The 72089-nt window shown below is 43.5% G+C and overlaps 1 long non-coding RNA gene across 1 annotated transcript; it reads left to right on the forward strand.

The window, feature by feature from the left end:
* The first annotated feature begins 660 nt into the window (after positions 1–660).
* Positions 661–37981, forward strand: LOC130681036 (uncharacterized). Its single transcript, XR_008994078.1, has 5 exons — positions 661–717; positions 4325–4517; positions 10385–10519; positions 32921–33089; positions 36276–37981. It is a non-coding gene; the product is annotated as an uncharacterized LOC130681036 (long non-coding RNA).
* The last annotated feature ends 34108 nt before the right edge of the window (positions 37982–72089 follow it).

The following is a 72089-nucleotide window of genomic DNA, read 5'->3' on the forward strand; positions in this document are numbered from 1 at the left end:
AAAAGCACCTTAGGGATCTTTCCCAACTCTACCTTTCATCTGCCTTCTGAACACTGTTGTTTCCATTAGCAAATCTGTTTCTCACACATTTGCTTCAAGTGGTTTTCACCTTTATGCCTAGACCTCTTTGGAACTAGTATGTTGGTTACACCATTTCCTTGGCTTCTGAACCTGTTTCACCCTCACCTACTCTTCTGTACCCTATTTTTTCCATCCATCTAAATTCTAGCTCAGCCCTACCTCTCATATCACGCAAGTACCCAGTTCCAGTCAGAGTCCAACCTCCTCACTTCTCAAGGAATCAAATTCAAATCATAAAGGAGAATCACGCAGGGATTCACTTCTTAGTCTTGAAGAACAGAACCAACCATTTCAGCAACTCATCATTTTATTATGACCTACATCACCTACAGTTTTGCAACATACCTGTTTCCAAAGTAATGACATGATCACCTTGAGAAATATCACCTCCCCTTTGAGCCAGTGACACTTGGCTAAAATTAAGTCAACTGGATGCCGCCCATCCATTTCCCTTTTTCTTCCAAGGCTGGATTACATTTATTTTCAAGTTCTTGACCAAAGAACTGCCATTCTTCCATGTGTAGCAAAAGATACTGATTTTCATTAGCAATAGCTTGACTTGGGAATCTTTCATTTGCAGGTTCATCCAATTTGGTGACTGGAGAGACCAAGAGCTTCTTTAGCTTTGCAAAATCAGTAAGTATCTGCGCACGTCGACCGTGCTCTGGTCATGCAGTGATTTGCATGTTGTGAGCTCTCCCATCCAAGGATTTGACCCGATGAACTAAATCATGTTTGTCCCTCATCTACACCATCCATTTTCAGTAAAACCCGCATTCCTTCCCTTCTCACTACACATGGGCAAGACTGTATATACACTTGGGTTGCTTTTGTCTAAATGAAGCACAGAGATTGTCAGATAAACTCAAGAAAGCTTCCTTTTCATTTTAACAGAGATGACTTAAGTGTTGGTGTTTTTAATCATTGGTCAAAAATAAACTTAGTATTGGTGCATTTTATGTGCTCCCTGGAAAGACTGACCATTTGGTTTGGCTACTTTCTGCCCAGGTTTCTGGGGATACTTGAAATTTCTCTTTATCTCCATACTTCTGAAGTGGAGATACAAATGGGATCTTACAATTTTAGCTACCTCTTGGGGTGATTTTTGGGCAAAAGCAAGTTTGTGAATCCCTAGTGTAAATAATCATGCTTTGAACACAGTGGTTATGTTGTCTGCAATGAGAGGTAACATCTCTGGGCATTCACCCCACTAGGAACCTACTCAGATCTACATTCCCACCGAGAGCAACACTTGCTAGAATTAAACCAGTTGGGGCTTGAACTTCAGTTCTTACCCCCACCCCCACAACAGGGGATCGCTGCTTCTCATAAGAGCTTGCTTTTGTCTTGTCTCCTCTCAGCCTCCTAAAGCAGCCAGCGCGACACTGATTGATTCACTTGCTTCACAAGCATCTTCTGAGCACCTACTGTTTGTGGCATGTGCCAGACACCAGGGTATGACAGTCAATGAAATGGGTACATTTTAGACCCCCTGTAACTTATATCTAATGAGGGAAACAAACGGAAATAAGTAGAACATATTAATAAGACGAATATAAATAGTCATAAAACCTCTGCAAGGGATAGAAATGGGCTCTGAAATAGTGAACAACAGGATGGAGGCATTGTGAATAGGGTGGCCAGGGAAGGCCATAGGAATGGGTATGGAATTTATTCTTAGGGTGTCCATATGCCCCCTCATTGCCAACACTGACTGCCAAAAGCATCACCCCCCAGGCATTCCCTGATTCTGGAATGATTAGTGCTCCCTACCCTGTGACAAGAATTAGAGGACCTGCCTTTGCATTTGAACTTTGAAGTTCAGGTCAAGGATCAGCCCAAGTACAGAATCTGCAAGGGAGCAAGAACAGAATCTAAGGAAGGATGCCGTCAGGAGCGTGTTCCCTGCCATCAGGAGCGTGTTCCCTGGAGACGGGCTTTGCGCCGCTCACAGCTGTTTCATTGCTGTGGCTGTGATTAACGTGATGCTGACAGCCTGCTGTGGGTAACCAGATTGGTCCCTATTTAAATACAGTTGTAAGAAGTGTTTTCCCTTCCTCCCCTAAATGCACAGTCACAACACACAGTGTTAATGAAGTAATTGCAGCGTGCCCAGGTTCCATGAGGGCGCTCACGGAACAGCCAGGAAGGAGGCTGAGGTTCTCCGGGCTGAAGAGGGAGTCCCGGTTTCCAGGATGCTTTATGTATACTTGGAGGTCAAGAGTGAACAGTGTTGCCTTTCAGAGGCCTGGTCCGTTTATTGGCTGGTCAGTTAGAAGCCAACTGAAGATAGGGCATGCCAAGGAGTGGAATGGTGACTTTGCTCTGGAAGGTTCTAGAAAGGTACTTCCTTTTATCCATTGGAAAAAGGCTTAGAGATTAAAGACATATTTGGCATCACACAGGAATGTCTCCCTTAACCATGTTCCACCTTAAAACTTGTAGAGCTTGTTAAACTCTTTGTCAAACATGCCACTTGCTTTTAGACCATAGTGATGGTGATAATAACAGGTGAAGTTAATGTTTAGAGAGATTCTGACTCCAAATTCAGAGCTCTTACTCACAAAATCAAAACATTTCTTCCAACTTAAGATGATAATATAACAATTTTATTTTGAGAGAGAACCTACTCTATGTCAGACACTGTTCTAAATACTCTGCATGTATTAACACATTTATTCCTCATGACAACCCCATGAGGTACAGAAGGGAAACTGTGCACAGAAAGGATACCTTATTTGCCTAAAGTTGCACAGCTAGTAAGTAGCAGAACTGGGATTTCAAAACCAGGCATTCAGCTCTTGAACTCACTTAACCACAACTGGGCAGCAATCATGGGTTCAGCAAGCATTCCTTTCACGAGCATTGATTGCAGACACCCTGTGAATCAAGTTATTAACCATTTCCCTACCTTTGCTTTTGCATAAGCCATTCATGGCCAAATCCATGTCTCCCCAGCCTCCAGGCTGTGGGGAAATGTACACTGGTAAAGAATTTGTGCATGAAACTTACTCCTGTTTTCAACCTTTCTCACACATATTTTGCTAACGATACAATTTTCCCACTTAAAAATATGTCAAGATCTTTTACTTTTGTGAGCCTCCCAATCCTGGGAAATAGCAAGATACAAATAAAGTAAAAATGTAAATATTATAAATATTCACAAATGACCATCACATTCCTCTTTGCCTTCTACATTAAGCTGATACTAACCATTTCACCTCTTAGAACCCTCTAGAAACTGGAACTTTGAATTCCTAAATTCTAACCTGCACCCAAGGAAATGCATTAAATCAGAACAAAGCAGTTAAATAACCATTTCTGTAGTTTGTTAATGGATTACCTACTTACTTTCTTGTGGGAGATGAGAGACTAGAAAGAGCAGCCATCTTTGCTACTTAAGTGTGTCCCACCTAGCACTTTGGGGCTAGTGACATTTGGGGCTGGATAATTCTTTGTGTGAGGGGCTTTCCTGTGCCTGTAGGATGTTTAGGAGCATCTCTGGCTTCTACCCACTAGATGCCATTGATTTTCCCTCCGGGCATCTCAGCAAAAGAAGGCCCCCAACATTACCATATGTCCCATGGGGGGTCCAAAGTCCCCCAGGTGAGAAGCACTGATACGAGGGCCTGGTGGCCCTGCCGTGCTGCTCCCTCTTCCCTTACCCTGCCTCACTCTGCTTCATCTGACGGACTCCTACCCACCTTTGCAGGCTTGCCACCACTCCCTGCTAGAAAACCCGCTCCTGTAGTCAGAAGCGTCACTCCCACCGAGTCGCCGCCACACTCTGGAACTTCTCTGCCACTCTACTCCCTTCACCGACCCTGTCACCACCACCACCACCATTCACTAAGCCTAACGCTTTACACTCAATCCTCCCAGGACACCTCGGAGGCAATATCCTGCCACCGTATGCAGCTGAGAAAAATGAATCACAGCCAGTAAAACGGAGCGTGCTGTCGAGCCAGCATTCAGCCCTACAGCTGATGGTGACACTCATCATATGCCTTCATGTTCCAGTGACATAAGGCCTCGTAGTTGTTCCCACCTAGATTCTTCTCATAAGCATCACCGTGCGCTCACAATAGTGCCTGGCCAAATGGATGCTTAGGAAGATGCATCAGCAGTTAGAGCTGCCACGTGGCCAGCGGGAACCTGGTCCCTGCAGCCCTGTTCACCCTGCAGTGCAACAAACCCGGCCTGGCCTCGAGTCCTTGTAACGTGGCACCCTCTCTCCTTCCAGGGGTGGCAGGTTGAGAAAGTGAACCCCATCAAGCGGTACGAAGAGAACAGTCATCGCGGGGTTTTCCCTTGTAAATGTGCTCTTCAAACAGGGCCGTGCAGGCCTCATTCGAGGAGTGGTGGACAAGCTCATCGGGCTCTACAACCAGAAGAAGACCAAGCCCGTGGTGGATTCCATGTGGGCCCTGGAGGAGGTGAGCGTGGCATTTTTCCCCAGCAAATAATCTCTTCTTTTCCATCTAGGCAGACCTGGGCAGCCAGATACAGTCTTTTAGCAAATGACTATTCTCCAGGTTTGTCTGTTTTAAATGAGAGTCCTAAGAGTCCCTGTCCTATAGGAGAGTGGATGTAAGGAACACCTTAAGGTCTGTGATGGTTCTCCAGCCATGCGCCTCAATATACCATTTTTGCCTTGAACCCTTCCCAAGCGGGCCAGCAAATTCTAGTGGGTGTGTCCAATACAATTCACTTCGGCTACACGGGAGTGTGAACATTGCTACAGAGCCGTTTCGGTCACCTTGTGGGTATATGAGATCCAGGTCAGGGCCGACAGTGGCTCATGGCTGGAACCGGTCTAAACCCAGATGCTCGGCGCCTCTGTGCGGCCTCGCTGGCCAGCTGCCCCACGGGCACTGTAATTATGAATGAATCGCCGGATCTAGTATTGCACTGAGTCTTTTTGTATCTGCCAGGAGTTCTTGTATTTGAAAGCATTTCTCGATCACAAAAAAATCAAGAACCCCTAATGGAACCTTGAAGGACAGCGAAGCGGGAACTGGATGTATTACTGGTTTCCGGCACCACAGGAGCAGCCAGGGTCTAGAAAGCCCTTCAGGACAAAGGACACTTTGAGCTCTTGGGAAGCCAGTCACGGCAGCCCTGCGAGGAGGAAATGAAGGGCTGGGGCGTAGGTTTCAAGAGGCGTTTCCTTAAGAAATCTTCTTGTGTCAGGATTTCATGATGTCAGCTTCAGGGAGCCAGGATGCCCCTGGGAAGTACTTTAAAATACGTGGAATATCCTTTTTGTTTGCTTGGCTGGTTTCTGCATTCTGTGCGGTGAGCACCTTACAGTACAAGTGCTTTTTTGTACTTCTGGGAGGCAGGGACACCTTTGAAAAAGCTGAGGAACTTCTGTGCAGCGGATGGTCGGTATTGTCCTGTCAAGAAAGCTGGGGCTGTTTGCCTAAACAGCAGGATTGCCAAAGTCCAAAAGCTTCAATACATACAGAAATCACCCCCAAATGTTGTGGGGTCACCCTGTAACCTATTAGGACTGGTCCTGCATCTATGGGCCCAGAGTACGCCTGTATCTATGCCTGAGACTGCGGTGTCATGGTCTTTAAAAAACCCAACCATCGAAAACCTTTGTTTATTATGATAAAAGAAACACACGCTCCTTGTAGGGAAGTCCTAAATTAACCAAGAACACAGGGAGAAAATGAACTGCAAGCCCACATTCCAGAGATGGTCAACATTGTGAACATTTTGGTTTGCTTTCTTAGGGTCTCTTTTTCTATTGCAGATGCTCACCGGGATCAGGTCATTGCTAAACTGAATCACATAATCACGCATTCCCTCTGCTGAGTAATTTCCAAGATGGGTAGCCTATTGTAATGCTCTTCTTGAAAATGCTGATTTAATGAGTCAGATATCCATATCGTATTCACTGTGGTACCTCAGTGGTGTAGAGACAGGCTGGACTGCATGGTTACCGGGTTCTAAGTGGTCAGGGAAAAGGGAACACGGAATAGTCAAGACCAAGGCTGAGAGATTAATGCGGCTCTGGGGCAGATGGGGAGGCTTATCCTTAAACCCTGTGTTAAAAAGGACCCAACAGACCTGGTAATATTTAAGTGAGGGGTTGAAATCCAAGAGGGGTCCAGTTGGGCTAGTGGGTCCTTCTTCTAGTATTTGAAATCATTCCCTGGTCATGGAGGTAATTGAGTATCAGCAAATACGTGTTGACTAACTTCTGTGTGCCTAGACTGCGCAGGTGCTGGGGTACAGCGGTGAACAGAGGGTCACCTGGCCTGGGTTCGTGGGGCTTACATTCAGAAGGCTGCAAGGGGCAGCAAATACTGATGAGAACAAAAATAAGCAGGGTATTTGCCAATTGTAGTAAGTTCCTGGAAGGAATTAAATAAGGGAATATGTTGGCAAGTAAGGGGAGGGGCAGGCAGTTTGCAATCTCCTTTTCATTATTACCCCCCAGGGAGACAGACTTCCCCCCCTAATCAAACCCCTCTATGAAACAGAAGTATGCCATCTGTGTATATCTATCACTCTACCTACATATCATCCATCTATGTCTTGTATATATATCTTTATATATCTGCTTGCAGATTTATTTATAAGATTTTTTCCATCCTCCAAGAACCAGTCTTTACCCGTTTGAGGGGGTGTCATTCCCACTGAGAATGCATGCGGTACAGTGACTTTAGACTTTACAGAACAGCAGGTGTCACTGAGCTGGGACATGAAAGAGGCAAAACACTGGAAAAAGAGCGTCGAGGCAGAGAGACGCTCAAGAGCAAAGGGACGAGGAGAGAGAGATCTTGGTGGAGGCGAGGGACAGTGACGTGGCCCCTTCCCAGGGATTACTGTGAGCAAAGGAAGGAGTGGTGCGCAGAGCCTCCGGGTCAGCAGAGGCCAGACAGACGTCTAAGTTCCCATGAGAGGCTGCTGCAGGGTCAGCGGTGCCACATGGTGGTCCCAAGGGTGTCACCCTCCAGGGAAGCAGCAGAAATTGTCAGGCATGGTTCCAGGCTCCAGCTGCAGAAGTCCAATGTCCAGATTTCAATCCAGATGGGAGGGGGCACTAAACTAAGCTCAGCTCTGAGTAGAGGGGGACCTGGCCAGCTGCAGCTGAGACACGTAAGGCAGCCAAGGGCACGTCAGTGTGGCTCAGCTGAGGACGCAGACCAGAGGTTCTCAGGACCCACAGAGACCAGGGATGGGGCAGCTACAGCCGGCAGCCGTGGCTGACTGAGTAAGGGGTCAGATGCAAGCGAGTCCGGGGACTTCATTGCAAACACTTCCCCAGTTCACCCACTTCCTTTCATCTCTGCTCATGGCAGTGTAGCCGGAGCTGGACGCCCCCCTCCTGCCTGACCCCACAGGGCACTCTCTGCCCAGCTGCCCTAGTGGGCTCATCACCGCCTCGCCCAGGTCGCCTCCACCCTGATTAAATCCTCCCACAGCCTAACACTGCCCTGAAACGGCGTCTACATGCCTTTCCCTGCCTGGTGCAGCCCTGCCCAGTCTTAACTCCCGCCCTCTCACCGGCCTCACTCCCCCCACCTCACCTCCACTATCCCAGCTTCTGTGGCACGCGTCTCTGTTCCTGGCACCCACCCAAGGCTTTCCTGTCTTGGGCTTTTGAACCTGTTGCTTCCTCTAGTTTACACACTCCTCTAGAGTGTCACAGAGCTGCTTGCTTCTCATGCATGTCTCAGCTTCCATGCCACCAATAGAGAGAGGCCCCCCCAAGGCCCCTCCTGAAGGTAGCATCCCCTACAGCCACGTCTGCCCGGGTCATTTGCTCTCCCTTTACCCTGCCGGATATTCTTCATTGCATTATCACTGGTTGAAATGATCTCGTTCATCTGTTGGTTGACTTGGTTAGATTCTGTCTCCCTTCCAGGGGAATGTAAGACCTAAATGAAGAAAGCCCTTGAATGTGCTGCTCGAGATCCCAGTACTTGGTACAGAATAGCTGCTCATTAAACAGGCATACTTGATTAAGTAGGTGAATACAGGAAGATATGACCACTTTAATATTTTCTGCTTGACAGTCAAGTGTTTGTTGAATGAATGAACCAGCTATACTAAAACAAGGTATTACTACTTTAGACAACTTGGGCACAACTCACATTGTGGCTGACTAATCCTTTCTCTGCATGGTAGTATGTTTAGTGGCATCTCTGTACTTTACCTGTGAGAAGCCTAGAGCATCTCCACCATCAGCTGTGACAATATAAGGTATGTCTAGACATTATCAAATGCCACCCTACTTGGAATGGGGGTGGCGGTGAGGGGGAAAACCTCCCCTAGTTGAGAACTAGTGGTTTAAAAGAAGCCATATGGGTTAAGACAGTCACCAGGAAAACAAAGGAATCCTAGGTCCCACAGCAGGCGAGTCAATCCACAGGGCAGAGACAGACAACTGTTGCCTGTTTGCCAACACGAACGTCCACAGCCACTCTTCGGTAACACCCACCAACTTCCTGAGGGTTCTTTTCTGAAATATTTACAGGCCTCTGTTCAGAACTGCAGTTGGGCCAAACTCAGCTATCTGCCAGGCCCACACAGCTCTTCTGGGCTTGGAGAGCTTGAGCATGTTTATAACTTGTGACCCTCAGAAGGAGGAGTATAATGTTCCCTCCCCCTACCCTTTGGTGAACGATTTCACCAACTGCTTTTCAGGCCAGTTCTATAATTTCATCTACAGAATATAAAGCCTATAGAGATTAAAAGAAAACTTTCCTGGGCTCTCTGAGCCCTCCAACTAGAAGATTTAATAATATCAGAGATATAAAAAGATATATATCTTTTTAGCCATCTGTCCTGACTTTATTGTAAATTTAATACATGAAGCAGAGCGGATATGCCCCAGACCCAGATTTGCTACCAGATATTAAATGTGCAACTGTACTTTAAGATGGAAAAAAGTTAATCTCTCCAAACAGTTCAGAAGTGAGAAAGGGACAAAAAAATACTTATATTTGTCAACCAAGCAGCAGTGACATTATTGAGCACCTGCTGTTTGCTGTACTATTTTAGGATGTCAAGTCTACAGAAGGAATAGGCTTTGTTTCCTGACCCTGGAGTTTATGATCTAGTTTCGGAGCAGCACTAAGACCTATGAAACAATGAGAAGCTTAGCGTTCAGTCATGGGGTGTTTTCAGGTGCCACCGGATTTGAAAATGACAAAGAATGATATTAAGTGAGAGTGAATGTCCAGAGGCGGTTTCAAGCATAAGGTGGGACTTTGTTGAGATTGGAAGGATACAGAGTCAGAGTGAAAAAAATAAAACGAGGTATTACAAGCAGGAGGGACACTGCGAACCAAATCCCCGAAGTCGGAGCGAGTCTGGGGTGGGTTAGGGCTGACAGGAGTGACCTAACAAAGCAGAGGCGACTGGCTGAGCGGGAGAGGAAATAGGCTGGTTCTGGTCAATGGAGTCGTTTCTTGGAGGGCTTTGCTGCCAAGCACAGGAGTCTGAGTTGATATTGTGGGTGAGGGAGGGGGGCTGAGCATTCACCATGTGATCTTTCCATTCCCAGAAGCCCATCCTGGTCCCAAGCATGATACTGGGAAGGCCCACAGCTGGGCTGTGTGGCCATGGCCTCCGATTCAGTGTCTTTTCCCACCGGCCATTGAATAGTATGCAGAGGGCCCTGTTCTGAGTGGAAATGGGCTTCCTAAGTTCATTTGTTGAGGCCCCAACCCTCAGGACCTCAGAATGTGATTGTGTTTAGAGAGAAGGCCTTTAAAGAAGTTAAAATGAGGCCTGTGGGTGCCCCTGATTTAATCTGAGTGGTGTCCCTCTAAAAAAGAGGAGAATTAGGATGTACAGACACTACTGATGCACAGGGGAAAATCCATGTGAGGACTCATGAAAAAATGGCCACCTGCAGGCACAGGAGATGCCCCGGAATGGAACCAGCCCTGCTGACCCTTGGCCTTGGCCTTCTGGCCTGGAGACTGTGAGGAAGTTGACTTCTGCTGTTTGAGCCTCCTGGTCTGGGAGCTTTCATTATGGTAGCCTCAGCAAACTGCTACAGGGTTGCATGGAGAGCTTGGTGATCTAATAAAATAATGAACAATGATCATATATTAATAAAACAATTATAATTAATAATACAATAATTGATATAATTTATTATAAAACAATATCTTCTATTAAAGGCATTATCTACAGTGTTCTATAACATTATTTACATAAACATCTATGATTGAGCTCTGTGATATGCATGGCACTAGCCACATGTGGCTATTTAAATTTTAGTGAATTAAGATTAAGTCAAATTAAAAATCCAATTCCCTAATTCTATCAGGCATGTTTCAAAGGCCAGTAGCCACACGTGGCCAGAGGTTCCCCTGTGGGACCACGCAGACATGCAAGACGCTCTCATCTGGGCAGGAGTCTCCTGAAGCTGGTCGGTGAGACGATGTCATCCTTCTGTTTGAAGGTAAGAAAAAGTTCGCCTCCCAGCAACCTGGCACGATTCGCCTTTTACTAAACTATGTTACCCACGCCCTTCCCTGTGGATCTCTCCTTACCTGGACCGTTGTGAACACCACTATCCAAATGCACTCACTTATTTGATGTAAGTGCCCCTAATTCCTCATTATGTGACCCCTGCATTTTTATCTTCATGTTAATAGTCATGGTTTAATTATATGGGTATCTTTCATCGTATGCCATCGCAAAACTTATACACAGAGATAGGTCTGCTTAAAAGAATAAATGAAGGAAAAATCATGTGATGCTGAGCTTGCCAGGCACCCTTATCTGTGTCAGAGCAAAAGGTTGACTTGATAAAAGGAAAATTAATGTTGAACACCAGCAGCAGAGAAGGTGGAATGACCCAAGAGGCGAGGCTGAGTGGGGGTGTGATTGTCAGTTTCAAAAAGGCTGCAGGCTTCAACTCCAGCGCCAGCCTGGGAAGTCTGGAGAGGATGAAGCCAAGCATCTGAAACCGATGCCCAAACTCGAACTCAGAGAAAGACTTAAGAAGAAACCGTGGACATTCCACTTAACTATGGCAGGTGGCAACTGGCTGGCATACACCTCCTTTAAAGGTTTAGACACTCCTTGGAGGCACACCTGGGTGTGGGGAGAGTAATTTAAAAGCATCGCTTCAAAGCAGGCAATGTGTGGTGCCCCTGTGCACATCAGTTTGGAGCACGGACTTGGGGCAGCGGGTCTGGCCAGGGGGCCACGGGACACATTTAGGCACGGGAGGTAAGCCCCAGACAGAAGTGGGGGCAGTGGAATAAGAGAGAAGAGGGGTATCTGAGTCACTAGAAACAAAAGCCAAAGGAGAAGCAAGAGTCAGAGATGACGGTGGTCTTTTAACCCGGGAGGCCGGGAGAGGGGGTGCCGGCACTACCAGTTTAGTCAGCAGCGGCAAGGGCGGAAGCTGCTGTGCAAAAACTGATACGCTTAGACGTGAGTTTGACTTGAAGTGATGGTAGAACGTGCAGGTAGGGCTGTCCACAGGCGATTCGAGCCCACGGTCACGTGGAGATGAGAGGAGAGGGCTGGGTGCTTGTTCCTACCGCCACTGCTAGAGGATTTACTATGGCCCCTCAAGATGGCCACATCCTAATCCTTGAGGTCTTTCAGTGTGTTGCCTTATATGGCAAAAGGGACCTTGCACATGTGGTCGAAGGTTTCATGATAAGATTGCCCTAGATATTTTGGGTGGGCCTGATACAATCCCAAGAGTCTTCATCAGCAGGAGGCAGGCGAGCCAGAGGCAGAGAAGGGGATGCAGCACAGGAGACAGAGCAACGGCGATGGGACGCGGGGCCACTAGCCAGAGAACGCAGGCGGCTGACGGAAGCGGGAATGGGCTTCTCCTCTAAAGTCTCCATAAGGAACCTGTCCTGCCGACACCTGACTTGAACGCAGAGACCCATTTCAGGCTTCTGACCTGCAGAACTGTAAGACAGTCCGTTTGTGTTGTGTTAAGCCACCGAGTTTGTGGTCCTATGTTACAGCAACAATTGGAAATTAATATGTCATCCAACCAGCACATTCTTGCAAAGGCTGGGCTTTAAAATCCACTTCACAAGTGAGAACACCAGGGCTTGCACTCCAGGAGCAGCCAGGGTGGTGAAGGTGAAGAGCCAGACAATTCCAGTCGCAGAGAGACAGGGGAGAGAGCTGAGTGCATGTGACCTCGGCGTGCACCAAGCCCGGGCAAGGGCCTGGAGGCTGGGGGGAGAGGGGTTGGCATATCCAAGCACAGAAGAAGCTGCATCCAGCCAAGCATAAAGGGGAGGGGAGGGCAGCAAGGCTGGGCCTTGAGGGCAGGGGGGAGGAAACTGGGCAGGCAGATGCTCCCACTAGCTGCCCGACTGCACCGTCATCCCCCCAGCCATGCCGGGCCGTTGCGGTTCTTCCAACACCGGAGTCTCTGCTGCCTCCTGGCCTTTATTCATGCACTTCTCTCAACCTCTCACGCCCTGCCCCGTCCCTGTCCTCCTGCAAAATTCCCGCTTACCGTTCAGGACTCAGCAATGGTGCTGGCTCTTCTGCAGAAACATCCCCGATATCCCCCAAACTTGCTAAGGCCCCAACCCGGGTCAGAAATTCCAGCTTTTGGGTCCCACGGGCTTGCTCCCCTCGTGGACAGTTACCTATGGCAGATGGAGAGAATAATGGTATCTCCCAGCAGTTCCTAAGCGAAGGAATCTGATGACTTTAGGCACAAAAGGTGTCTGACCTAATGCTCGACAGACAGTGCGTGCTTGCCGGCTCTTCTGCTTACAGCACATTGCAAGTGTGTGCCCCAGAGTTGAGATATTTGGGGCGAGGGACTCTTAGGCAAGACCCCAAGCAAGGAGAACACAGAAGGGCTGTGCAGAAGCTTTCCGGGGCCTCGGGGCCGGCGTTTCTGTCAGCCTGGTGCAGCTTCTGCCCTGCAGGCCCTCACCAGACCCTCTCGCCTTCACCGGAGACCCCTGCGTGTTGCAGAACTGGGTGCCTTCCAGCGCAGCGCTCCTTGCTGGAGGTCTGGAGCTCATCTCCAAATACATTTCTGTTAAGAAAAAACTGGTCGCTCTTGCCTTCAAGCCTGTCATTTGGCTGAAAATACATGGCAGAACTGGATTTCCTTGTGAGCCAAGGACAAAGTCGATGGAGGCTGTTCTTGGCTGTGTTTCTAAAAGACCCAGGCAAGATTCTGCTGCTTCCTTAGGTTGGAAATGCCTGCTCGCTTCTGTTTGCCGCCCAAAGTGATGGAGGAACCGCATCCCATGTCTTAGTTGCTAGGTGGCACCTGGACTGTTTTCAGGTATTTTCTGAGGCACCTGTGAATGTGTTCATCTTGGATTCTGACTGTTTTATATTCGCTAGACCAGACAAGAGGGATACTGTGCTGCAGACCAAGGTCATTTGACTGCTAGAACATAAGGGATGCAGGAACAAAGGTCACGTCCAGGCAGGCGAACGTGCGGTGGATGCTGCCTAAACTTCCACCTTCGGGAACCCACCCTCCTCCCTCTTTACTTGCCCTCCCCCCGAGGATGTGGCTCCTGCCACGTCCCCTGCCATTACCAAAGATTGCATGGTTATTGTGCGATTGAGTCCATGTGTACTGAACTCCTGTAAACTGTCAAGCACTCTGCAAAATGGGGCATATCATAAAAAGCAGGAGCAACTCGAATCAAATGCGACAATCATTTGAACAGGAGAACAACACAGAGGGCTTCTTAACCTCTCACCTGCTGGCTGCTTGGCCTCTAACCCCTCACTTCTCTGAGCCTTCCTTTCCCCGCCTATAGATAGAACTGACCCTCTCTCCCAGAGCAGCTGTGTATTAGTTTCCGAGGGCTGCCATAGAAAGTGCCGCCAAGGCTCCATCTGAGGGTTGAGGGAGAATCTTCCAGGCCTCTCCCTGAGTTTCTGGTGGCTTGCTGGCAAGCATTGGTGTCCCTCTGCTTATAGAAGTGTCACCCCCTTCTCTGCCTTCCGTTTCGCAGGGGTTCCCTCTGCGTGTCTGCCTCCGCATTTCCCCTGATACGTCGTACTGGATTAAGGTCCACCCTACTCCAGTGGACCTCATCTTAACTAATTACATCGTCAACAATGCTGTTTCCAAATAAGCTCACATTGTGAGGTTTGGGGGTTAGGACCTCAGGGCAGGGTGGGTGGCTGGGTGAGGCACACTTCAAACCAGAGGATCAACAAGAGAACAGTATGCTGTGAACTGTAAAGGGCTGAAGACTCAAAGTCTGGCACAGGGTTGAAAGGGCAGCCTCCAGAATGGGTTCAAATCCTCCTTCCTCCACCTCCTTTCCTCCTGTACAGCTGTGAGTTCTTGGGTCACTCCACTTCTTTTCTAGGCTTTGCTTTCTTCTTCTGTTGAAGGGGGTTAATGGCAGTGCCTACTCTACGGAGTTGTGCAAATGTCATGAGAAGATGCCGGCGAGGTCTCGGGCGCGCCCTGTATGCCGTAAAAGTCAGCCTGTGTGACCGTCTCAGGAGGGTTGGGATGGTGGGCCCTGCCTTTCTCTCTTGCAGTTGAGCCTCCCAGGGCTGCTTTCCTCCCTGATCTGCCACTGTCATGATGCCAGCAGGCTTACTGGTGCTCTCGCCTTATGCTTTTGTTAATTCCCAAAGGCATTTGTGGGAGTTGCGTTACGGAACAGAAGCTCTGAGCAGCACAAATGATAACCACATGCTGGTGTGTGGATCCTCGGGTCCTCCAACCACCTCGTGTCTGATTCTTAAACTGGTAGCTTGTTTCGGGATGCGCTGCCAGGGAAGTGCCAGGCTCTGGTTAGTCATTTAGTCGGTTCTGAGCAGCTGCCTGTGGAGCCCTGGAGAAGTGCCAAAGTAACAATAGTGGCTACAGTTTGATGTTCTGTACCAGGCACTGTCCTTAGCATTTTATAGACATTGTTTCATCAGACTCACAGCAGTCCTGCATCCTGCAGGGTTTATTTCCCCATTTTACAGATGAGGAGATTGAGGCTTGGAGAGAGAGTGAAGCGGCCTGGATGAGGTCACACAGCCAAGAAGCGATGGAGTCAAAACTTGACCCTCAGTCTGGCTCCTTCCCAGAGACATGCTCATCACCAGGGCCTCACACCCCTGGGACAGGGCTGACTCTGCCGCGGTCCCAGCACCCTGCCGGCCCCCTCTCCCCAGTTGGAGGCGCCCTGGTTGAGGGAAAGAGACTGGTTTCCAAGAGCCTGGCTCATCAGTGCCCACCTGCAGGGTGACTTTGATTGCACGTAACTTTGAATTGCAAACCTTAGTTTTCTGCATCTGTGAAATGGGGCTGATAACCCTTGTTCTCCCTGCCAGTTTTAAAGCCTGTTGCAAAGCCATGTGTAAGCTGCAAACTCCATGCTGTCTAGAAATGCCACCAAGTGGGCGCCTAATACAACTTCCTATGTTTCTTCCCTTCCGCTTCTCTTCCTAAACAGGCGTCATTTGCAGTTTCTCTAGCACACTCACACACAGTATCACTCAGTGAGTTTGCTCACCCAGTATCAGCTGGGTGAGGATGGGAATACGGTGATTAAGCCATGTGATGCTCACCTCAGCCCTCCGGGACTAGTGTAGTTACATCCAAGTTTCAGATGGAAAGACTGAGGCCAGGAGAGCTGATAAGACTCCACGTGGCAGCACAGATTCCCCGACTCCAAGGTCAGTCCTTGAGCCATTCCGCCTCCCTCTCTGTCTTGCCCCACTGGCTATAAAGTAGGCAGTAGCTGGGCTAATTTCACTACACTTTTATTTGTTGGCATGTGGGCATACTCCACATGACCACTTTCACTATCCCAGCCACTGAATGCGAGGATGTGCTGGGAAGTCTAAAGGTGACAATTCAAAGAGGCTACCCATCCATATACCTTCTGTTTGCACAGCATTCTACTTACCTCATGGGCATTGAGCCCCACAGTAAACCCACAGAGGCAGGCCAGGACAGGTGGCACTATACCCATTGTACAGATCTTTAAAAAGAAGGACTGAGGTGATTTGTACGAGGTAGTAGGACCAGGAACCCAAGCCAGGCTGCCTTTCCCGGGGCTCACGCGGCATCTGGTGAGTACGTGTGCAGCACGTCTATGTGCTCCTGGCCTATGTGTTTACCTCATGTCTTTCTTGCAGTCAAGAGAATAAATTATATAAACATCATGTAGCCACAATATCTGACATTTGGAAAATAGAAACAAAGAAAAGAGATCACCTATAATTGTGCCAACCTAAACAGTTAATATTTTAATGTACCCCATTCCTAGCTTTATTCTTACACATTTTACACACACACACACACACACACACACACACACACACACACACACTTGTAATTGTGAGTACCCCAGGCCTGCTCATGAGCTTACGTGAGCAAATTAGGAGTATGTTACGATCCTTGAGTGAGGAGGGACATGATGTCATGACAAAATGGAGCAAGTATTTGCTTTGGATCATTGTGGGGTGGGGCTGCAACCCAGAGGCGTTTTGGAGCGGAGGCACTCAGTCCATAACACTTCTTAAATTCCCTAGAGACTTAGAGCAGTTCTTGACTTTTTAACTAGTATACAAATTTTGGGTAAAGAAGTGTGCTTTCAATATTGTTTGGGCTGCACAGGAATTCCATCCTTGACCCATTTTTTATTTAAGAAAATACTCTTTTCCATTTCCATGTGGTTGGATGCAATCCTTTTTCCTTCACTTGGAAACCAACTTGCACTGATTGGGCACCTCCTATTTACCAAGCCCAGAAGTAGGCCCTGGAGAGGCAGAAGGCGGTGCACTATGAAGGAGGGCCAGCGAGGGGTGCCGCAGACTTGGAAGTGGGTGATCGGCACTAGTGCTGCTGGCTCACTAGCGGGAGAGGCTCCTGGGAAATGCTGGTGGCAGACAGGAGGAACCCAGCTCTGCTGGAATAGTTACGTGGCTGCAGACCCCCATAAATCACCCTCTGTCTGTTGGGGGGCTGGGCTTTATGTTTACAAGTTGCTGACGACTTGTAAAGAGAGTCGAATGCTTAGGGGCTCTGAATCTTGAAATAACTTACATGTGACTGAAAAGGGGAACGTGACATTAAGTGTGTTGGCATGGAGAAAGGAAGAAAATAATCTTGAAGAAAGAAAATAATTTGAGGCAGAGTCAAGACAGCACAAGAACAGCTGAGAGGCGATGCCTGACGTTGCCCTCACTGTCCTTCTCTCCTTGCCAAGGCTCTAACTGTATTTCTTAATCAAGCTGTATTTCTTCAGGTCTTCCCTGGAGGAAGCTTCTAAGAGCACACATGGGCTGGTCCCTGCTACCCCAGCCGAGATCATTTCTCTGTTCAGATCAATTTTATGTTGTTTTCCTGCTACGATTTTGTAGAATCCTCTGTTGCTCTATTATTTAAAACTTGATTTTGTTTGCCCTGTTTTCTATGTTGGCAGGCTTCCCCGCATCATCATTCTCTGTTTATATCATTAGATGCAGTTTAGGTTTGTTGTGTTACTGGATCTTCCCTCAGTGTTTTGTGAGTATGACTTAGCCCCTCTCCTAGGTCTGTGCTTCCCCGAACGTGGTCATAAGCTTATGAGAGGCCTGCGGTGCTGAGAAGCATGCCTTTGAAAACCCATTCATTAATAATAGCCTGCTTTGCTCACTGCCATTGCAAGCATGTTCTTGGAGCCAGGAGGCAGGGCCCGACACGGCCAGGTTGCACCTGCACGAAGTTGGTCCTAGCAGCAGTAGCTAGAGTGTGAAGAGGACCCAGAAGATTTAAAGTGCTGTACAAGAGGTGTCTGAAGTAATGGAGAAAAGTTTCTTTAGTGGCATAAGACACAAAGACTGGTGAGGTGGTACATCCTGCCGATGGTGTGCTGATAAATGTCTCAACAACTGGCCCTGGAAAAGAAAGCCCTGGTATGTTGCATTTTCCAATTGCTGTGGTGTAAATACCCCCCACTGTGGCCAATATCCAGTCACCAGTGTGACATCAGTCGATGCACGGCTGGGAAGAGATGCGGTCAGCTGTGGAAGCTAGCTCCCCTCTCTGCATTCCCTGGCCCCAAGTTCCACAGGCTTGCTGATGATATGATCACTTGGAGGGTGGATTCTGCCAGGCATAAAGCTCAGCTTTGCTAGTCTCCTGTGTGGAAAAACTACTCTCTGGTGTGGCTGTATGTTGCCCACCTGGTACAATATAACTGCAAGAAACAATCTCAGAACATTCCAGAATTTTAATATGAGACTGTATTTTTTAAAATCAATAGCCAGGCTTCAGGCCTGCCTTGGGTCTCTTTCTGCACAATGCTCTAAGCTTCCTTTAAGCTCTCATTCCCTGGACCCTCATCCCCCAGCTCATGTCCCTCCCATGCGCTTCCCAGCACCCTGTACTTGCAACACTGAGATCTATTGTCGTGTCATTGTCCATATTCCCCAGCAAATGGTAAGCTTCCTAAGGGCAAGGACAGACATTGTGTTTAGTTTTATATTCCAGGCATTTAATTTACTAGCGCAGTGCCCAAAACCTCATGAATAATGATTCTCTTCTCGACCTCAAGGAGTAGTGCCAAGAGGTGTTTGCCCCGAGCTGAGCAGTTTGGGTCTATCACGAGCAGAAGCAGCAAGTAGCTGCCTTTCCTTCTCACTATCACTGATGAGAGAGAAGGCCTTTAGTCACTGCTTAGTGCCTGATGAGACATAATGGTAATAAAAGCAGAGAGGAGCAAGGGAAGATTGGAATAACTGCTCCGACACCAGTAGAAAACCCATCACAGGGTTCTCTGTGATGAACTGTCAGTCACCCAGATCATAGGCGCTCCTGGAGTTCAGAAAAAGCCAGAGGACGTGCAGAAACTGCAGAAGGGCAGGTGCTCATCATCTGCTAGTGATGATCCTTCAGTGGCTCAAAACAAGAAAAGGAGATTAGGATTGAGAGAGAAGAAAGGGAAACAGGAAGATGTGGGCGAAGGATGCTAACAATAATACAAAACATGCATGGAGCACGTACTGTGAGCCGAGCTCATCCCTAAATATTTTATATGCTCCACATTTAATTCTCACGATAACCAAAGGAAATAGTTTATATTTTTTATCCTCATTCCACATGAAAGACCATGAGGCACAGAGGAGCAAAGGAACTTGCTCAAGGTCACACAGTAAGGCATGTAAAATAAGATGCTTATTTTTAAAGGTTTTTTTTTTTTCTGAGAGGGCATCTCTTATATTTATTGATCAGATGGTTGTTAACAAAAATAAAATTCTGTATAGGGGACTCAATGCTCAATGCACAATCATTAATCCACCCCAAGCCTAATTCTCATCAGTCTCCAATCTTCTGAAGCATAACAAACAAGTTCTTACATGGTGAACAAATTCTTACATAGTGAACAAGTTCTTTACATGGTGAACAGTACAAGGGCAGTCATCACAGAAACTTTCGGTTTTGATCACGCATTATGAACTATAAACAGGTCAAAAATGAATATTCGTTTGATTTTTATACTTGATTTATATGTGAATCCCACATTTCTCCCTTATTATTATTATTATTATTAATAAAATGCTGAAGTGGTAGGTAGATGCAAGATAAAGGTAGAAAACATAGTTTAGTGCTGTAAGAGAGCAAATGTAGATGATCAGGTGTGTGCCTGTAGACTAAGTGTTAATCCAAGCTAGACAAGGGCAACAAAACATCCACGGATGCAGAAGATTTCTCTCAAAACATCGGGGGAGAGGTTCTAAGCCTCACCTCTGTTGATCCCCAATTTCTCACCTGATGGCCCCCCTGCGACTGTGCCTGTCTTAGGTTGTTCCTCCCTTGAGGAATCTTACCCGTCTCTGGCTAACCAGTCATCTTCCGGGGCCATACAGGGAAATGTAAAGTTGGTAAGTGAGAGAGAAGCCATATTGTTTGAAAAGGTTAGCTTTTTACTTCTTTGCAGATTTATGCCCTGTGGCTTCTATGCCCAGCATTTCTCTTGAGGTGTCTTTATCACTTGGAAGAATTATGATACTCGTTAAGTTCGATTTGAGGCACGATTTCTATTTAAGGGTTGTAGTTAGGAAGGAAGAAGAAAAGCTATAGAGGTAGCAGATGGAAGAAAACATGGGAAGATTGATTATTTCTTTGACATATCTTCTTGTAGAGTAACTTCAGCATGTATAGGTTTTAAGCTACTACTTAAATTGCGTGCACACATTAACATAATAGGAATACAGTTACATAACCAAAGCAGATCTATAGTTACCAGCCATCTCCAGTGAAACCAAGAAAACCAGTTAGGCACCTTAGGCATTTGTGAAAATTTATCTATGATATGATGGATATTGTCCAACTGAACTTGAACAGTCTGAGAGAAATCAGTCAAATTAAAACAACCCATTCCTGGGGACTCTTCACATCCCATATGTTCTTTTAACAGTTGATAGTCTGTAGTTGTAAGATTTTGGAGCGCTGCAACTTGCACTTCTCCTAATTCTTGGTTGAGTTCCAACAGTATAGATCCAGTCAAATTTGTTATTTTACTGTATGCACAGGCCAGCTTAGATATCTCCTTCTTCATTCCAATGGCAAGTCCAGGAACCGGTGGGATGAATGCAGCTACAACTGCAGCATCGCCTGGATCTTTGTTGAGGTTTTTTGATGATCATCTTCTGGTATGACTCTTCCAGAGAGTGCTGATGTTGAAAGTTCTTCTTCATATCGTATCTTAGTTCATTTTCTGGGTAGCCAAATTAGGCTTTGATCCTCTGTATAAACACAAACAGACGCTTTGCCCACACTTTGATATGTCCTTTATACCATTGTGTAGAACTCATTGGAGGTCACCACACAGGAAATGCTTTTTTTTTTTCTTTTAAGATAAAGGAATATTATCAGAAAAGTGTACCTCCATAGCCAATCATCTGACACCCTTTAAGTGATCAAAATTAAGGATATTTAAAGCATGCATTAATCTTGATTTACAGTTAGATTTATCCTATCAGGGAGTAATCCCCCTTTTCTTTCTTTCTTTCTTTTTTTTGTTATCTTTAATCTACACTTACATGAAGAATATTATGTTTACTAGGCCCTCCCCTATACCAGGTCCCCCCTATAAACCCCTTTACAGTCACTATCCATCAGCATAGCAAAATGTTGTAGAATCACTACTTGTCTTCTCTGTGTTGTACAGCCCTCCCCTTTCTCCCACCCCCCATGCATGCTAATCTTAATACCCCCCTTCTTTTTACCCCCCCTTATCCCTCCCTACCCACCCATCCTTCCCAGTCCCTTTCCCTTTGGTACCTCTTATTCCATTCTTGGGTTCTGTGATTACGCTGCTGTTTTGTTCCTTCAGTTTTTCCTTTGTTCTTATATTCCACAGATGAGTGAAATCATTTGGCACTAGTCTTTCTCTGCCTGGCTTATTTCACTGAGCATAATACCTTCTAGCCCCATCCATGTTATTGCAAATAGTAAGATTTGCCCTCTTCTTATGGCTGAGTAGTATTCCATTGTGTATATGTACCACATCTTCTTTAACCATTCATCTACTGACGGACATTTAGATTGCTTCAAATTCTTGGTTATTGTAAATAGTGCTGTGATAAACATAGGGGTGCATCTGTCTTTCTCAAACTTCATTGCTTCGTTCTTAGGGTAAATTCCTAGGAGTGGAATTCCTGGGTCAAATGGTAAGTCTGTTTTAAGCATTTTGATGAACCTCCATACTGCTTTCCACAATGGTTGAACTAATTTCCATTCCCACCAGCAGTGTAGGAGGGTTCCCCTTTTTCCACACCCTCACCAACATTTGTTGTTGTTTGTCTTTTGGATGGCAGCCATCCTTACTGGTATGAGATGATACCTCATTGTAGTTTTAATTTGCATTTCTCTGATAATTAGTAATGTGGAGCATCTTTTCATGTGTCTGTTGGCCATCTGTATTTCTTTTTTGGAGAACCATCTGTTCAGTTCCTCTGCCCATTTTTTAATTGGATTATTTGTTTTTGTTTGTTGAGGCGTGTGAGCTCTTTATATATTTTGGACGTCAAGTCTTTATTGGATCTGTCATTCACAAATATGTTCTCCCATACTGTAGGGTTCCTTTTTGTTCTATTGATGGTGTCTTTTGCTGTACAGAAGCTTTTCCGCTTAATATAGTCCCACTTGTTCATTTTTGCTGTTCTTTCCCTTGCCCGGGGAGATATGTTCAAGAAGAGGTCACTCATGTTTATGTCTAAGAGGTTCTTGCCTGTGTTTTTTTCTAAGAGTTTAATGGTTCCATGACTTACATTCAGGTTTTTGATCCATTGTGAATTTAATTTTGTATATTGGGTTAGACAATGGTCCAGTTTCATTCTCCTACATGTAGCTGTCCAGTTTTGCCAGCACCATCTGTTGAAGAGACTGTCATTTCACCACTGTATGTCCATGTCTCCTTTATCAAATATTAATGGACCATATATGTTTGGGTTAATGTCTGGAGTCTCTAGTCTGTTCCACTGGTCTGTGGCTCTGTTCTTGTGCCAGTACCAAAGTGTCTTGATTACTATGGCTTTGTAGTAGAGCTTGAAGTTGGGGAGTGAGATCCCCCCTACTTTATTCTTCTTTCTCAGGATTGCTTTGGCTATTTGGGGTCTTTGGTGTTTCCATATGAATTTTTGAATTATTTGTTCCAGTTCATTGAAGAATGTTGCTGGTAATTTGATAGGGATTGCATCAAATCTGTATATTGCTTTGGGCAGGATGGCCATTTTGACGATATTAATTTTTCCTAGCCACGAGCATGGGATGAGTTTCCATTTGTTAGTGTCCCCTTTAATTTCTCTTCAGAGTGACTTGTAGTTTTCAGAGTATAGGTCATTAACTTCTTTGGTTAGATTTATTCCTAGGTATTTTATTCTTTTTGATGCAATTGTGAATGGAATTGTTTTCCTGATTTCTCTTTCTATTGGTTCATTGTTAGTGTATAGGAAAGCTACAGATTTCTGTGTGTTAATTTTGTATCCTGCAACTGCTGTATTCCAATATCAGTTCTAGTAGTTTTGGGGTGGAGTCTTTAGGGTTTTTTATGTACAATATCATGTCATCTGCAAATAGTGACAGTTTAAGTTCTTCTTTACCAATCTGGATTCCTTGTATTTCTTTGTTTTGTCTGATTGCCGTGGCTAGGACCTCCAGTACTATGTTAAATAGCAGTGGAGAGAGTGGGCATCCCTGTCTAGTTCCCGATCTCAGAGGAAAAGCTTTCAGCTTCTCACTGTTCAGTATAATGTTGGCTGTGGGTTTATGATATATGGCCTTTATTATGTTGAGGTACTTGCCCTCTATTCCCATTTTGCTGAGAGTTTTTATCATGAATGGATGTTGAATTTTGTCTGATGCTTTTTCAGCATCTATGGAGATGATCATGTGGTGTTTGTCTTTCTTTTTGTTGATGTGGTGGATGATGTTGATGGATTTTCAAATGTTGTACCATCCTTGCATCCCTGGGATGAATCCCACTTGGTCATGGTGTATGATTCTTTTGATATACTTTTGAATTTGGTTTGCTAATATTTTATTAAGTATTTTTGCATCTACATTCATCAGGGATATTGGTCTGTAATTTTCTTTTTTGGTGGGGTCTTTGCCTGGTTTTGGTATTAGGGTGATGTTGGCTTCATAGAATGAGTTTGGGAGTATTACCTCCTCTTCTATTTTTTGGAAAACTTTAAGGAGAATGGGTATTATGTCTTCTCTGTGTGTCTGATAAAATTCTGAGGTAAATCTGTCCAGCCCGGGGGTTTTGTTCTTGGGTAGTTTTTTTATTACTGTTTCAATTTCTTTGCTTGTAATTGGTTTGTTTAACTTTTGTGTTTCTTTTTGGGTCAGTCTTGGAAGGTTGTATTTTTCTAGGAAGTTGTCCATTTCTTCTAGGTTTTCCAGCTTGTGGGCATATAGGTTTTCATAGTAGTCTCTAATAATTCTTTGTATTTCTGTGGAGTCTGTCGTGATTTTTCCGTTCTCATTTGTGATTCTGTTGATTTGTGTTGATTCTCTTTTTCTCTAAAAGTTTGGCTAGGGGCTTATCTATTTTGTTTATTTTCTCAAAGAACAAGCTCTTGGTTTCATTTATTTTTGCTATTGTTTTATTCTTCTCAACTTTGTTTATTTCTTCTCTGATTTTTATTATGTCCCTCCTTCTGCTGACATTAGGCCTCATTTGTTCTTCTTTTTCCAATTTCGATAATTGTGATGTTAGACTATTAATTTGTGATTGTTCTTGTTTCTTCAAGTGCGCCTGGATCGCTATATACTTTCCTCTTAAGACTGCTTTCGCTGCATCCCACAGAAGTTGGGGCTTTGTGTTATTGTTGTCATTTGTTTCTGTATATTCCTTGATCTCTACTTTAATTTGTTCGTTGATCCATTGATTATTTAGGAGCATGTTGTTAAGCCTACATGTGTTTGTGAGCCTTTTTGTTTTCTTTGTAGAATTTATTTCTAGTTTTATACCTTTGTGGTCTGAAAAGTTGGTTGGTAGAATTTTAATATTTTGGATTTTGCTGAGGCTCTTTTTGTGGGCTAGTATGTGGTCTATTCTGGAGAATGTTCCATGTGCACTTGAGGAGAATGTACATCCTGTTGCTTTTGGTTGTAGAGTTCTATAGATGTCTATTAGGTCCATCTGCTCTAGTGTGTTGTTCAGTGCTTCTGTGTCCTTACTTATTTTCTCCCCGGTGGATCTATCCTTAGGGGTTAGTGGTGTGTTGAAGTCTCCTAAAATGAATGCATTGCAGTCTATTTCCCCATTTGGTTCTGTTAGTATTTGTTTCACAAATGCTGTTGCTCCTGTGTTGGGTGCATATATATTTAGAATGGTTATATCCTCTTGTTGGACTGAGCCCTTTATCATTATGTAGTGTCCTTCTTTATCTCTTGTTACTTTCTTTGTTTTGAAGTCTATTTTGTTTGATATTAGTAGTGCAACCCCTGCTTTCTTCTCGCTGTTGTTTGTTTGAAATATGTTTTTCCACCCCTTGACTTTTAGTCTGTACATGTCTTTGGGTTTGAGGTGAGTTTCTTGTAAGCAGCATATAGATGGGTCTTGCTTTTTTATCCATTCTATTACTCTGTGTCTTTTGATTGGTGCATTCAGTCCATTTACATTTAGGGTGACTATTGAAAGATATGTACTTACTGCCATTGCAGGCTTTAAATTCGTGGTTACCAAAGGTTCAAGGTTAGCCTCTTTAGTATCTTACTGCCTAACTTAGCTCACTTATTGAGCTGTTATATACACTGTCTGGAGATTCTTTTCTACTCTCCCTTCTTATTCCTCCTCCTCGATTCTTCATATGTTGGATGTTTTGTGTTGTGCTCTTTCTAGGAGTGCTCCCTTCTAGAGCAGTCCCTGTAAGATGTCCTGTAGAGGTGGATTGTGGGAAGCAAATTCCCTCAGCTTTTGTTTGTCTGGGAATTGTTTAATCCCACCGTCATATTTGAATGATAGTCATGCTGGATACAGTATCCTTGGTTCAAGGCCCTTCTGTTTCATTGCATTAAATATATCATGCCATTCTCTTCTGGCCTGTAGGGTTTCTGTCGAGAAGTCTGACATTAGCCTGATGGGTTTTCCTTTATAGGTGACCTTTTTCTCTCTAGCTGCCTTTAAAACTCTTTCCTTGTCCTTGATCTTTGCCATTTTAATTATTATGTGTCTTGGTGTTGTCCTCCTTGGATCCTTTCTGTTGGGGGTTCTGTGTATTTCCGTGGTCTGTTTGATTATTTCCTCCCCCAGTTTGGGGAAGTTTTCAGCAATTATTTCTTCCAAGATACTTTCCATCCCTTTTCCTCTCTCTTCTTCTTCTGGGACCCCTATAATATGGATATTGTTCCTTTTGGATTGGTCACACATTTCTCTTAATATTGTTTCATTCCTGGAGATCCTTTTATCTCTCTCTATGTCAGCTTCTATGCGTTCCTGTTCTCTGGTTTCAATTCCATCAATGGCCTCTTGCATTCTATCCATTCTGCTTATAAACCCTTCCAGAGTTTGTTTCATTTCTGCGATCTCCTTTCTGGCATCTGTGATCTCCCTCCGGACTTCATCCCATTTCTCTTGCATATTTCTCTGCATCTCTGTCAGCATGTTTATGATTCTTATTTTGAATTCTTTTTCAGGAAGACTGGTTGGGTCTGTCTCCTTCTCTGGTGTTGTCTCTGTGATCTTTGTCTGCCTGTAGCTTTGCCTTTTCATGGTGATAGGAATAGTCTGCAGAACTGGGACGAGTGACGGCTGGAAGGACTTCCTTTCTTGTTGGTTTGTGGCCCTCCTCTCCTGGGAGAACAGCGGCCTCTAGTGGCTTGTGCTGGGCAGCTGCGCACAGCCAGGGCTTCTGCTTCCTGCCCGGCTGCTATGGAGTTAATCTCCGCTGTTGCTGTGGGCGTGGCCTGGCTCGGGCCGCTGCTCCAAAGTGGTGGAGTTGCGTTGGAGGGGGAGTGGCTGGGAGGGTATTTATCTCCATAAGGGGCCTCCCTGCTCCCTGCAGACCAGGGGATTAGGGTGCCCAGAGATCGCCGGATTCCCTACCTCTGGATTAAGTGTCCCACCCTGCCCCTTTAAAACTTCCAAAAAGCACCCGCCAAAACAAAACGAGTACAAAAAAATAAAAAATTTAAAATTTAAAAAATATTAAAAAAGAATAAAAATAAATAAATAAGTAATGGCTGCTCATTTTTCTTTATTCTCTGGCGCCAGCCTCAGGCATCTGCTCACCGGTCTTGCTGCCCTGTTTCCCTAGTATTGGGGTCCCTATCCCTTTAAGACTTCCAAAAAGCGCTCACCGAAACAAAACAGAAAAAAAAAAAGAATGGCCACTCGCTTTTCTTTTGTCCTCTAGCGCCAGGCCTCCAGTACCCGCTCACTGTTCTTGCTGCCCTGTTTTCCTAGTATCCAGGGCCCCGCGCACGCACTGTGTTTGCGCTCTGGTCCGGGTGGCTGGGGCTGTGTGTTCAGCAGTCCTGGGCTCCCTCCCGCTCTGCCTATTCTTCTCCTGCTGGGAGCTTGGGGGAGGGGCACTCAGGTCCCACGGGACCAGAGCTTGTATCTTACCCTCTTCACAAGGCTCTGGGTTCTCGCAGGTGTGGATGTGGTCTGGATGTTGTCCTGTGTCCTCTGGTCTTTATTCTAGGAAGAGTTGTTTTTGTTATATGTTCATAGCTTTATGTGGTTTTGGGAGATTTCCGCTGCTCTACTCACACCGCCATCTTGGCTCCACCAGGAAATTTTTTTTACTACTGATTCATTTTTATTACTAGTAATGAGTCCATTCAGATATTCTATTTTTTCCTGGTTCAGTCCTGAAATATTGTATGTTTCTGGGTATTTATCCATTTCTACTAGGTTTTCTAGTTTGTTGGCATATAATTTTTCAGAATAATCTGTTACAGATGTTGTGGTGTCAATTGTAACTTCTATTTCATTTCTGATATCATTTATGAGTCCCCTTTCTTTTTTTCTTGATAAGTCTAGCTAAAGGTTTAATCATTTTGTTTATCTTTTCAAAGAAATAACCCTTAGTTTCATTGACCTGCTGTATATATATATTTATAGTCTCTATTTCATTTATTTCCAGTCTGATATTTCTTATTTTCTTCTTCCTCTTAACTTGGGGCATTTTGTTCTTTTTTTCTACCTCTTTTAGGTGTAGGGTTACATTGTTCACTTGAGATAGGCCTGTAATGGTATAAACTTCTTTCTTAGAACTGGTTTTGCTTTATCCCAAAGATTTTGAATTGTTGTCTTTCTATGTTCATTATTTTCCAAGTATTTCTTTTTATTCCCTCTTTTGATTTCTTCATTGATCCATTGGTTGTTTAGTAGCATCTTTTTAGTTCCCATGTGTGTGTGATTTTCCCAGTTCTTTTCTTTGTAATTGATTTCCAGTTTTATACCATTGTGGTCAGAAAAGTTGTTTGGTATGGTTTCAGTCTTAAATTTTGAAACTTTTTTGTGGCTTAGCGTGATCTATCCTGGAAAATGTTCCATGTGCACTTCAAAAGGATATGTACTCTGCAGTTTATGGGATATAATGTTTTGTATACATCTATTAAGCTCATTTGTTCTAATGTGTCATTTTAAGCCACCCTTTACTTATTGATTTTCTTCTAAATGATCTTGCCATTACTGTAAATGGGTGTAAAGCTCTCCTACTGTTATTGTTACTATCAATTTCTCTTTTTACACATGTGAATATTTGCCTCATATATTTAGGTGCTCCTCTGCTGGGTGTGTAGATATTTACAATTGTTATGTCTTCTTTCTAGATTGAGCCCTTAGTCATTATATAATGTCCTTTTTGTCTCATTATAGTCCTGTTTTAAAGTCTGTTTTGTTCTATGTAAGTACTGTTACTCCAGCTTTATTTTAATTTCTATTTGCATAGAATATCTTTTTGCATCCCTTTAATGTCAGTCTGTGTGTTTTTAGGTATGAAGTGTGTATTTTGTAGACAGCAAGTTGAGGGTCCTGTTCTTCTATCCATTCAATCACCCTGTGTCTTTTGATTGGAGCATTTAGTCCATTTACATTGAAAGTGATTTTTGATAGACTTTTACTATTTTGTTAAATGTTTTATGGTTGTTTTGCCAATCTTCTCTAATCCATTCTTCTTCTTCTCTTTTCCTTTGTGTGTGATAACTTTCTTTAGTGTTATCGGTAGATTCCTTTTCTTTCTTTTTTTATTTATCTATTGTAGGCTTCTGGTTTGACACAGGGCTTATCTATGACATCTTATGTATATAATAGTCTGTTAAGTTGATGGTAACTTAGATTGGAACACATTCTAACATCAGTCCCCTTTTACTTTGCCTCCTCCACATTTTACGTATATGACATCTTCTTTTGTTCCTTTTTATTTAGTGATTCCGTTGACTAATTTTTAGAAGTGACTGATTTACTACTATTGTCTTTTATCTGCACACTAGCTTTTAAGTGATTGATCTACAGCCTTTGCTATGTGTTTGCTTTTGCCAGTGACATATTTTTATTAATATGCATGGGAAACATAAATGATGTTCTCACCCTGCTCCTTCTGCACTGTCAGTATGGGTGTGGAACATACACAAGATCACTCAGTCTGCTGCAGTCTACACCAGCTACATGAGGGGCAATGTAAACAGTGGTACTCACCCTGCTCCCACCTGCACTGTCAATATGGGTTTAGGACAGAAACAGTATCACTCGTGCTGCTTCAGTCTGCACCAGCAATATGGGGAGGAAATGTAAACACTGGTACTCACCCTGCCCCTTCTGCAGTAACAATGTGTGGAGGAACATAAATGAGGGTGTGCACTAGCACCTGTAGTCCCAGAGCAAGTTCTAGCAGGTCCCCCGGTGTTTGGTGGGTGCTTTAGTTCTAAAAACGGTTTCTTACATTGATGGTATGGTTGTTCTTTGACCCACAAACTGTGGCTTTTATTCCATTCCCCAGAGAAGGTTATTCTGTGCTCCAGTCCCTCAGCGATATCCTTTCCTAACACAGAGCTGGGCTGGAGGTGGGGCTTCCTCTGCTACGATGTCTCCATCTCACCTGGATTTTTTATGTGGTCTTTTTTTATTCTCTTATTGTGCACTAGGTGTTCATTCAGGCCTCTTTCCTTCCTTAGGATAAATTACTCTGTGTATAAGTGTGAAATGGTGTGTATGTGGGATGAGGTGGGTTCAGACTTTTTCTACACCACTGGGTAGGATCAGTCCCCAAGTGTTTTCATTTGTATGCATTTTTATTTTGAAATTTGGGGGCAAGTATGATTTTACTATAATTTTTCAAGTTCATTAGAATCATAAGTTTTATTACCTTAATTATGTTAGAAGAATCATGACCTATTTCTGATGAAAATCTTGATTTCTTTTTCATGTCAGAAAAGCTTTGTATACTTCAATTTATTCTGTGTTCTTTTTCAATGACCATATTTTTTAAGCTTTTATTGTATTTCTAATTTTCCTGTAATCTAGATTATTGTTTATTGAGGCACTCAAAAAGGTTGTGTTTCCCCACATATTAGGAGTTAATCTTGCATAACCCCTGGCCAATAGCCAGTTTCCTTGGCAACCATAGACCTAAAATAGGGGTCAGCATACTATGGTCTGCAGGTAAAATCAAATGTACCACTTACTTTTGTAAATAAAGTTTTATTTAAATACAGCCATGCTCGTTTGATGTTTCGCTTAAGCTAGGCCTGATCTAACATTATTTCTAAATGTGACCATGTCTATCTAGATCCTATTTGACATTAGAAATTACCCAAATTCTTGAAAGAAAAGTTATTAAAAGTTATTGATAACCAAAAAGAATATCTAGCACATTTTGTCACATAAGTCTATAAAGATAGGACCAAATATAAGTTCAGAAGACACTAAAGGCTTTTCTCTGTGACTTATTTCACTACACTTTGGAAAAGAATTTGGAATGGTCAATAATAGTGTAGTTGTGAAACCCATTTACTTAATATTGGATTGAAAGACTCATTTGTTGCTGAGTAGCTCAGAAAAACTTCAAGTATAGACTATTGAGGAAAATCTGGCAAAACAAATTATCTGTATTTTGCTTAAACAAATTATGCTTAAACAACTCAGATAGACCAGAGTTCAGCAAACTTTTTTTCTGTAAAGGGACAGATAATAAATATTTTCACCTTTGCAGCCCATATAGTCTGTATGTTACTCAACTCAGCTGTTGCAGCACAAAAGCAGCCATAGATAATATGGAAATGAACAAGCATGGCTGTGTTCCAATAAACTTTATTTACAAAAACAGGCACTTTTCCATAGTTTACTGACCCCCTTGTATGAACTGAAGTATGAACATCTACAGGCTTCTGTACCCAAGGTATCAACGGTATGTATGATTTAAATATGATTACAGCTCTTTGATTGATTGATCGATCAAACATCTGTTTTTGAGGTTCTGCGTCAGGAAATGTGTCCAAACTCAAACCTTCCTATAAGTAGTTCTAGAGGCAAAAGCTTGCGTCCTGAAGCATTATCCAAATTAAAGTACATCCTCAGAGGAGGCATTGGAGATACGGCTTTTAGATCCCAAATGTATAACAGATGACGTGATGACTATAAAACCTGTGTTCTGATTTTTCTTCTGGAAGTTTGAATGTACGTGTCCCAGAATCTGTGCTCAGATCCATTCTAATAAATAAGCTCACTGCCTCCTTCTCCTTTACTCTTATCTGATGTTTACTTAGCTTGGGTTGTGGTTAGCTTGTTAGCTTTTATGTCTTAACAGAAATATGAACACGTACTCATATTCAGATGTAACAAAATTTCTGTGTGTTATCTTGAAATGCACCATTGCTAATAACTCTGTCAAGTTCACATAGTTGATAGTCCTTACTGAGTCAAGAAAAAAGCTAGCAATTGAGCTTTGAGAATTCACTAAACCTTTGGATTTAGCTGATATGCTTTGAGAAACTTCTCCCATTGTAGTTGTTTTTGCGCTTTAATCTCTCTGTTCTAATTGTGAATGTAAGCAGTCTGAGAGAAAGCTCTATTAGGGGTCAAAATGAGAGGATGAATCGCTTTCATGTTCATTCAATACCCCTTATCAATAACAATAGTAAACAAAGAGGTTCCCATATTTAGGTAGTCAAAAACAAAATTTTCTACTTGGGAATGTGGATAAAATTTTCTCTTTTTTGAAGATAACTCTGTGGTTGTGTTTATTTGAGTATGTATTCTTTGTGCTTTCCATGGTCATCATTATCTTCCTGACAAAAAGAGCCCCATCCCTGTTTATTCCTGTGTTGCACCTTATTGATTTGCTGTCCTTAGACAGTATTTGTATGTATAGATTACAAACTCTCAATTCATCATAGTGTCTTGGGCTTATAGCTTTAATATTTTAAAGATAATCCTTGTTTGCAGCAGTGGGTGAGACGAGGAGTTATAAAGATGAGCTACTGGGTTGAAGCCAGCCATCTAAATGTTTATCTGTCTTGCTCATTGTGCACAGAGGTCAGGGTCAATGTTAAAAGAAAAAAAAATGATGTCTTCTCTGGTGAAAAAGGAGCTTAGTGCCTTCCAGAATTTCCTGTCAGGTATACATAAAAACAGAATCAACTCAAGAAACGTGGGGAAAAAAAATCACAGTAATGTCTGTCCTTTTACAAATGACCTGTTTATGCTTTGGTGTTCTCTTGTTTATATTCTTTGTATTTCATCTTATTTCTGAATCCTTGATATAAAAACAGCCACCATTAAAATAAAATATTAAAATTTTAGTGCTTTTGTAACCTTTCTTTTCACAAGTAAACTCAAAGCAAAAATCCCCTATAACCAAAAAAGGAAAAGCAAAGTTCCCTTTATTGTACTTGAAAATAAATTACACAATTACAGTTTATTGCTTTGAAAAGTAAAGGAAATGCTAAATTCATTGGAAATAACATATGTAGCCACATTCTAAGTGTCATTTCTTACAGGGGCAGAAATTTAGTTATTATAGATGCCACATGAATCAGTAATTAAAATTTGGTTAAGGAAAACCCTTAGAATGCTTGTAACCAGGCTCATGTAATACTGCAGAGCACCTTCTAACCGCACAGCTTACATTCAGGTTAATTGTGGCCCAGACGTTGCCTTAGCTGCTCTGCTGTGAAGCTGACACCCACAGAAAGCATTTCATGGCTCAAGATTAAGTGTTACTTAATATTCACCATAGATTTAAAACTACTCAATACAGGTTAATTAAATGTTTCTGGAGTATAGTAAGCTTCATTGTCATCAAAAAGAATTTTCCTTTTATATGAGATAAATTTTAATGTAATTAGTAATGTTGTTTTAATCCAAAAACATCAGTTAGTTAAGCCTAAAATTATAGAAATATTACTTAGGAGATATGTGTGCTTTTTAAAAAGAAAGAAAATCAGTGAAATGTTGGAAATAAAGATCGGACTGTGAAGAAAGTATAGAAAGACTTACTGCAGTTGTTGGACCTAAAGGCTGTACCTGGACGATTACACGCTGATAACAGAAAGGATGCCGAGGATTTTCCTAGGTGTGGAGTGAAAGATGCCTTTACTAAAAGTGAGTATGCCTTTATAGTAGAAACGAAGCGCTTGACTACATTTGTTTTGCTTGTGTTTCAACATTTTGGGAATTTTAAAACTGGAAAGAATATTAGACCCATTTAGTTGACAGAAGATGCATCTCAGGTTAAGTGGCATGTAAGAGTTAAGAGCCGTCATCCAATGGAGGGAGTATCAGTTAATACTTTTTTGACTTCACCCCAGCCCTGTGGACTTTGTCATTATTTTAAGAAGACTTATCTAAATACTTAGTAAGTTATTACTGTTTATTGGAGAAATGTGTGTGTTTGTGCAGCAGAGTTGGAAGGACCTTACTCAGCTCTCCTAGAGACAGAACTCCTTCCATTCAATCATGAATGAACTGTTCATGCCAAAGAATATATGTTATGCATATGTAAATTAAAAGCAAAATGCAAAAGAGAATGCTACCGCCCCAAACTTCATTGTTTGAAATACAAATAGGCAGCTATTTGAGTATAGCCCTTGAGACTGTTTTGATTTCCATTCCAATAATTCAATAGCTTTACAATGTTGTGTAGACCACAGGGTGTCACAGCTCACTTCCTGTAGTAGGTGCATGTGAATCAAAGCACATATGAGCGGAAAGGTGTCTGAGAGAAGGAAAATTCTGATGAGGTGGTCAGTGTGACACAGCTTGGAGTTATTTCACAATAAGTTAACTTGCAACAGGAAAAAAAACAATCATTGGTAGTTGATATAAAGAAAAATGTTTAAATTTGAAAGTAGTACAATGACTAATTTCCACAGTAACATGATTTTTTATTTTATTTATACATCACCAGTGGAGCTTCTGTAACTCTCCAGATTAAGTATAGTATGCGATCTTATTTAGTTTCTTCTATGTGTAATCTTTGACCTTCTAAGAGAAATCTTGTGTTAATAGACTTGTACTTTAACATATTTTATTGCTTACTATAACAGCCAGTGTTTGCATAATTGCAATTTGTTGCTTATTTCATATATATACACATACATACATACATGCACAGGCTTCCTTAATCTTTTCAGTGAATAACAACAGCTTCCTTTATTTTTACTAATCAGGACTAAATCTCTCCTATGGTATTAACGGAAAAGAATCGTTAGTGAAATTTTTTGTCTCTCTCACTGCTATTTAGGGGCTGTTGTACTTTCTTACAATGTCCTGGTTGACAAAATTATAGAACATAGGCAGACTGAACAAGACCTTAATAAATGGCCTCAGGTACTGACAAGTACAGTACCCTACCCTGACCACACCACAGAGTTTAGTAGTTAAACCTGACTCTGTAAGAACTGCGTAAACCTTTATCCTTCATGGAAAATGCATTAAAAGAATTTTTACACACTTGTTCTCTCAAAATTTCTCTAAATTGCTGAGTTTATTCTCTGCATTAAGCAGCAAGTAAATTGATTATAGGACTTCCCTGATAAATTTAGATTTATTCAATTAATGCAAAGCAGAGAATGAATAAAAAGTTCTTTCAATTACTGCATTTTTTAATATTGCAGTATACAATTATTATAGTTTACTAATATTACTAGAATTTTAGGGTGCTTGATGGATCTCTGGTTAGAGAAGTTACTGGATATATTAATGGTTAGGCCACTGGTTGTTTCAAAACTATGCATTGACAATATTAGAGCGTGTCAGTTTCGGCTATGTAGAATTGTGTTCGCTTGCAGCTCTGTCGCTAAGACGTGGTTGGCCTCAAATCTCTGGTAAGCTATTATTGGCACATTGCAAGGAGGGGGAGTTTGCTGGGTAATTGCATTATTGGTTCCAGTTGTTCATTATTCCTTGTGTCCATGGCCTTTACCGTGTATTTCCATGTCTGTGCATCATAGCTGGATCAGACTTCCTACACCTTAATTTTTGGTTTGTACATACACAGTGGTCATAAATGAGCAAAAGCTAGTTCTGAGTCAAGACCTCAAAGACCTTTTCTTTGTGTTTTCTGTTGTGCGTTTGTGCCTCGGCCGTTGTCAAAAAGAAAAAAAAATGGAAAAGGAGGAAAAAAAAAAAAGAAAAAGAAACAAGTTTGGGTCAATTTGCGTCTTAGGAAGACGAGCTTGTTAAGCAGAGATGGTGCCCCAGCCCAGGCTGGCTTAGATTAGCTCACATACCCCTGTCCACCCTCATGCCAATCAATGGTTACTAGAGCAAGCCCCACCCAGGGTTAATGGTGCAGCCAGGGGGATCCAGCCCTAGTGAACAAATCTTCAGCCAAAATACAGCTCTGTGACAATAATCATGATGACCTAAAAATATAAACTGTCTATTCTGCCCATCTCTCTATAAATCCATTTATTAATAAATAAATATTAATAAATAAATATCTACCAATCCTTCTATCTATACAGACTATAAGTAAGATTCACTAGCACACGTTGTTGTATCCCTAAAGCTTGGACATTACACATAACTTTGTATGCAATATTTACATGTTGGTCGGAATGTGGCACCATAAAAATAATTTTCCAGTTTTGGAGAAGCAAAAGCAACTATAATCCCCAGACTAACAAATAAGTCTAAATATTTCAAAAGCAGCTGGAATTAAGCAGAATTGGAATGGAAAGAAGTAAAGAAATTTGGACAGAGATTTCAGTAGTGGGGGTGTATTTTTGTTAGTGCTTTCTGAGATATCTTGCAATGGCCAAAAGTACTAAAAGAATTTACAAATGGGAAGGGAATACCTCAAGGTGCACAAATATACCCTCACTTGCAATAGCATGTTGAAGCGCCACAGGAGAGAGCGTGGCAGCAGAGGCCAAGAGACCCAATCTAGTTTAAAAAAGAAAGAGTTCAACAAGAATGACAAGGCCTAGGCGAACCCGGAAGTGTACGTGTATCATGTATACCTGAGAGAAAGGGTCATGGAAATGAATGAGCCTCTATCTGTTGAATCCTGTTATCTTTATATTCTACCAGTTAAAGCTAATCAAGATGGCAGTTTCCAGTGGTTTGACACAATACATGGCCATATTTCCATTCTTCAATCAGGAAGACTCATTCAGTATGATAAATACTAAAAAGGAATTAACACAGAATGGAAAGATACCAGAAGAAAAACAAGAAATAGAGCAGAAAAGATTTACCAGCTGATTAAGAATAATGACCTTGTGTTGGATATCTGTTATTTGCTGTTCCTGATACATGCTTCTCTCTTCTCTAATTTGCTAGGTACACATGGAGGGTGGTCCTTGAGAACTTCTCAGCAGCTCTCTCTTGCTCCTTCTCGTTGATTGGCCAGTGGGCTGGTGGGAGTGCTGGCAGGAGGTCGAAATGCAGGAGAAGATTAAGTTCAGGACATTTGTTCCCCAGCTTTCTCCCAGCCAGGATGCTGGTATGCTGTGTTCCTCCACTAAAGGTACAGCAGTAGATGTGTTGCTGCTTCCTCTGGGCTCCAGCAGTTCCCTCTTTTCAGGTCTAGATGGCATAATGCATTTTCCACTCTTGTCAGCCTTAGGTGCTTCGCCATCTATCTACTTGCTGTAATAATCTGTTTATTAGAGTCTCCTCATTTGCGTGGCCCCAGCTGAGTGGTCACCTGTTTCTTTCTGGGATTTGGATTACTCCAGCCACAAGGCAGAACAATAAGAACCCAGGAAGGACATAGAAAGAAATCTTTGGGAAGCAAGGCCAAAGTATAAAGTCTATTTTGAAGGAAAATGGAATTAAGCTAGCCTCGGAATTCTTTAAATTTGTATACCAGAAAATAGAGCAGCAAAGTTATAATATACTCAGAAGAAAGTGATACTATGGATTTCATATACAGTAAAAATACTCCTCAACTGTAAAACCTGAACATACATAAAGACTTGAAAAAATGTTTTTCCTCAAGAGTACTTCTTAAGTAAACTACAAGAACTTAACTATGGGAAATCTCAAGAGACTATGTACAAGATGAGATTGTAAGCACTAAATATATGAAACTGTGGAATAAGGTTTAAGATATATTTCAGTTATAAGGTGATAGAAAAAAATGTAAAAGTGATACACCTCACTATGCCTAAGTGATTAAGTTAAAGGAAAATGTGAGAGAAAAAAAGACAGAAAGTAGAATAAGTTCACTAATTACCTCATCCAAAGTATCTGGAAATAAATAGCTAACATTGGCAATGCAAAGCTAAGTAATAAAAATAATGCTATTTTCTAAAACCAGATGTAGCTAAGAGGTAAGAGACAAAACAGTAGAGAAAATACAGTAATAATTTTCATGATATAGAATTAATAAAAGACTAATGGTTTTAAATTAGGATATTATCATAAAGATGCTACTACAACAAAATGCAAACTTTCCTAAATATCAGAAAATCTCCATAAAAAAAGAATTTAAGCAAACACACAGTTTAAAAATCAATACAATTTTTTAAAAGTAAATGTAACATGATGCAATATGAAACCATAATTGGAACAGCAAGTAAGTTTGAATGGGCTAAAATCAATGGGAAACTAATTTCACATTACTTTAAAAAGAAAAATCTGACATGAAAAATTCTCCTAAAACATAATTAAAATCTGTACAGGAAAACATACTTTAATGAATAAAAGAAATTCTGCAGCTGTACCAAAAAAGTAAAAACAAAGTTAAGAAAAACAGTATTATATAATAATAAATAAATATTTAGAATATGAAAGAAGAAACAGAATCAAACAATAGTTAATTTCAGTTTTTTCACTCAGAGATCAACTGAAAAAATAATAGTATGGAACAAAATGACTTAATGCAGTGCTAACTGGTTCTTATATGCATATACTTTACTATGTATAGATTAATGTATTTGTGTATATGTATATATCTTGTGTAAATATAAAATTTTATATACATAGTATATATAAATATACAATATGCATATTATATAAAACTTCTCTAAAATTGATGTTATAATTTCTTTTAGAGCACAATAAAAATTGATCATATATTAGATCAAAGATAAAATTTTAATATCTATCAAGAGAATATAGAAACTATACTGTGACCATAGATACATAAAAATGACAGTAGTATAACCAGAAAATAAAATTTTATGGTAACTTTAAATTTTAATACTATGTTTTTTAATAAGTCATGGTTCGTGGAGCAAATGTAGAGTAATGTAATAGGAAATCTACAAAATAGATATAATGAATTTAAAAACACTGTATTTAAGAATTTCTGGGATATCGCTAAAGGAACACTTGGGAGAAAATAAATAGTCCTCAATACCTAGAGCACTATACAGAAAATAATCATCATTATTTAACATTGACTTGAATACATAGAAATTTAAAGAACAATTTTTAAATTATTAAAAATACTGAAACAGAGTTCAGTGGGTATGAGGAAAGAAGTAAAGCAAGTCAGTTAAGGAGAGAATCAGTAGCGTGCTGTGTGTATTAGAGGAACAGAAAGAAAACGCATGAGACTGTGGCAGTGAACAAAAAGGAGATCAGAAAACAGGAGGTCTGAGAACTAATAGGAGGTGCAGACCATGCAGGGTCTTGCAGGTGATAATAGTAAATTTGACTGTTGTATTTAGAATAGGTTTCAGGCAAATAGAAAGGGAACCCAGATCAAAAGTTACTGCAGTAGTCCAGGGGAGAAATGGTGTCTTTTACCAATGTCGGTTGGCAAATGGAGATGGTGAGCCGCAGTTGACTTCCGGATACATTTGGAAATGGAGCCAATAGGGTTCGTTGTTGGAACCCGCATGAGAAAGGGGAAAGGACAAAGGTGACGTCATTTGCCTGAACGTGTAGAATGGAGCTGTCAGTGACTGAGATGAAGAAAGTCAGAGAGAGAACTGTGGAAAGAGAGGCCTCCTGACCTCATTGTGAAACAGCTTCATTTTGAGATGCCAGTTTTTTATCCTAGTGCAGATGTCAATTAGGTGATTAAATATGCGGGTCTAGAATTAAGCAGAGAGGCCTAATCTATACACAGAAACTAGGGAATTACTAGCCCACATGGAAAATGCAGTAAGTAAGGGGGAAATTGTGTAAAGTACATACCTGTTGAGTTAAAAAAAAAATCAGGTGGGGAAAGGATAGATAACCATGTTTACTTGTATATGAACACAATGTTTTATAAATATACCTAATAAATCTACATATGGAAATCCATATAACTGCCATTCATTTGATGAGATGGAACTGGGAATGTGTGAGGGCAGGGTTTATAGGTAGATAATGATTATATATCTTTTAATAATTTAACAAAAATGTAGACATGTGATTGAAAATAATATTGTTTAAATAATTAAATACAAATTAAAAAATGTATTTATATGAATATTTATATAAATATAAACATATAATAAAATTGAATATGAATTAAAATACAAAGTATTACAACCAAAAATGATAAAATAAAACATGCGGTGAACTACTACTTTTGTTATAAATCTATCTTGATTTTATTTCCCTAAAATTGCTTTATATGTAGTAAATCAAGCATCATTTACTATAAATTCATAGTTTAAAGTCACTTCAAAAGCTTCTTGATTTATAATACATTTAATGAGATCACGGTAAGAGATATTTCGTAATGGTGTTTATTCAGCTCTTGATCATAAAAAATCCAAACTTTCTTTAAAAAAAAGAAATTTTCAACTCAGGTAAATGATTTTGGATGCAACTGAGTCCTTCTGCTCAAAATGTCATCAGAAATGTTTTTCATTACCCTGGCTCTGCTTTTGTTTTTTTTTGTTTGTTTGTTTTTCTTGTCTCAGGTAAGCTCTTTCCTTTTTGTATGTACATATTGGTGAAATGGCTTCTAGCATCTCCAGGTTTCCATGGTTCTTATTGGCTGTGAACCCAAAAGGAATCTTTTCTATATAATTCTGGCAAATTTGCTAGAGAGGAGTCAAATACCTAACCCTGAGTCAGTGTTTGTGTTCAGAAATATAGTGTATGCTGATTCAAAACCTAGAATTCTGTGCAAAGGATTGAGAGTAGGCGAGCCACTGTTCCCCAAGAAAATAAAATGCAAGAGAAAAAAAGTTGATGATCACTATTACAACCTTTTTATGATGCAATCTCTACAAGCACACATCCTAGTAAAGCGATAGAGATCATTCCTTGGTGGGAGAGTAGAATGTTCAGTTTTCAATTGCTCCCATTTTTTTTCAGACATCCATATCTAAAATGAAAAGAAATGAATTTTCTTTTGTCAAGGTCATCACATGCCTAGCTTATGATTTACTTTTTCTCTGCCAACCTAATAGATATGAATAGAAGTTCATGAGCAAGGGAACTGACCACCATGAAATTTAAAAGTGATTATTCTGATAAATCTGAATACTATGCATGGATGAGGTGCAGAGAACACAAGCAGGGCTTTGTACTAAGAATGTATAGCAGAAAATCCTGGCTCAAGATTATTATACATAGAAATGGACATAAATAAATTTTCTGTTCTCCCTGGAAGAAAGATTTAACTACACGTTAACAATTTAAATGTGTTCACATAACCTTCTTAAGTGAAATGAAACTGCTTCAATTTCAAAGAGCCAAAGGAAAAGGCTTCTATTTGCAACAGTCATAATAACAAAACATTTTCCAGTGGAGCCATACTTTAAAGGTAGACTCATATATTCCTTTTGTAATGGATACTGCTTCTTTAAGTAGCAGAAAACAGCTTTAGAGGATAATACTTGTCTGTATTATCAGGAAATGACTGTCAATCTATCCCAGATCTGTTATTCTGTATTTTGTCCCTTATAAGATAGTACTTTCAGTGAGAATTCTATTTATCTCAAGCCAGAGTGTCAAATCCCTGATGGATAAGAAAGGAATGGTATCTGAGAAAGATATGGACAGATGGATAGATAGGAAAGGAAGGAAATGGAAAAGGAAAGAAGGAAAAGGAGCTTGATGCCAGGAAATTTATGATATGGACTCCCTGTCAATCCGATAGTATTTGTCTTAGTTAATGTCTTAAAACAGTCAATTAAGTGATAATTTCCTTTTATTGCTTCATTAGAAGATATCAAACCATTATGAGAGCACATCCTGGGTAACAGAACGTATCACATCTTTGAAGTACTTGTCTTTGTCCCCAGTGTCTTTGGGACATGGAGCTGACTGTGAGGGATTAGCTACTAATTTCATTAATCCGAAACTATCACTGCAGCCTTACATGTGTATCTTTATTAATCTCTCATTAGATTGCTGAGTAATCAACAGTTAAAAGAATCAAAGGATTTTCAATTTATTTTGACCCCAAACATGCATGTACTTTTCTTGTGTTGGTTAATCCATCTGTTAAATTTTTCTCCCCATACTTACAAAGTAAACTTTGAGGATGTCCTATATATATATATATATGTTTAAAACAAATGCCATCAAGTATCAGGCTAAATGCAAATTTGCTGTAAAGGAAAAGTCAGTTTATTTTTTATTAAGGATCACTGCTTCATCGGAAAAAAATCTTTACCTAATCATTGGTTTGTCATTCAATGATGACAAGTTCTCTGGGTTTCTGGTTTAATTCCTGTAACATTATCAAAGCTGAGATTTTAAGAGCTCAGTATCCACACAGTAGTGCTCTGCAAGATGTCATTTCAAAAATAAAATGTCTTTTTGACCACCTTGTTTAATGAAGGGATATTCATGCAATTGGAAGTAGAAAGAACAGAATACTGCTCAGGAAATAAATAATATAAATGCCTACAAACATATCTCTTTGATCATAAATTGATAAAGGAAATATATTTGGTGAATGCAAGAGAATACTTAATGACTGAAAGAAATCGGAGCTAGGAAATATCACATAATTAACAAAAAATATGATTATGGAGGATGTGGTAACAGTTATTCTATAGAAAAATGAGAATGGGCTTTGAAGTAAAAAACATGTTTAGAACCTTTATGCCACTTTACTATCTGCATTATTGGGGGACATTTACTAATCTGAATCTCTGTCTCCGTGACTGAAAATGGAATGAAAGGATACAAGAGGCTCCTTTAAGAGTTAAATATAATATTAAAATAAACAAAATGCTAAGTGCAGTGTCTGGGCATTGTATTAGCTTAATAAGAGTTTATTCTCTTCCCCTACAGAAAAAAAAAAAAAACAAGCAAATAACATGAAGAGTATAGCAAATGGAAAAGCTTTCAAGTTTCAGTTTTTTTAATTATTATAATTATTTTTCTGAGGCACACAGTGTACAGCTCAATGAATTTTGACATATACATATACACTCATGTAATAATCATCCTCATCAAGATATCAGACATCCTAATTTTTATTCCTGCTTGACCTATTTCTCCTGTCTCTCTACCTGCCACCCTTATGGCAGCCAACAGTCTCTTCTCTGTGTCTATAAGTCTATTTCTGTTTTGATTTTTATATTCAACATATAAGGGGGATCCTATGGTATTTGTCTTTCTTTGCTTGACTTACTTCACTTAGCATGATAGCCTCCAGGAATGATACCCTCTAGGACTAATTGGTTGTCCCAAAAGGCAAGATTTCATTCTTATGGCTGAATAGTATTCCATTGTATATATGTATCTAGTCTTTTTTAGCTATTCATATATCAATTGATGAACTTCTAAGTAATATTGGATACTGGTTCTAGTTTGAATAATCATTATTATCAATGCCTTTTGTGACTTTATTCATTAAGAGAATTCTATATTAATTATCTGAACTATTACCACTTTTGGGGGGATTATAGAAATAGCTTTACTCTAGAAAACTGAAGATTTTGATCCTAGTTACAATTTTTTCAGCAGTTTAGTATTTTCTCTGGTCTTGTTTTCTTAGTGTATAAATTTTTTTAAAATGTAACCATTCTACTTGTGAAATTCTGATGTTTTCTATAAGCAAGTCTTAAAGCTGACTTCTAAAATTAATTTTAGAGGGCTTTAAGTTCCTTCTACACTCTGTCACTATTATTTACACTAATTATAAAAAATTCTGGCCCAATAACTTAACAAACATGGTATTAAGCAAACTTTTCTTTCAGAGGTGTGAATCTTTTCACATGTGACTATGAGTCAGTCCTCATGATTGGAGCTTGTGTAGAAGATACACGACAGAGATAAATATTTCAACTCTCTTTGACCCCTTAGCAAAATAAATGAGTGCAATAAAGTTCACCCCTTCAAGTCTTGCTTTGTTATCAAATATTCCCCAAATCATTAAGCCAATAAAAGTGATGTAGTCTGTCAGGGGAAAAACAACAACAAAAATATTTTGTGGGTTTTTTCTCGTCAGACATTTTAAGAAAACTACAATTCTAGATGTATGAATGAAATTACTTCTAAAAATTAGAAAATTATACCAGCTCAGAAATAAGTGGCTACCTTTAGCAAGAAGTTAGACCACTACCCTAAAAAAATAGTATTAAGCCATTTCATAGTTTTCTTCCCCTCACTATAAACTGAGAAGAAATGTTGACCTCTTCTCTCATGTTTAGTTAAATTCAATTAGATCCATATATGAAAAAAATAAAAGATTAGGTGGTTCCGGGAGTCAACACTTCCTCTCATCAAGTGTGAGGAGACATTGATTAAGAGCCTTCGTCACACTGTTTAGTGTACATATACACAATGGAATACTATTCAGCCATAAGAAAGAAACCAATCCCAACATTTTTGCAACAATGTAAATGAAGCTAGAGAGTATTATGCTCAGGAAATAAGTCAGGCAGAGAAAGACAAATACCAAATGATTCCCCTCATTTGTGGAGTATAACAATGAAGCAAAACTGAAGGAACAATATGAGTGTATATCAATAATACCTTAATAAAAAAAAGGAAAAAAAGCCTATGATCATGTTAAGAGATTGGGTTTACATGGATCTACATCTAAAACAAATAAGCTACAGATGTTACCCAACCTGCTGTGACCATAAACGAGTGATCCTAAAGTGAAAAAAATCCATTTTAGGCTCATTTGTTCACCGCTCCTTTCATTCATTAACCCATTCATTCATTCATTCCAGTCCTTTTCAACTAGGCTGTTCCTTGAGTATAAAGATTCTGTTTGATGAATACTCTGCCGCTAATACCCAGATCAATCTTAGATACCCAGCAGATGGTCAGAACATGTTTTTTTTTAATGCAGCACGGTAAACAACACCTCATAATTTTGACCCCTTGCCTCTAAGGAATAGGGGAAAAAGTTCACTTTAACCTTTTGACTTCTTTTTGCCCTTCACCCAAAACTGGGTCACCTGGTGATATCTCATTGCTGATGCAGGGAAAGTGGCTTTGGGGGGCAGGTGGGAGGACAAACTGAGTTCCTACCCGACCAGACTGTGTGCTCCGTTCCAGCCCTTGACAATGTATTCGGTCTCTGTAACTCTTAAATACTTGTGCCTCTGCGGCTTTCTTCATAAGCCTAAGATTCAGCTTTAAATAGACACTTTTTCCATGTGGTAAAAGTAAAAGAACTTAGGGTATTTTCCCCTAAAAATAGCAGCTTGCTCTTCATTAAGCAGCAGTCTACTGCCTGCTCCTGCATTCAGTCCTTTCCCTGGCGAGATGTAATATAACAAAGGAAGAGGCCAGTGGTCACAAGCCAGGACATTGCAGGGCTCATTAATTCCTTGGAAAATGGTGCCTGGGTTGCAGCCAGAATCCCAAACAAAGAAGGGAAATAGCTCCTATTCTCCTATTGACAAGTTGATGGGTGAGGTAAGAATGAAAATCATCCGGATAAGGAAAGGAGGGAAGAAATCAAATGGAAGCAGTAGTTTTGTTCAAGACCAAATATACCATTAAGACATCTTCCCAACCTCCAGGGCTTTGATTCATCTCGGTTGGGACCATGGAATATCACGATCTGCTCCTGGCCATGAGGTGAACTCGTTCTCTCTAATACAGGCACTAGGGACACCAGTTTAGGAGAAGCGTTGAGTGTGTGGGAGCCTGGGCCAGCGGTCATGGTGTGTATACAAATGGGTTACCCGGAGGCTTCCAAACTGATCTGGTCCTCAGGGCACTATACTGTAAATACACAAAGTGTTAAATAAATACTCTTTCCCTAGGAAACAGAATCCATAACTTTGGCAAGGCTAGGAATCCTAAACCATCTTAGCAAATGTGTCATAATTAAATGGGAATAGTTTCAAGCAGGGGAAGTCCATTAAGACAAATGTGGATTTCTTAATGTTGATCTTAACAGAGATGATTGAAGAAAAATACACTCAGTGGGTTCAACAAGTGATCTTGGTGTGATTTTTTTTTTAGCAATGTTCACAAAACTTAATGTGTGACTTCGAATTCTGAGCTCTGCAAAATACATAGGGAGGTCTGATCATGGAGTACTGTGCTGAAATGAGGCCGTCAGTAATTCATGTCCCAAGTCTGCTTTAAACGGTTCCCAGGATTGAATGGCCACACTGTTCCTGGGCTATAAAGACTGTTGCATTAGGAAGAAAGGAAAATGAAGCGCACACACACACACACACACACACACACACACACACGTACACTGTCGCCACTGCCACCACTTCCAACTTGCCAACTCCACTAGCACTACAAAACCCCTATAGAAAGAAGATTTTGTGGCTGTTTCATTGCCTATAAACAATACAAAAAGAACTTATTTATTGAAAGAAATAGATACTTCTGGAGTTTGTAGGCAATCTCACGGGCAAGCCATGTCCTCTGGGAGGAGGTCACCAGAACTGCCCAGTAACAGTCAGATGTTTAACGTCCCCGACATGGGAAAGCAAAACGAAAATTCAAGTCGCCCTGTAGTCATGCCGGGAGAAGTGCGGCCCAGTCAGGATGCAGGCATTAAAGGAGATATAAGCTTGGGGTGGGTTGGTTGATTTTGTTTGGGGTGGGGTGCATATGGAAGAGATGAGAAATAAAATGGCACTATTTCTAGGAAGAGACATGACTAAGTTAAGTAATGGGAGAGGAAGGAGGAAACATACTCAGTCTGCACGGTTGATTTCTGCTCAGCCCGGACAAGTTGAAGGCTACGTTGTAAATTGGCTGAGCAGGTTCACGTGTAAAAGGAGCTGCCCTTTTCATTTTACTGAAACAAGTGAGTGAGGCTTTGAAACTCATGTGTTCCTGTGGAGTAAACCATCCAATAGTTCTTAAATAACCTCCCTGGTTGTGATGGAATGCTGGGTCTGAGATATAATCAAAAGGATCACTGGAGAAAAAGACTAGGAAGCCTAACTGTGACACGTGACCCTGGGACACACTTGGAAGAGCAGGAAAAATCAGATGCAGCGTAAATGGTGTGTGTATGGAAACCATGATGCGCGCTGCTCCGTCATGGTGCCCATCGGTCTAAGGTGGACAAGCTGAGCTGGTCAGGGGGTCCTGGGGGTGGGGGTGGAGGCAGAGGGATGCCCTGAACACCTCGGGGAGGCTAAAGGGAGAGGTGATGGCCCGAGGTCCTCATCCCGATGATACGCTGCCTGGCCCCGGTTCACGGCCCAAATCACCACTGCAAGGGGACCATGTCAGCCCACGTCTCCCCTTCCTCCTCCTTCTCCTCCTCTTCAAGCTTAAGGGCCTTCGCTGGCCTCTCCTCCCCGTCAGTTGTTTCCACGGTGTCCTGAAGCCGGTGCCGCTTCATGTGGGCATTGCGATGACAGGTCTTATCAAACACCCTGGAGAGTCAGCAGAGGACACGGGTCAGAGCAGGGGGAAGGTGGGCTGAGGGCCACGGGGACAGAGGGCAGGCTGTGCGGGTGCATCCGGGGACAGGGCTGGTGCCCACCTCTCACACTCCCCACAGGGAAAAGCGCCTTGGCCCTGGACGCGCCCCGGAGGCTCAGGGGTCCGCTTGGGAGCAGCACTTGGGCTGGCGGTGATAACGGATTCTCCCCTGCCACTCTCCGTCGCTGTCTTCAACTCAAGGTTTGGATGGTGGTTGGGTCTCTTCTTAGGGTTGCAAGTGGCCTGCAGAAGGAGCAGAAATGACATCAGGGTGCCCACCTTCCACCCTTCTGAGGGTGATGCTTTCCTCTGTAGGGGCCCCTTCCCCACCCCGACCTGGGTGGTCAGTAGGTCTTCAGACCAGCACTGAACTCCAGTGGGACCCCCTTGCCCCAGAATCCTCTACCTTTGCTTCTGTTGGGTCTGCCTCGGCCAGCTTTCTTTTGACCCTCTTTTTCAGTCCTGGGGCCCGAGAACAGGTAGTAAACCTGACCCTCTTTTTCCAGGTGTAGTAGTACTCAACACACTGGGCCACGGTCTTTGTCTGGACCTGATGAAAGAAAACAGCGGGCTTTGGGCACTGCCTCATACGCCCCCTCGCCGTGGGGCTAGGCACTTTCTGAAAGCTCTCCTGGAATGTCTCTCCCCTTGGGCTTGGCACGTCCCTGGGCTACAAGAAGCACAGAAGCACAGAGTCCTGCTCAGGGTAAAGCCACCGTAGCCAGCACCGTCGAAGCTCTGCACGCTCTCTGAGCCCTAAGTCAATCCCGGGAGGCCTTCCCTATGGGAAGATGTACACGAGGGCTCCCTACACAGGTGCTCACTGTGACGTCAGGCCTAATGGCTATGCATTTACCAACTGCGACTCCCTGCAGCAGGATGCCCTCATCAGCAGGTACCACAAAGCCTTTGCAACAGCCAGGCAGCGCCCTGCAGTGCAGAGGTAGGCAGCCCACGAGAGGAGGAGGGGGTTTTGAGGGCACAGTCGGATACTTGGGCATTGAGACTCCAACATGTGCTCTCCCCCCACTGAGAATGGACCCCATTAGTAATAACTTCTGTAAAAACAAAGCAGAACAGGAAAGTTTAATTGCTCTAGGAAAGCTATTTCTCAGGAAAATTAAATTGGCCATTTAAGATGTGGGGCTCACTTCAGAAAATACTTTCTCCATGTGAAATTTTTTCAGCTCTGTATATCTTCAAAGACTAGGAGCCAGAGTAGTAAATCCTCTGCCTAAGAAATATCACTACATTAGAAGAAAAAAAAAGAACTCGGACTTCTGCTTCTAAACAAGATGGAGCAGCAGGAGCTACACTGACCTTCCCACTGAAAACAATGAGAAGAAACGGTCAAAATGTCTGAAATGATGTTTGGTGAGACGCTAGGCAAGACAAGAACAAGTCTTTCTGAGAGACAGAAAATAAGCCCCCACTGTCCCTACACACTACACCCTGAGAGAGTTTCCAGGCCATGGTCTGAGGAGAGGGGTCCGGGCAGAGCCCGGTGGGCTTCCTGAGCTGAGATGGGAGGGGGGATTCTGGGAGAACAAGGTGGTGAGAGTTCACAGGACGAGGCAGGACAGGGAAGAGAGCTGCACAGATGAAACTTCCACAGATCTGGGGGGCGCTCCCCTCGAGCGTTCAGCAATGTGCTGACCAGCATGTGCATATGAGGTGAACCAAAACTGGGTAAGGAACCACCTGAAAGAAGTAGATGAAAAGGCACTTTCTTGAAAAAGTTCAGTGTACACCTCTCATGTGAGCCACTCATTCCTTTCCTAAGTATTTACCACCCGCCCCGCCACCAACACTACTTGGTCATGTAGAGATTTGAATGTGAATGTTCACAGCAGCTTTTTTTATAATTGCAGATACCTGGAAACCACGCAGATGTCCCTCAGTAGGTGAATGATTAAACAAACTGTGTTACATCCACACAATGGAATACTCCTCAGCAAGAAAAATACAGTAACATGGATGGACCTCAAAATAGTGATACTGAGTGTAAGAAGCCACACAAGGCAGACAAGCAGTGCACATGCTGCAGGATTGATAGAAAACACTGGAAAATGCAAACTAACTTATAGTGTCAGAAAGAAGATAAGGAGGTGATTAGGGACAGGGGTGGTAGGAAAAAGGGATTTATCACGGGGGCAGGAGGAACCTTTTGGGGGTGATGAATGTGTTTCTTATCTTGATCATGGTGATGGTTTTGCAGGTATAAACATCAAATCTTACATTTTGGTTACGTGCAGTTTTGTGTGTATCAAGTTAAAAGAACAAAAAACATCAGCAGACATTAAGTGTAGTATGTTCGCATCCTTTTCTAAATACATGTGTATGTGCACGTAAGATCTGTACGGGCAAATGCCTGAGGTGCCCAACCAAAGTCAGAGGTCATCATTCAGAAGTAGGACGACGGGGATGGGTGTGGAGGGCTTTGAGCACGTGATGGCATTTCTGTACTGTCTGCAGTTGTTCACATCAGTGGCTTTATAAACTACAAGCAGTTTACAGTGTGAACACCGTGCCACCCAGATAGGCCCTCCAGCTCTAGCTCGGCTCAGCGGTGTGAGATGAGGCCTTGTCTACACCAGGCCACCCACATACACCTTACCATCTGGTGTATCAAGGAAAAGTTGTTCTTATGAGCTTGGAATGCCTTATTAAACAGCTCCTTCTCTGTGGGGGTCCAGACGTCTGAACCTATCGGAGAAACAGGAGGGAGAAGGACAGTTCTGCGGCCGCAGCCACGGCTGAAATGCAGCCTGCCCTTTTTAAAGTTGTCATTACCGAGTACCAATGATGTGCCAAGAATTCTGTTTTATCTCATACAATCCTTAGAAAAACCTTAGCAGGTTAGGATCAGTACTATCCCCACTTTACAGATGCAATAACAAGGCTTCCATTGGTTAACAGACTTGCCAACGGGAGGCAGGGACCCCCAGTTGCCTGACTCCCAGGCTGGGGTGCTCAGCCACTGCATCTGAGCCCGCCTTCACCTCTCCCTGGCCAGGGGATACCTTTCCTGGCTGGGCACAGACGGTGAGGGAACCCCTGGAAGGGGGAAGGGAGGACCCAGCCAGGAGAGAGAGGCAGCCCCTGAGGTCCCCTGGAGAGGAAAGGCCCTTCTGGAAAGGCAGGAGAAGGAGGGCCCCAAGAGCACACCCAGGGGCACAAGCAGAGCCTGCCGCCGAGACCACCTTTCTCCGGGCACTAGCCGGGCACACCCACCCCCGCAGCCTCGCTCCAGTACCTGCGTAGTGATAGTTGGCGAGAGGGTGAGTCGGCGGCTTCTGGGGTCCGCTCAGTAGGAGGGTCTCTAGGGCCACCTAGAGCAGGAAGGAAAACAGGCTACTTTCTGAGGGAGGGAAGGTGAGGTGGAGGCCTGCCTTCATTCTTTCATTCATTTGAAAAGCACTGACAGGCCCCGCTAAAGACTCCCACGCTCCACGGCTCCTCAGCGCATGGTGGGGCCGTGGACTGGCGGCAGCCTGTGAACTGCAGTGGACATGCCGGCTCTGTCACTACGCATACTGCTGAGTGCAGCTGGGGTTTTTCTCAGTAGGGTTTTCTTGATGAAGGAAGCAGTGTGCGGATTTATTCCGGCACCAGCTCCTTCCTTCGTCAAGGACTGGCATTTGGAGGAGCCCTGCCTGTGCCACGCCCCATTGTATTTTCTTCATAGCACTAACCACTAACAATTTTTGAAAACAGATTTCCCTTTGACTGTCCTCAAATTAAAATGTAAGCCCCACAGAGAAGGATTTTGTCTCGCTCACCAGTGTAAACCGGATCGGGACTGGCCGTGGAACCTGCAGGGCCCAGCACAGAATGAAAACGCAGGCCCCTTTTAGAAAATTTGTTAATTTCAAAAATGGTGGAGGCAGAGCATTAGACCGAGTGGGGCCCCAAAGCGAGCCGTGCCCCAGGGCCACGACACTCATGAGGGCCAACAAACATGTGCTGGTTCCTTGGCTGAGCACCTGCTCTGCGCCGCCCACTGCCTTGCAACCTGAGGAAAAGTACAGTTGCCAACACTGACTCCTGGGGCCCTAACTCAGGTGACTTGACCTCCCTTCCCACTACTCAGAGTGGGACTTTTTATTTTCTAAACTTCAGGATGGTGAAGCATGTCCTTGGAGGAAGCAGATATTTTTGTTGCATCAGGGGTTTCGTACATGGGTTTTTAATTAAAAAGATAAAGCTCCATCAATAAACCAGATCAGTGCAGGACCTGAGTCAGCCTACTCGGCTCCACTCCCTGTGCCCCTGCGATCTCGGAGGAACCTGGTGCTCTGCTGCTGCTCCAGGTAAATAACTGACTAACTGAGCCCCATCTACACACTTGCCCTACAACTGACAAGGACATCAACCCCACAGCCACTGGGGAAAAGGATGGGTGGCCTTTCTCAGTTTTCATGAGCCGCAAAGCCCACAGATGGCACATTACATGAACCAGATCCCCAGCCTCAGCAGGGCAGGGTCTTCCCAGGGACCCACCAATCCCGCCCCTGCCTCTAGCTCACCGGGACGTCACCCTGGGCCTCGTGCAGGCAGTGCAGAGCGAGTTCCAGGTTGGTGCCCCCTCCTGGCATCGTGCTGGAGCAGGCCAAGTTGCAGAGTTCAGTCACTGTTCCCAGCAAACGTCCCCAGCCAAGCGTGAGAGATGGGAGACACAGGGAGTCAGTGAATACCGGGGAGGACATGTCCCCAAAAGCACAGGGAGGGGTTCCTTTTCCTGTCTCCCTCACAGGTCCCTGAAAAGCAGGCGAAGGGAAGGACAGGGGGGAAGGGCAGAAACCCTGCTCCTGGCACCTGCTCAGGATGGCCTGGCTGGTTACTGCATGAGGAGAATGAGGGGCGGGAGGAGAAGTCCTGGTCCCACAGCCTGCTGCCCCACCCAGGGATACTGCTTCTTGGTCCAGGTGAGACCTGGGAGGAGGAACTCCTTGGAGATGAGGGAAGGGGGGTTACCCTTGGGAATTTGGCCCCCATGTCTCAGCCACCTCTATCCTGTGCTTCTGGATTGCTCGTCATATCGTCCCATGGCTTCCAGACGAGAGAAGCTCCATCTTCACTGGTCTCAGCAGGAGGGCGCTCCAGGAGCTCCGGGATCTCGGCCTGAAACTCGCCTCCTATCCTGATGTGCCTGAAATGAGGCCACACACGAGAAATACACATGTGACTAAGATGGGAAATAAGACGGAGATGTGTGACGTGCCCTGCTCTCAGGCCACAACCCTGCTCTGTGGAAACGTCTGTCATCTCCCAGACGCATCTGCTGAGTATTCGTCACCCCGGACAGACATGGACAAGTGTTCTAGATACCGTCCAGCTACACTCCCTTCCTCCAATTTTCTTTACCACCAGGTTTCTCCCTCAGGGGCCCCTCTTGGGGTCCAGGACAGGGGAGGTGTATGCTGATGCCTGACATGCTTCTACACCCATGGCCACATCCCCCTAGTCCCATTCCATGGATACTCAAGCCTCACATGTGCCATCACCAGTTCTACCTATAACCCCAGGGTCCTGGGCATTTGTCCTCGTGGGCCCAACTATGGGATGCCCAGAAAGAAGGAACATTGGAGGAACATCCCACATACACCCAGAGAAATCTACCACTTCTCTCCCAGAGAGAAGCTAACACCCCTGTGAGGAAGGAGCTCTGAGGGCACACAAGGAGGGTAAGAATATCCCCACTTTGGTAGGACCCCCAGGTTCTAAGTCTGTTCCAACTCACGGTTCAGTGCTGAGCTCCGTGTCATCCTCGAATGCACAGACGCCAGAAGCGTCATTCACTAGATCTAGAAAACACACAACAGAAAGCTTCAAGAACACGGACTGGAAGGGATGCAGGGGCCCGTTCTGCCTGCCTTTGTAGAGCAGCTGAAAGCAGGGTTTCCAAGCTTGCAAGGTCGGGAGCTCCCTCAGAACACTAACAACAGAACTACCGTTTGATCCAGCAACCCTCCGTGTGGGTATTGACCCAGAAGGACTGAAATCGGGCTCTCAACGAGACACCTGCACTCCCATGGTCACTGCAACGTGATTCACAATAGCTACGATGTCGAAACAACCAAGATGCCCATCGACATATGAATGGGTAAAGAATATGTGGTTTATACATATAATGAATCCTATTTAGCATTGAAAAAAGGAAATGTTGCCATATGCAACAACATGGATGAACCCCTTGAGAACATTAAATGAAATAAGCCAGTCACAGAAAGAGAAATACTGCATGAATGCACTTAACATGTATTATCTAAAATAGTCAAATCCATATAAAAAGAGAGGAATGGTGATGTCCAGGTTTAGGGTTGTGGGAAATGGGGTGTTACTAACCAAGGACTGTAAGGTCTCAGTTAAGCAAGATGAATAAAGTCTAGAGATCTGCTGTACGGCACTGCCAGCAATACTATATTGAACACTTAAAAGATTTGTTAGAGGGTAAGTCTTATGTTCACTCTTTTTGTCACAACAATAATTGTTAAAAAGATCATGTGGAAGAGGACTAGGACTTCTGAAAATACAAAGAGTATGGCAACAAATTAACAGGTAAAACTTATTTTTAAAGCAGTTAAAGTCTCCAGAATTTATCCTGAAGGTATGCAGCATTTTAAGAAATACTCATTCAGCACAACTGAGTAAATGTCGGTAAGAATAGTGAGTTTGTGGCACCTGAGCCATGACTTGCTGCCTTACCTACCAACCCCATGCACTGTGTTTCAGAAGCTCTACTTGGAGGGCTCTACTCCAGGGAGGGGCAGGCAGGGACACAGGGTTCCCTCTCCTCCCAGCTCTCATGCCTAAAGAGCTAAAGGAAGGTACAATGAAAAATGCTCATCAAAGAGAGAATACTATTAAGAGGTAGAAATTGTTTTTTTAAAAAACAAAATGGAAATCTTGGAGTTAAGAACAATAACCAAAATGCAGATTGGAGCTGGCAGAGGTAACCAGCAGCCAACGTAAAGCGAGATCCATGGAGATTATGGATTTTGAAGAACAGAGAGAAAAATAAATGAATGAAGGAAACGAAGAGCCACAGAGAAATGTGGGGCATCAATAAGTGCAGCAACACATGTAATGGGAATACAAGGAGGAGTGGAGAAAGGAACAGAAAAATATTTAAAGTATTTAATGGCAGAAAATGTGCAAAATGTGACCAAAAAACAGTACATACATCCAAGAAACTCTATAAACTCCAAGTAGCATAAACACAAAGAGCTCTCCATCTGGGCACATCACAGGCAAAATACTGAAAGCCAAAGATAAAGAGCTTGAAAACAAAAAGAGAAAAATAACGTGATATACACGTACACTCCAGTAAGATTAACAGCTGACTTCTCATCAGACATGACAGCAGTTGGAAGGCAGAGGGACAACATGATCTCATTGCTGGAAGTAAAAACTCAACCAAGAATCTTATATCCAGCAAATTACCTTTCAAAAATGAAGGTGGAAAAAGACATCCTTAGGTAAATAAAAACTGAGGAAACTTGTTGCTAGCACACTATCTTACAAGGAACATTAAAGGGAGAGAATTATTCAGCCATGAAAAGAAATGAAGTTCTGATATACACAACATGGGTGAAACCCTAAGTTTTCATGCTAACCGGAAGAAAACACAAAGAAGCACACATTGTATGATTCCCACTTATATGAAATGTCTAGAAGAGCCAAGCCTACAGGACAGAAAGTAGATTTGTGGTTACCTACAGCTGGGGACAGGGTCGAGAGGGGAGGGACAAGAGTGACTACTGAGTACAGGGCTCCCTTGGACATGATGAAAATATCCAAAAATTGATGGTAGCAACGGTTGCACACACAGTTCAGTGAAATACCAACTAACAATGTATAGTTTATTTTAAGGGGATGAATTGTTTGACATGTGAATTACACATCCACAATGAAAATAAATACTACAGGAAGTTCTTCAGACTGAAAGAGAATATGACATGAGATGGTAATCTGAATCCAAACAAAGAAACAAAAAACACTGCTAAAGGTACTTATATAGGTAATTATAAACGTCAGTCTAAATGCATACGTTTTCTCTTTTCTTAATTGAACTGAAAAGTAATTGCATAAAACACTACTGTTATAGGCCTGTAATTTATAAACATATATATGACAACAACAGCACAAGAAAGGGGAGATGCATTGGAGTAAAGAAATAGCACTGCATACAGTAACTCAAATCCACAGGAATAAATGAAGGGATGAGAAACGGTAACGAAAAATGTTATATAACAAACTGTATAAATAATGCTTGCATTCCCTGATTCTCTCAGTTTTTGTTACATAAAACAAAATTGTATAATATAAGAATTGATGTTTTGCTGGGTTTATACACACACACTCACATAAACATACATATATAAAGTACATATATCAATAATAAGAGCAAGAGGGTTCGGAGAAATAGAGCTGTATAGTAGTAATATTTCCGTATTTCACTGTAAGTGACGGGAAGGACAGGGAGGAAGGGCAGAAACCCTACTCCTGGAACCTGCTCAGGATGACCTGGATGGTTACTGCATGAGAAGAATGGAGGGCGGGAGGAGACATCCTGGTCCCACAGCCTGCTACCCCACCCAGGGATACTGCTTTTTGGTCCAGGTGAGAACTGGGAGGAGGAACTCCTTGGAGATGAAGGAAGGGGGGGTACCCTCGGGAATTTGGCCCCCATGTCTCAGCCACCTCTATCCGGTGTTTCTGGATCGCCCGTCACATCGTCCGATGGCTTCCAGACCAGTGAAGCTCCATGTGCAATGGTCTTGGCTGTAGGGCGCTCCTGGAGCTCTGGGATCTCGGCCTGAAACTTGTTTCCTCTCCTGATTCGTCTGAAATGAGGCCACACACGAGACTTACACATGTGACTAAATTGGGAAATAAGACGGAGATGTGTGACGTGCCCTGCTCTCAGGCCACAACCCTGCTCTGTGGAAACGTCTGTCATCTCCCAGATGCATCTGCTGAGTATTCGTCACCCCTGACAGACATGAACAAGTGTTCTAGATACCGTCCAGCTACACTCCATTCCTCCAATTTTCTTTACCACCAGGTTTCTCCCTCAGGTTCCCCTCTAGGGGTCCAGGACAGGGGAGGTGTATGCTGATGCCTGGCATGCTTCTACATCGATGGCCACATCCCTCTAGTCACATTCCATGGATACTCAAGCCTCACATGTGCCATCACCAATTCTACCTATAACCCCAGGGTCCTGGGCATTTGTCCTCATGGGCCCAACTATGGGATGCCCAGACAGAATGAATATTGGAGGAACATCCCACATACACCCAGAGAAATCTACCACTTCTCTCCCAGAGGGGAGCTAACGCCCCTGTGAGGAAGGAGCTGTGGGGGAACACAAGGAAGGTAAAAATAACCCACTTTGGTAGGACCCCCAGGTTCTAAGTCTGTTCAAACTCACATTCGAATGTGGGGCTTGGTGTCATCCGTGATAACATGGTTGCCAGAAGAGTCCTCCACTTGATCTAGAAAACACGCAACAGAAAGCTTGAAGAACACAGACTGGAAGGGATGCAGGGTCCCTTTCTACCTGCTTATGTAGAGGAGCTGAAAGTAGGGTTTAAAAGCTTGCAAGGGCGGGAGCTCCCTCAGAACACTAACAACAGAACTACCGTATGATCCAGCAACCCCACTTGTCGGTATTGACGCAAAATGATGGAAATCAGCCTCTCAAAGACACACCTGCACTCCCATGTTCACTGCAACGTGATTCACAATAGCTAAGATGTGGAAATTCCCAAGATGCCCATCGACATATGAATGGGTAAAGAATATCTGGTTTATACATACAATGGAATCCTATTTAGCATTGAAAAAAGGAAATGTTGCAATATGCAACAACATGGATGAACCCCTTGAGAACATTAAATGAAATAAGCCAGTCACAGAAAGAGAAATACTGCATGAATGCACTTAACATGTCGCATGTAAAATAGTCAAGTCCATATAACCAAAGGGTGGAATGGTGGTGTCCAGGGTAAGGGTTGTGGGAAATGGGGAGTTACTAAGCAAGGAATGTAAAGTCTCAGTTAAGGAAGATGAATAAACTCTAGAGATCTGCTGTGCGGCACTGCCAACAATACTATATTGAACACTTAAAACATCTGTTAGACGGTAGGTCTTACATTAACTCTTCTAGCCACAACAAAAATTGTTAAAAAGATCATGTGGAAGAGGACTAGGAGTTCTAGAAAGACAAATTGTAAATCAACAAAGTAACAGGTAAAAATTATTTTTAAAGCAGTTAAAGTCTCTAGAAGTTATCCTAAAGGTATACAGCATTTTAAGAAATATTCATTCAGGACAACTGAGTAAATGTCGGTAAGGATAGTGTGTTTGTGGCACCTGAGCCATGACTTGCTCCCTTACCTACCAACCCCATGCACTGTGTATCAGAACCTCTACTTGGAGGGCTCTACTCCAGGGAGGTGCAGGCAGGGACAAAGGGGGTCCCTCTCCTCCCAGCTTTCATGCCTAAAGAGCTAAAGGAAGGTACAATGAAAAATGCTCATCAAAGAGAGAATACTATTAATAGGTAGAAATTGTTTTTTTAAAAAACAAAATGGAAATCTTGGAGTTAAGAACAATAACCAAAATGTAGATTGGAGCTGGCAGAGGTAACCAGCAGCCAACTTAAAGCGAGATCCATGGAGATTATGGATTTTGAAGAACAGAGAGAAAAATAAATGAATGAAGGAAACGAAGAGCCACAGAGAAACGTGGGCCATCAATAAGTGCAGCAACACGTGCAATGGGAATACAAGGAGGAGTGGAGAAAGGAACAGAAAAATATTTAAAGTATTTAATGGCAGAAAATGCACAAAATGTGACGAAAAAACAATACATACATCCAAGAAACTCTATAAACTCCAAGTAGCATAAAGACAAAGAGCTCTCCATCTGGGCACATCATAGGCAAAATACTGAAAGCCAAAGATGAAGATCATGAGAGCAAAGAGAATAATAACGTGATATACACGTACACTCCAGTAAGATTAACAGCTGACTTCTCATCAGACGTGACAGCAGTTGGAAGGCAGTGGGACAACATGATCTCATTGCTGGAAGTAAAAACTCAACCAAGAATCTTATATCCAGCAAATTACCTTTCAAAAATGAAGGTGGAAAAAGACATCCTTAGGTAAATAAAAACTGAGGAAACTTGTTGCCAGCAGACATATCTTACAAGGAACATTAAAGGGAGAGAATTATTCAGCCATGAAAAGAAATGAAGTTCTGATATACACAACATGGGTGAAACCCTAAGTTTTCATGCTAACCGGAAGAAAACACAAAGAAGCACACATTGTATGATTCCCACTTATACGAAATGTCCAGAAGAGCCGAGCCTACAGGACAGAAAGTAGATTCGTGGTTCCCTACAGCTGGGGACAGGGTCGGGAGGGGAGGGACAAGAGTGACTGCTGAGTACAGGGCTCCCTTGGGCATGATGAAAATATCCAAAAATTGATGGTAGCAAAGGTGGCACAGCTCTGTGAATATACCAACCACCACTGTACTGGGCATTTTAAGGGGATGAATTGTATGACATGTGAATTACACCTCCACAATGAAAATAAATACTACAGGAAGTTCTTCAGACTGAAAAAGAAAATGACATGAGCTAGTAATCTGCATCCAAACAAAGAAAAAAAAACACTGCTAAATGTACTTATATAGGTAATTATAAAATGCAGTATAATTGAATATTTTTTCTCTTTTCTTAATTGACCTTAAAAGTAATTACATAAAACACTACTGTTATAGGCCTGTAATTTATAAACATATATATGACAACAACAGCACAACAAAGGGGAGATGCATTGGAGTAAGGAAATAACACTCCATACAGTAACTCAAATCCACAGGAATACATGAAGAGATGAGAAACTGTAACTAAAAATGTTATATAACAAACTGTATAAATAATGCTTGCATTCCCTGATTCTCTCAGTTCTTGTTACATAATACAAAATCGTATAAGAATTCATGTATTGCTGGGTTTATATACACACACACTCACATACATATACATATATAAAGTACATATATGAATAATTAGACCAAGAAGGTTCAGAGAAATATAGCTGTATAGTAGTAATGTTTCCGTATTTCACTGTAAGTGACAGGAAGGACAGGGAGGAAGGGCAGAAACCCTGCTCTTGGGACCTGCTCAGGATGACCTGGATGGTTACTGCACGAGAAGAATGGGGGGCGGGAGGAGAAGTCCCGGTCCCACAGCCTGCTACCCCACCCAGGGATACTGCTTCTTGGTCCAGGTGAGAGCTGGGAGGAGGAACCCCTTGGAGATGAAGGAAGGGGGGGTACCCTTGGGAATTTAGCTCCCATGTCTCAGCCACCTCTATCCTGTGTTTCTGGATTGCTCATCATATTGTCCGATGGCTTCCAGACCAGAGAAGCTCCATGTTCAACGTTCTCGACCGTAGGGCGCTCCTGGAGCTCCGGGATCTCGGCCTGAAACTTGTTTCCTATCTTGATGCGTCTGAAATGAGGCAACACATGAGACAAACACATGTGACTAAGATGGGAAATAAGACGGAGATGTGTGACGTGCCCTGCTCTCAGGTCACAACCCTGCACTGTGGAAACCTGTCATCTCCCAGATGCGTCTGCTTGAGTATTCGTCACCCCGGACAGACATGGACAAGTGTTCTAGATACCGTCCAGCTACACTCCCTTCCTCCAATTTTCTTTGTCACCAGGCTTCTCCCTCAGGTGCCCCTCTAGGGGTCCAGGACAGGGGAGGTGTATGCTGATGCCTGGCATGCTTCTACACCCATGGCCACATCCCTCTCGTCACATTCCATGGATACTCAAGCCTCACATGTGCCATCACCAATTCTACCTATAACCCCAGGGTCCTGGGCATTTGTCCCCGTGGGCCCAACTATGGGATGCCCAGAAACAAGAAACATTGGTGGAACTTCCCACATACACCCAGAGAAATCTACCACTTCTCTCCCAGAGAGAAGCTAACGACCTTGTGAGGAAGGAGATCTGAGGGCACACAAGGAGGGTAAAAATATCCCCACTTTGGTAGGGTCCCCAGGTTCTAAGTCTGTTCAAACTCACATTCGAATGTGGGGCTTGGTGTCATCTGTGATAACATGGTTGCCAGAAGAGTCATCCAGTTGATCTAAAAAATGCACAACAGAAAGCTTCAAGAACGCTGACTGAAAGGGATGCAGGATCCCCTTTTACCTGCCTTTGTAGAGCAGCTGAAAGCAGGGTTTCCAAGCTTGCAAGGATAGGAGCTCCCTCAGAACACTAACAACAGAACTACCATTTGATCCAGCAACCCCACTTGTGGGTATTGACCCAAAAGGACTAAAATCGGGCTCTGAACGAGACACCTGCACTCCCATGTTCACTGCAACGTGATTCACAATAGCTAAGATGTGGAAACAACCAAGATGCCCATCGACATATGAATGGGTAAAGAATATGTGGTTTATACATACAATGGAATCCTATTTAGCCTTGAAAAAAGGAAATTTTGCAATATGTAACAACATAAATGAACCCCTTGAGAACATTAAATGAAATAAGCCAGTCACAGAAAGAGAAATACTGCATGAATGCTCTTAACATGTCGTATGTAAAATAGTCAAGTCCATATAACCAAAGGGTGGAATGGTGGTGTCCAGGGTAAGGGTTGTGGGAAATGGGGAGTTACTAAGCAAGGAATGTAAAGTCTCAGTTAAGGAAGATGAATAAACTCTAGAGATCTGCTGTGCGGCACTGCCAACGGTACTATATTGAACACTTAAAACATCTGTTAGACGGTAGGTCTTACGTTAACTCTTCTAGCCACAACAAAAATTGTTAAAAAGATCATGTGGAAGAGGACTAGGACTTCTAGAAAGACAAATTGTAAAACAACAAAGTAACTGGTAAAAATTATTTTTAAAGCAGCTAAAGTCTCTAGAAGTTATCCTAAAGGTATACAGCATTTTAAGAAATATTCATTCAGGACAACTGAGTAAATGTCGGTAAGGATAGTGAGTTTGTGGCATCTGAGCCATGACTTGCTCCCTTACCTACCAACCCCATGCACTGTGTATCAGAACCTCTACTTGGAGGGCTCTACTCCAGGGAGGGGCAGCCAGGGACACAGGGGTCCCTCTCCTCCCAGCTCTCATGCCTAAAGAGCTAAAGGAAGGTACAATGAAAAATGCTCAACAAAGAGAGAATACTATTAAGAGGTAGAAATTGTTTTTCTTTCGAACCAAATGGAAATCTTGGAGTTAAGAACAATAACCAAAATGCAGATTGGAGCTGGCAGAGGTAACCAGCAGCCAACTTAAAGCGAGATCCATGGAGATTATGGATTTTGAAGAACAGAGAGAAAAATAAATGAATGAAGGAAAACGAAGAGCCACAGAGAAATGTGGGGCATCAATAAGTGCAGCAACATGTGTAATGGGAATACAAGGAGGATTGGAGAAAGGAACAGAAAAATATTTAAAGTATTTAATAGTAGAAAATGCCCAAAATGTGACCAAAAAACAGTACATACATCCAAGAAACTGTATAAATTCCAAGTAGCATAAACACAAAGGGCTCTCCATCTGGGCACATCATAGGCAAAATACTGAAAGCCAAAGATAAAGATCTTGAAGGCAAAAAGAGAAAAATAACATGATATACATGTACACTCCAGTAAGATTTACAGTGACTTCTCATCGGACATGATACCAGTTGGAAGGCAGTGGGGACAACATGTTCTCATTGCTGGAAGTAAAAACTCAACCAAGAATCTTATATCCATCAAATTACCTTTCACAAATTAAGGTGAAAACAGACATCCTTAGGTAAATAAAAACTGAGGAAACTTGTTTCTAGCAGACATGTCTTACAAGGAACATTAAAGGAAGAGAATTATTCAGCCATGAAAAGATACGAAGTTCTGATATACACAACATGGGTGAAACCCTAAGTTTTCATGCTAACTGGAAGAAAACACAAGGAATCACACATTGTATGATTCTCACTTATAGGAAATGTCCAGAAGAGCCGAGCCTACAGGACAGAAAGTAGATTCATGGTTACCTACAGCTGGGGACAGGGCTCCCTTGGGACATGATGACAATATACGAAAATTGATTTTAGCAATGGTGGCAGAGCTCTGTGAATATACCAACCACCACCGTATTGTGTATTTTAAGGGGATGAATTGTATGACATGTGAATTACACCTCCACAATGAAAATAAATACTACAGGAAGTTCTTCAGACTGAGAAAGAAAATGACATGAGATAGTAATCTGAATCCAAACAAACAAAAAACACTGGTAAATGTACTTCTATAGGTAATTATAAAAGTCAGTATAATTGCATATTTTTTCTCTTTTCTTAATTGACTTAAAAAGTAATTGCATAAAACACTACTGTTATAGGCCTGTAATTTATAAACATATATATGACAACAACAGCACAACACTGGAGTAAAGAAATAACACTCCATACAGTAACTCAAATCCATAGGAATAAATGAAGAGATGAGAAATGGTAACTAAAAATGTTATAATACAAGCTGTATAAAGAATGCTTGCTTTCCTTTATTCTCTCAGTTTTGGTTCCATAATACAAATTCGTATACTGTAAGAATTAATGTATTTCTGGGTTTATACACCCACACACATACATATATAATGTACATATATAAATAATAAAAGCCAAAGGGTTAGGAGAGATTGAGCTCCATAGCAGTAGCATCTCTGTATTTCACTGTAAGTTATTATACATCTGAACAGATTCTGATGACATTAAGATGTAATTTTACGTCATAGAGGAACCACTAGGAAAGGATTAAGAAAAACATGAAAAGCTAAAGGAATTAAAATGTTACAATAGAAAATACTTAATACATAAGTAAGCCAGAATAGACGAACATAAGGAGGAAAAGGCAAGGTACATTCAGAAAAGGAAATGCATAAAGGCAAATGTAAACCTCCCTATATCAATGTAACATTAAATGACACCAGACTGAATAAACCAATCAAAATGCATAGTTTGTCACATTAGATAAAAAATGTATGATCCAACTAATATTATCTATAGGAAACATGGTTTATTTAAAAAAAACACAAGCAGTTTGAAAATACAAGGTCAGAAAATATATACCAAGTAAACAACCTTAAAAGAAGCAGAATGGTACTGTTAGGCTAATTAGACTTTAAAACAAAAAAACATAGAGATTATGATAAAATTATTGCAGTGATGATAAATAACATTCTAGTCATATCATGAGAAAAACAATCACTCCATCAGGATGTTATGACAATTATAAGCATATATGCACCTAAAAACAGAGTCCAAAAATACATGAACCAGAAACTGACACAATTGAGTATGAAATACACAATTCAAAACAATAGTTGGAGATTTCAGTACTTGCAGTAATGGATAGGACAACCACACAGAATGAAACAAGACATAGGAAAATTTTTGGTGTGTTCCACCCAACATCAGTAGAATATATTCTTCTCAAGTGCACATGGGACATTCTTCAGGACAGAACATATTGTAGCTCATAAAACATGTCTCAATAAATTTGAAAGAACCAACTTAATACAAAGCATGTTCTCTGACTGCAGTAGAATTACATTAGAAATCAATAAAAGGAGACAATTTGGAAAATTCACAAATATGTGGAAATAAAACAACACACTCCTCAATAATCAGTGTATTTAAGAAGAAATCAAAAGAGAAATTAGGAAATATTTTGAGATAAAGGAAAGAAGAACATAACATACTAAAACTTATGGAATGTGGCTAATGCAATGCTCCAAGGGAACTTATAGCTGTAACTGTCTGTATCAAAAAAGAAGAAAAATCTAAAATCACTATGGTCAGTTGATTTCCACAAAGGTGCCACACCAGCTCAATGGGGGAAAGAATAATCTCTTTAACAAGCGGTGCTGCAACAACTGATACCCCCACGCAAAAGAATGAATTTAGACTCCTATCTCACATAATATAGAAAAGGTAAGTTAAAATTGATCCAAGACCTAAATGTAAAAGTCAAGATCATAAAGCTCTTAGAAGAAAAAGGAGTAAAAGTCAGCATAATTGCATATTTCTTCTCTTTTCTTAAGTGACTTAAAGTGACTTTTGGTCAGGCAAAACCGTAGATACAACACCAAAAGCACAAGTGACAAAAAATAAAATCTCTTGTACCACAAATGCCATAAATAAAATGAAAATACAAGACATGATACAGGAGAGAATTCCCAAATCATATATCTAATAAGGGACTTGTATACAGAATATAAAGGGAGCTCTTACAACTCAGTAATACAAAGATAATAACTCGATTTTAAATAGGGGCAAAGGATCTGAATAGACATTTCTGAGAAAATACACAAATGGACAATAAGCACATGGGAAGATATCAACATCATTAGCCATTGGGGAAATGCACATCAAAACCACAATGAGATAGCTTATGCCCTCTAGGAGAGTTATAATTGAAAAAGGTAAGAATCACTGACAAGGATGTGGAAAATTGGAACTTGCGTGCCATGTGCATGGAAATTTATTCCCACGGCTCAGCCGTTTTGGAAAACAGTCTGGCAGTTCCTTCAACTGTTAAACACAGTTACCCTGTGACCCAGCAGTTCCACTCCCAGGCATAAGCTCAAGAGAAATGAAAGTCTTTGTCCAACAAAAACTTGTATGTGAATGTTCATAACAGCATTATTCACAACCATTAAAAGATGGAAACAGCCCAAATGCCCATTAGCTATAAATGGATTAAACGCTGTGTATCCACACAACGGAATATTATTCAGCCATAAAAAGGATTGAAGCACTGTATACGCTGTAACATGGATCAACTTTGAGAACATTATGCTAAATGAATAAACTAAATGCCAAATGTCACATACTGTATGATTCCAATTACATGCAATGTCCAGAGTAGGTGCGTCCATGATGATTAGAGATGATTAATGGTTGCCCAGGGCTGGGGAGATGGGGGCAGTGGGGGGTGTATGACTGCTAATGGATACAGTGCTGCTTCTGGGGTGATGAAATTGCTCTAAAATTACATAGTGCGATGGATGGACAACTCTGAATTTAGTAAAACACATTGTATACCTTAATGGGTGATTCATATGGTATGTGAATTATGTACCAGTAAAGCTGCTAACAAAATTTTTCAAAAGGACAGGCAGAAGGGTGGTCAGGCTAAATGGCCTCTATATTTCCCTTCTGCCTGTAAAATTCTCAGCACCTAGAAGGCTGCTGGTTCCACATGGTCCTGGGATACCTCTGAGCAGCCATGGGTCCCCCAGACCAGACACAGCCACAGGCCAGAGAGAACGCCTGGACCAAATGCTACACGTTGAGTTGGATCTGGCCCATCGCAGGCCTGCCGTGTGATGGTCAGAGATGACGGGCCCCAGCCTCACTCACCAAGCTTGCTGCTGATGAGTTTGTCAGGACCAGCCTGAGTGGACATGGAACAGAGAGTGCTGGAATCCAGCCCAGACCCCTCCCGGATGGGGCTGAGCACCAGGGGCGGTGTATCGGGAGAGTGCGGGCACAGTCCCTGCAGGGAGTGGTCCCCCAGGAGCACTGGAGACTGCAGGCAGCTCTGGTGGCCTTCTTCAGGGCCCAGCCCCCCAGAGGCAGAAGGGGCGGGAGGCAGGAACGATGCCTTGGGTCGGGGGCGCTTTCGCCGCTTTCTGGGCTGGCTGGTCTCCTCTCCATCTCTCTCCTCCTGGTCTCCGTCCTGTCCCTGGAGAAGAGAATTCAAAGCCACAGGGGGGTGACTTGGGGCCACATTTGCACAGCTCAGTCTTCAAGGGGGTGCGAGCACCAGCAAGGGCACTGCCGACAGAGCCAGAGGGAAACGTAACACCCAACACCCCTGTCCGAGCAGGGCTCAGCAAGGGAGCCGAGCATGGCCACCACGCTCGAGCCAGACCCCGGATTCTTGGCCTGGATGGATGATGCTGGAAGCTTCCTCATGTGCCCACCCCCCCAGGGAGAGGCCCTGATACAAAGGGTTTTGGAGATGTATGAGGCCAGCGTCAAGTTGGTAAAAAGACTGGCACTTAGAGATGGGGCCGGAGATGCAGTGCAACAGCATGACAAAATGAAAAATGACCGCAGCTCCGTGAGATGGATAAACGGATCTATGAACCCTGTCGCCCTGCCTGGAGGGGGCTTCTCCAGTTGGGACCCTCCAGTACGGGCTGCAATGGCTGATCCCGTGAACTTACATCTCTTACCCACATCCACACAATCTCCCCTCTTTCTGCCAATCTTACTGCTCCTCATCCCCCAAGTCTCAACTCTGACCCCCTCCTCCAGGAAGTCCTCCTTGACCTCCTCAGGCAGGGTCTTTGGTGTCCCCTCAGTCCCTCTGCTCCCCCTCCCAGCCCAGCCCAGTCTGAGTCCTCACTGCCTGGCATGGGTTCATCTACTCGCATGGACTGGGAGCCCCAGGAGGCCAGGCTGGGGCCATCCCTGTCACCACGGTGTCCCCAGCACTGCCCCCACAGGGCCGGCCCAGAAGGTGAATGAATGAATGAACGTGCAAGCCAAACTGTTCTGGAGAGAAGATTTTTTGTGGCGTCTGGTTTGGGCTTTGCCTATGGCTTCCACTGGCAGGTTGTGCAGGAAGCAGTGGGAAGAAAGTGGACCAACCAGCACCCACCTTGGCTGTGTTCCCTGGGGGCCGGCTCACTGGGCCCACAGGCTTCAACACAGGCATCCCCAGAGGAGCTGTGCTCGTGCTGTCTGGGGGCTTCCCGGCTCCTGGGGGGCTCTGTGCCTCCACCTCCGGCCTCAGCGCCTGACTCAGAGGCTTGAAAAACTCTGTGCCCGACACCTAAATACAGAGAAGAGATGGCAGCGTAAGAGGAACCGTAGGCACCCGGCAGAGGGGACGCTCCAGGCTCAAGGGCGGGCCTGCCGCCCGGAGCAGCGCAGCCTGACTCCTGGTCCCTGCCCAGGCTTCCCCGGGAGGACGCCTCCATCCTGAGACAATGACACCCAGCTACTGACTCCCTGCCCCAAAGCCTGTGAGTGCCCTGCGAGCACAGAAACTACTGTGCGCGCCCCTTCACCTGCTGGTCCTGGTTCGCTCGAGGTGACAGCCACTGGTTGTTGGGAAAACACATATGGCTGGTCAGCCCTTCCTCTGTATAAAACATCTGGCTGCAGTTCTTGCAGACATACGTGATCCTCGGCTCTGCCCAGTCTGCAGGGCCTCCATTTTGCTGGTTACTGTGGAGAGACACGGCAGGAGGGAAGAATGGGAGAAGGGGACTCCACCCTTGTATATTTTGTTTTTTTCTTTTTTTGCTTTCAAGTCTGATCCACTGACAGCTCTCGATGAATCCCCAGAAATGGAGACGATACCCCCTTCCTTGGTGGCCTGGCGGGCACCTCTTCAGGGCTGAAGCATCCAGAGCTCACTCGCCCAAGGCCAGCACATAAAAGCCCCCAGAGGACTCCCGAGGGGTTGAGCCCCCAGGCCCGGCAGGGAACGGCTTCTGAACTTACCATCTGCCTGCCATGCTCTCCTCCTTCACTGGATCGGGGAGCCGGTAGGTATTTCCACTCTGAGGATGAAAATACATCTGAGCTGACATATCAAAAATGGGGCAAATGCAAGGACTAAAACTACAAGGTGCTGAGAAGTAACACAGGGGTGGCTCCGTGACCTTGGATTAGGGAATGCTTTCTTGGATGACACAGAAAGAGAACAAACTGGTCTTATCAAAACTTAAATCTTCTCTGCATCAAGGGACACCATTAGGAAAGTAAGAACCCACAGAATGGGAGAAAGTCATTACTTTCTGGGAAGGGTGACCTGTTCAGGGCAGTGTCAGGCCTGTCCCCAGACACGGAGTCCGCGTCTAAGCCCGGGTCACAGGGACCCAACACCGACAGGGTGTGTCGGGCTCATCTGGGAGGCAATGAGAACGACCTAGGAACTCGCCCCCTCTCCCCCAGGCCCCTGCACAGACGTTGGTGACCAGACTCCTACATACAGTTGGTTGTGGCGCTTCAAGGCCTTGCTGCAGATTCCTCAAGCATGTTTCCATTCCTGGCTGTGCGTCAGGTAGTGCTTGCTCCGGGAGCTGGCGCTGCTCAACAACTTCCCGGGAGGCTGCAGTCCAGAAGCGGGCTCTCAGGCGAAGTGGGGTTCTGCTTTCCGTTCCTCGGGCTCCCGGAGGTGGCCCTGCCTCCTTCGTCAGCCTCTCTAGGCACCTGAAGCTTGCCCAGCCTCAGGTCTAAACAAACAGAAGGAGAAAGCCCAGGTTAGAGACACCTGGGGACATGGAAGAGCTGGGCTGAAGCACTCCCCGCCTCTTAGAACCGCAGGAGGCTTGGGAAGGGAGGCCCAGGAGCCCTTTCTGCACCTCCAGCACCTTAACTCGCAGAGAAAACAAGGCTTAGACTGAAGATTGGGGAGAGAAAGGACCCTGGTCTGGCCACGCTGCCAGACAGTGTCCAGTCAGTGGCCCAACTGTGGTCAGTTGTGGCCTGGAAGGATTCTAAGAACCAGGTTGCCGTGGCGGCAGGGGCCTTATGACATCATGGCTCTCTCACAAGGGCAAACCAGAAATATGTAATCCAAAACTTACAGAAGGATAAATCCTTTCTCCCAGCCACTTTTACCTTAGGTGGGTTTTTTTTTTTTCATTTTTTAATTATTTTTTACCTTTGGGTTTTTGAAGGAAATAATGTAGACTTATATGAGGAGTTAACTGCAAGGGAATTACCCGCAGCATTGCCTTTTCTGTTAGAAACAGCCTGCTATCTGAGCAGAGAGCATGTAGGTGACACTGTTATGGTTTAAATGGTCTAGGACATAAGCATTTAAGGTAAAACTGTGGAAAACTATCTGATGACCTGAAAGGATATTCATGCCTTAATACTGAGAAAAGAACAGCCTGTTACAAAACAAAATTATCCTAGTTTTTAAAAAAGAAAAATGAATTTTAGTAGAGAACAGAGAGAACAGAATAGACTGATGGGATTATGGGCCAATTTTATTTTCTTCTTCTGTACTGGAATATGTTTCCATGCTTTCTGTGTCCCTTGGTAAAGTGATAAAAGGTATTTTAACAAGTCGTGTCACCTGAGGACCAGCGGAAGGGACTGGGGGTGTGCAGATGGCAGAGGGGAGGTCTTCAAATATCCCGAGGGCCAGCTTGTGAAGGAAGGAGCAGATTGCTTCTGTCTTGCAGAGGAATGGCTGTCTGCAGAAGATCCTATCTGGGACAGAGACAGCTTGGGGACCAGGAAGCAAGGGAAACTGACCTCAAATCTCCAGAACCTAAGGCCCTGGGTGCCAGGACTCTTCAGGCTCCCTGCTGGGCTCACACTCAGCAACTGTCCCCGGTATGCATGAATCATGGGAGATTTTCTACCCGTCAGATTGGTCTTCCAGGTGGAGCACACTGCCTCATGAGAGGGCAAGTTCAGAAATCACCATTTATCTGGGACTCTGCAGAAGTTGGGGCCAAGAATCCAAAACGCCAGGTTGTGGGGAGCGGAGAGGGCTCAGCTTTCGGAGCCAGAGTGCTCAGCCTCTGAGCCTGAGACCCAGCGGAGAGACCCAGCAGGAAGGAGCCTGGGCAAGGCTCATGTTCCTCAAGCAATTGTAGGTTAATGATACCAAAATAAAAAGAAAGTGGAGCAACAGAACCCAAGAATGGACTAACCCCCAGCCCCCAGGTCCTCCCTTTCCCTGCTGCTAGTTCCGCTCGCCCCTACCCCTCCCTGCAGGAGCAACTTCTCGGGGTGGGGGTGAGGGGGGTTGCCCTGCTGACCGGAGGGCGCCTGACCAATTCTGTACCAGAAAAGGAGCTGTGGAGAGAATTACCATTTCTCGTCCACCCCATGCCCTGACCAGCAGTCCAATTACAGACTGCTGGCTGTGCTGTGCTAATTATCACACTGGTGTGCAAACAGGCCCTTATATGCATCCAGGTGGGGATTCTAGTTGAAGACTCCCATTTACCCAACACCCCCCCATCACATTGTTGGGGGAGCATTGTGTATATCCTCTGTCCTTGTCCCCGCCGCGACAAAGAATTGAAGGGCAGAGACAGTGAAGCAGAGTAAAAGTTTTATTTAAAGTAAGTTAAAGAGAGAAGAAGTGCAGCAGGCAACCTCAGCAAAGACAGGCGACCTGTAAGGTTTGGAGAGAGGAAGTTTAAGTTTAAAGGTTAGGCACTTAGCAAGTGCAGACGACCTCAGAGAGAGGACCGCCCTGAAAGGTTTGGGTTTCCCCCTTTTAAGGATTCTTTAGGAATGTGACTAAGGGCTCGGGATGCAGATTAAGTGGTCTTTGAATACTTAGAATTAATTTAACACAAGGAAGTTCCTGCTGTGATTTCTCCCTGGAATAACGGCCTCTGGGTTTGGGAGCAGATCAAACAGCTTCCTTCCCAGCCCCCAAGGTGGGATGAGCTGTTCTCTGTTTGCTACAAAGTAAGTTAAGAATCCTACATTTTTAACTTCCTGGGTATTAAAATACAGTCTTTAAGATGGAATCTTTCCTGCCTTCTACTATGTTGTTTAAGGCTGGGCCTGCATGCTAAATTTGTTGCCTAGGTTACAGAACTACTTAATTAGGGAAGGAAGGAGAAAAAAACAGCATAGAGGTAAAGATAAAGTAAACTGGGCCTGGAAAAACCTGGACTGGATCACTGACCGAAGAACAAAGCGGCCCTGGGAAGTCTTGGAGTGTTGAGGGTTTATTTTACACAGGCTGGCTCAGAGGGGAGTTGGCTCCCGAGGTCTGAGCCGCGAACAAAGGCACGGGGAGGAATACAAAACTTTCTGCTCTCCTATCTGCAACATTTCTACGTGCACGGCAAACGAGCCAGCAAGGGGGAGTAACTGCCTGGCAGGGCCGGGTTGGGGGAAGTTAAGGGACTTTGTTGTCTTTGCGAAGAAGAGCAGCAGGAGGGAGCCACCTGGGCCAGACCGCTGTCCTTGCAAGGCGTTCCCTGTCAGTTACACTGCTCTGATTGCAAACATCCTGCCTTGCTTTTTCCGGAGGCCCTCCCCCTACTCTGACTACACCCACGCTCCCTGTCTCACAAGGCCTGGCGATCTGCATCAGCACATGCCTCCGCCCTCCTCGCCAGGTCTCCTCCCTGGGAAAGTCTTTTTGAACACAGCGGAGGGTTGAGCTCTGAATCCAGGATGAATGGAGAAGTACAAGGGTGGTTACTGGGGTGTCAGTGTGAAGAACCCCATTTCCCCCAGGTAGACTTTTCGTTTCATATTCTAGTTTGCATGTCCATCACATTGAATTCCAGGATTTGATTTCATCGCTTAAATTGATTTTAATTGCAGGGGGTTTCTGGATCCAACCACGGCCCCAACGGCCACCCGACCCCCCCACGCCCCAAGGTCCTGGTTCCCGGATTCTCAGTTGCTTCAGCCTCACTGGCATAACTTGGGTACATCCCGCTGGAAAAAGCTTTTCACTTGAACTGTTTTCACTGTGAGGGAGAAACCATCTCTCCCAGCGTCAGTGGTCCTCACGACTCTGTAACATTTTATCTTGAACTGTCAGAAACTTAGAGATACGTAGGATCCAGCCCTTGACGAAAAATGAAAATAGTCTAGTGAACAAGGGACCTGCCAGCAGGGGGCGGGGCTGACCCGCTCGCCGTCATGCGCAGTCCGGACCCGCGCACGCCCCGCCCCCAGGCCGCCCGCCTCTTCCTGCCTCGCGCAGGTCCCCGCAGACCCCGGAAGCGCCCAGCGCGAGGCGGCAGAGGCCCCGAGGAGCGTGAGTCCCGCCGCTTTCCGTCCCCCACACCGGGTCCGGGGTCTCTTCGGACTGTTCCCCGCCCACTACCGTGGTAACTCCGACGTCGTTGCGGGCGCCCGCGCGTACCCCTCGCGGTTCACAGTTCCCGTGAGGCCGAGCCCCGCCCCTGGCCTCGCTTCCACGCGCCTTTTCTGTCGTTTTTCTGCCTGAAGCCGTTCCCTGGCGTCTCAGGCCTTCCGCACCTGGTGACCCTCCACCACGGGCTGTGCGGCCCCCGAAGCGCAGCGCCGGCCGCCCAGCTCCAGGAGGAGGTCCACCGCGCCCACCGGTCCACTGCTGGCCGCCCGCCGCCCCTAACCGCCTCCCCGCGGCCTCGTGCCGGGCCCTCTGCCCCCCAGGCCGCCCTTGCGAGGCGCCTCCTCCCCGGACCGCGGTGCGGGAGGTGAGACGGGACGCCTGGGGCGCCCGGGCTCGAGCCCCGCATTCCGCCGACGGGTGAACGTGCTCTCCCGGGAGGCCGCGCCCGGTGCCACCGCGCCCATGGGCTCGCGGGC

Source organism: Manis pentadactyla, chromosome 15 (genome assembly GCF_030020395.1).
Source record: "Manis pentadactyla isolate mManPen7 chromosome 15, mManPen7.hap1, whole genome shotgun sequence".
In the NCBI taxonomy this organism is placed as follows: domain Eukaryota; kingdom Metazoa; phylum Chordata; class Mammalia; order Pholidota; family Manidae; genus Manis; species Manis pentadactyla.